The 72,089-nt window shown below is 37.0% G+C and overlaps 3 protein-coding genes and 1 pseudogene across 4 annotated transcripts; 2 read left to right on the top strand and 2 right to left on the bottom strand.

Moving 5' to 3' along the window:
• Positions 1-8,005: 8,005 nt before the first annotated feature.
• OR10A4 (olfactory receptor family 10 subfamily A member 4) lies at positions 8,006-8,980 on the top strand (the record flags this gene model as incomplete). Its single annotated transcript, XM_081272672.1, has 1 exon — positions 8,006-8,980. The coding sequence occupies one exon, from the start codon at positions 8,006-8,008 to the stop codon at positions 8,978-8,980; it is 975 nt and encodes a 324-aa protein (XP_081128798.1).
• Positions 8,981-12,587: 3,607 nt separating this feature from the next.
• OR2D2 (olfactory receptor family 2 subfamily D member 2) lies at positions 12,588-13,535 on the bottom strand (the record flags this gene model as incomplete). The annotated part of the gene is made up of 1 exon (XM_081272709.1): positions 12,588-13,535. One exon carries the CDS (start codon positions 13,533-13,535, stop codon positions 12,588-12,590), a length of 948 nt encoding a protein of 315 aa, XP_081128835.1.
• A 16,676-nt stretch (positions 13,536-30,211) lies between these two features.
• Positions 30,212-30,898, bottom strand: LOC308642334 (securin-like; annotated as a pseudogene). The gene has a single exon. The product of its transcript is annotated as a securin-like (transcript).
• Positions 30,899-33,688: 2,790 nt separating this feature from the next.
• Positions 33,689-50,720, top strand: ZNF215 (zinc finger protein 215). Its single transcript, XM_081272658.1, has 6 exons — positions 33,689-33,912; positions 41,467-42,027; positions 44,492-44,574; positions 46,219-46,351; positions 46,664-46,759; positions 49,394-50,720. Exons 2-6 carry the CDS (start codon positions 41,712-41,714, stop codon positions 50,272-50,274), a joined length of 1,509 nt encoding a protein of 502 aa, XP_081128784.1. The 5' UTR covers positions 33,689-33,912; positions 41,467-41,711; the 3' UTR covers positions 50,275-50,720.
• The last annotated feature ends 21,369 nt before the right edge of the window (positions 50,721-72,089 follow it).

Here is a 72,089-nt window from a genome sequence, read left to right on the forward strand (position 1 = left end):
CATAATAACATCATTATCTAAGTCCCTCATGTCCAGATATATGTCCTGGGTAAAGGAACATAGTGCTGATATTTTTGCAGCTATACGCTTTTCTTCAAGTTACATGTTCATTGCAGTTGTAATTTGAATATGATGTAATTTTAATATGATGCTTTGATGTTTGTTTTTTATTTTTAAACTTTATATTCATTAGGCAAGGGGCATTTACTACTAAATTCTTAGTGCCTGGTACATGTTAGACACCCAGTGAAATTTTTTTTTAATAAAGGAAAAACATTCAAAGTGGCTCTTTGCTTTTTTTTTTTTTTTTTTTTTTGCCATTGGAACCCATGTTAAAATTGCTTCTCTTGCAAATTCTAGAGTGAGACTGAGGGAGAAGAAAAGGATGTGAGGAAGAATGATAGGGAGAGATAAGGGAGCTGTATCTACTTGTTGTAGTTAGATGCAATCTCAACTAAGCATGGGATCTAACAAGGATTTGGAGTATATACTAGACAAAGAAAAAACTACCAGAGGAAACAATAAATAGCTATTCTTTTTCACCCATAGAGCCACCTCTCTATTATTGCTTGTGTTGAGAATGTGGAGTATCCTATAGAACAAGGCATAATTTGAAATTGCCATCTTAATCAAAACAAAATATCTCAAACTTTTTAGATGGGAGTGAGACAAAAATTATGTTGAATGTGACTTGTGGACATTTTAAAGCACATATATTTAGGCAACGTGCTCAATAACAATCAAGTAAAAATGAACAAGTCAAATGTTGGTTACTGCTTTCAGTAAGCAACATACAATCATACAACTACTTCAAAAGCATTGTGAGAAATGTTCAGATATCCACTTGAGGCTACGAATGAACCCCTTATCTTCTGGAGGAAATTGTGTCCTAAACACTGACCACATCTTACTCTCTTGGCTTCAATTCCTATTCCAGGAGGGTTGGGATTACAATAAGACTTTCTTCCCTCATCTTAACCTAGAGTTAATAACCTCCCCACCTGATTATTGTCTTTGTTAATATTTTCACTTGGTTTAAACAATGGTTAATTGTCTTTCTTATGCCTAAAAACATCTCCTCCAGCATTAAGGTCAGAAACATTCCTTAGAACCAGCCAATGAGGATCAAAAAGTAAGGGAGATATTTGGTATCAACATACCTTATATATAATAAGAGATGTGATAAATTATTATATAATGGTGTATTAAGAATTGTAATGCAAAATAAATAAATAAATAATTTTTTTAAAAAAAGTAAGGGAGATATATAAAAGAATACTGGCAGGCTCTTTTATTCTCTCTGGAGTCCACACCCTGGAGGGTAAAAAGACCACTGAGTTTTGTCCCTTTGTTTTCAGTAAGCAACATACAATCAAACAACTACTTCAAAAGCTTCACATCTACCGGGAAAGTTGGAGCTGAAATAAAGACCTCCTTCCAATTATAGGAATGCAGAATCTTCATGAATTTTGGCACTCCTGGGAATTCTCCAAAACTCACACTGTCAGAAATTAAATCTATGATTCCACCTGAGGAAGAAGAAATATTGGGGGAATCACTTCCCTATAGTAAACAGCAGGGAATGAAATAGTCCTGAGACCCAGGCTGGAATCCTCTAGAGTAGTTGACTCAGGCCTAACTCAGATCATCTCTGGAGTGATGAATGCTGCACAGCTCAGAGCTTCTTTATAGAGACTAGACCAGCAACAGCCCAGGATTTACTTGGGGTGACTGGCATAGCCTTGGGACAAAGCTTTTTGGAGAATGTGATAAAGGCACAACTCAGAATCCACCAGCAATGTGGACTGAGATGAGCAGAACCCAGAGGGTCTCTGGAATGACTGACAAACACAGAATCAAGGACTTCTCTGGAATGCCTTGCTTGTACAGAAAAGCCATAATTTAGGACTCCCCTGGAGTCACTCATTCAGAAATTTTCCAAGGCTGCTTTAGAGTGACTGACACAGACCAGGGCTTCTCTGGAATTTACATAGACGTCACTTGCAGGAGGTGAGTAAAGGGGTATAGACTTGAAATTTCTTGTAAAGAGAATGGCTCACCACCAAAAATATATTCTCTCTGACACATTTCTGAGAGACATGGAATGGCATTAGAGATTTCATGCAAAGGACATGGAGTTTTACAGGACTTAACAAATCAGGGAAGCTGGGGAAGGATAGAACCAATGATTATATATTTATGCTATGCTTTGGAAAGCTCAAAGTGTTTGCATATATTTTACCTCATTCACTCTCATAAATCACCCTGTCAGTTAGGGAGGGTATTTACAATTGAGGAAAACCATAACTCAGAAAAGTAAAGTGTCTCGCAGCTTAAAAAACTAACATCCAGAACTTGAGCTCTGAACTCATGATACCAGAGTCCTTGCCATTATAGCTATGTGGTCTCAAACGATTGTTTATGCAATAGTTTCAAAGAGTTCTCTTAAATAGATTATCTAGATCTTCTTTATTGGAACAAAACACAGAATCCCCAGATATTATGCCTAGAAGGGGACACTCTGGACAGAGATGCAGCTGACTGGACGACCTCAACTTTTTCCCAGTAATCTTCCCTTTCCCTAGCATTCCCTCTCCCTCTCTGATGGCTACAGTCACAATCACAATTATCAAAAGCTCTATGCTGCACCAGAACTAAGAACAGTACCTGAATTGTGCTGCACTGAGAACGTTCAATGGAAAGGAGACAAATGCAAAGCCTTGAATCAGGTTTCACATTATGTTTCTTACAGTTGATAGGCCTTCATAAGATACAGGAGGGGCTATTTCATGGCAAAGGAGAAAAGCAAAGGCCAGGCAAGTGGATTTCTGAGACCCTGCCTCTTCCTTAAGTTCAAATCCTCGCTGAATTTAAGAATTACCATTCCCTGTAAAATATCACACCCCTGCTTGGAAAATCAGAAAACTTTTATTAGTCATATGAAAGTTCCCTCAACTTTATTAGCTGATTGTACAATGACAGTGATACTCTGATACTTTCTGGATTTTCGATCTGCTTTTTGTCTTCCAAGCCTTTTGTAATATGTTGGCCAATGTCTAACTAGATTCATTTTGTTGCCTATCCTTAAAATATTCTTAAATTCTGTTGTGCTTGCAGTTTTTTTCACTTTCAACTGTCATAGGTCTATGCTATACTTTTATTACTTTGTTTTATATTTATCCAATACCACTTTATCAGAAGGTTTGATTTAGAATCTTTATGAAGTATAGAAACATCAAAATAATAATTATGACAATAATAATTTAAGTTCGAATAATGTACAATTCTACATTTATTTCCATCTTTCTTGTCAGACAATAATTTAAAACATTGTTTAAAGGGTTGTTTTTAATAAACATTTAAAAAATAGTGATCACTTTAGCCCATCATGAATTCACTAAGAAATTTCATGACAAAGAACCTTAACATTTTAAAACATTTTTATGTGGCAACAACAATCTCATGAAAAAAATTCACCAAATGCCTTAGTGAAATACAGATAAACCATATCAACACTGAGATCTAATGTCAGTTTCCTCCAAGGGTCTTTTTGGTCATCCCCATCCCTCACATGGGTATAATTAACTACTGTGTCCTATGTTCATCATACCATTTTAAAATACCTTTATAACAATATTTATATCATAATTATTTTTACAAATAGCAAAAATAGATAGACCAAGTAAATAATATCATTAAAATAAAAGTTAAGCTGGGTGTAGTGGCACAGGTTTATAATCCCAGCAATTTAGGAGGCTGAGATCAGAGGATAGCAAATCCCAGGCAGCTCCAACAACTTAGCAAGGCCCCAAGCAACTTAGTGAGACCCTATCTCAAACTGAAAAAAATAAAAAGAATTGGGATGTTGCTCAGTGGTTAAGCACACCTTGGTTCAATCCCCAGTACCAAAAAATTTAAAAAGTTAATTGTAATCCTACAAGAATTTGTTATTAGTTACCAGGTTCTAGGCAATGTAACATGGATACCATAATGATTTGTGTTTCCAAGGAGTAAGACACATTCGTAAATATAATTATGATGCTAAACCATTGTGATAAAGGTGTTTTAAAATGCTATGAACAACAGAGTACAGAGTGATTAATTATAGCCATGTGGGAGAAGGGGATGACCAAAAGGCCTCTGGAGGAACCTGATATTAGATCTCAGTGCTTATGGTTTATCTGCATTTCAGTCACTTGGTGAATTTTTTCATGAGATTGTCATTGTACATTATAGATGTTTCAGGTGTTAGAATATCTAATTGTATTTTTTATACCCAACCTGTGTCTAAAATGATTTAAGTTTGCTGGTATAAAAAGGTAGATGGGGGCTGGGGATGTGGCTCAAGCAGTAACACGCCCGCATAGCATGCGCGGGGCGCTGGGTTTGATCCTCAGCACCACAAACAAATAAAATAAAGATGTTATGTCCACTGAAAACTGAAAAAATATATTAAAAAATTCTCTCTCTCTCTCTTTCTCTCTCTCTCTCTCTCTCTCTCTCTCTCTCTCTCTCTCTCTCTCTCTCTCTCCTCTCTCTCTTAAAAAAAATAAAAAGGTAGATGGTTTTGCCCAAGAGGTAAAAATTGGTGTGAACCCATTTTGGAATATGACTTAGCTGATAGGTCTCAAGATCTTGACTCTGTCCTGTGAAATATTTTGATTCAATATTTGAGGGAAGTGGACATCCATGGCATGCTAAGTGATGCCAAGCTGTTATAATAAAGTTTTAAAAATATTTTTTCAGAACATAACAAAAATTTTAAACAAAATAAATTTACCTTGGAAGACAAAACCTAAAATAGCACCTATAAAAACAAACAACAAAAACACTGCAATCTGACCTGAGTGGCTCAACTAAAGAAACAACGGTGGCATCAAACTACTTTTAAAATAATTGAATCTTAGTCTATATTAAATATTGAGCAGTTGGAGTTAAGTCCTCTGCTAGATGCAAAAGATACCAGTGGATTCATTTGTCCTCATGGTGTTGACAATTAAGAAAACATAGATATACACATACATAATTATAAAAGTTCTCTAATTGAGATTTTCACAAAATATTGAGAAAGTAAAAGAAATAATTCCTTGATTCTTCCAGGAGTGGAGGTGGGGGGTGGGGTTGAGCAGGGAAACCTCACAGAGGAAGTGATGAGATTCATGAGGTGAGCAGAAAATTATGTGTACTTATGAAGAAGATTCTAAGACAGCAATGTGCACAAATGCAAAAATGGGGTAAAAATTTCTTTTTGTGTGTGTGCAGGAAACAAAAAGCATTCTGGTGTGACATCAGCTTTGTAGGTGACTGGAAGCTGGGAAAAGAGAATGAATAGGATTTGTCTCTCTTATCATTCTTTATATCTTTGCTAATTTTATGATACTATATAATATTCTTTTGTGTTTATGTCTAAATTTCTTAGAATGTATGTACTGTACTTACCTTATATCTACGTAGATGTTTCCCTGATTATTTTCCATATTTTCTTAATTTTCCATTAATTCATTCAGTAACAATACACTGAGCATCTGCCTTTCTGGGCACTGGGGTAAAAATGTGAATTACACAATTTCTATTCTCAAGAAACATACTATCTAGAGTATAAAATAGTCATAAAGTAATGATTATTCTAAAATAAGGGCAATGGAAATGGTATTCCACTTCTCCAGTGTCTCTTCTATATTGGAGTTCTCCCCCATCTTTCGAATTGGTCTTCCTTTGCTCTTATACTGCCACCCTATGCCAAATGCTCTAGTTTGACCTCGGAAATGGACTCAGACTTATTGCTATTCTGAAAAAATGAGTGAAAGTGTCAACTGATGATTAAATTCATGACATGGAGTCAGACCATCTGGGTCCTAATGCCCTCACTTCCTGGCTACTTACCCTTAGAAATTTATTACTCTATTTTTCTGTGCTTCAGATTGCTTTATTGTAAAGTTTGCCTAATAAATAGTATCAGCATTTTTAAGATGTCATGAAAATTAAATAATATCTTCAAAATGCTTAGAATAGAATGTGATATTTATTTTCATTGTCACAGATGTTCATTCTTACTATGAAAATAGATGAAGCATCAAAGAAGTTTTTATAAAAGAAGTGATAACATGGTTAAGCTTTTACAAGTAAAAAGGAATCAGCAAAATATTTTAAAAACAATTTTCTCTTTTTTTTCTCTTTCCCTCCCTCCTTTATGCTTTACCCATACTCCATTTCTTGCTTCTACTCAGGACTTTACACAATATTATTCACTCAGTGAAACCTTCCCTGACGCTTTCCACATCCCAAATGCCCATATTCTCTACTTTTTTCTTCTCTGCTGCTCTGAATACCATCTAACATACTTTATGTTCTCCTAAAATCATTTGTTTATAACCTATCTTTCCTATGAGAAAGTGAGTTCTATGGAGCAGAGATTTTTGTTTATTATCATCTTCAGTATCTAGAGCAGGACCTGGCTTACAGAAGATAATATTTATTATTATTATTATTATTATTAGTAGTAGTAGTAGTAGTAGTAGTAGTAGTAGTATTAAGGGTTGAACTCAGGGGTACTCAACCACTGAGCCACATCCCAAGCCCTATTTTGTATTTTATTTAGAAACAGGGTTTCACTGAGTTGCTAGGAGCCTTCCCATTGCTGAAGCTGGCTTTGAATTTGCAATCCTTCTGCCTTAGTCTCCTGAGCCTCTGGGATTACAGGCATGTGCCACCACACCAGGCTAATCAATATTTATTAAGTAATTAATATCTCATCTTAAGGATTGAATAGCAGGGCTTTCAGGCTGTTTGAGCTACTGTTTGGAAAAGAAGTAGGTTTTAGAAAGTAGATTCAGCTGGGCATGGAGGTGTATGCCTATGATCCCAGCAATTTAGCCAAGCCCTAAGCAAATTAGTGAGATACTGTCTTAAAAATAACAAAAGGCTAGGGACATATCTCAATGATAAAGTACTTCTGGTTCAATCCCCTAGTACCAAAAAAGAAGCAGAAAAAAAGAAAGGAGAGTCAGCCTTATCATCATCATGATAGTAACAATAATAATGGTTAGCATTTATTGAACATTTTGAATGCATCTTATAACATGCTAAATGCTTTTAGATTTATTCCCCCATTCAAGTTTTCAGGATCCCAATGTTGAAACTTAGTTATTAATACAATAACAAAATCTTCCATTTCTTTTTCATAGGATTTTATCTTATTAGCCACATTAGCATATTTGAGTTGGACTTTACTTACATATAAAATATGAACCTCAGATTTTCTTGAGAATCAAGACACAAATTAATCAAGAGTAGTAGATGAAAAGCTTCATACTCAACACATCTAGGTTTGGTCCATGGTTCTGGCACTGTCTCCTGTCTGTGTTCCCTTGGACCACATACAGCCACATGGAGAGCATTAAGCCCAGAGATAAATATAAACCCATTTCTATGTCTTTCTGTTTAGACTGAAATTTTCTGAGCTTAATAATGGAAGTTCCTACAACATAGTGAAGTATTCCCAAGTATGGGCCTCCTCAGTTGGACCTATTCAGCTCTCCTCTTTAGATATCATTTGATAATATCTGTTCATATTTATTGATTTTCTCCTTCCCACCCTTTTGCTTTGCAGAAAAGATGTCCTGACTGATCTCACCACCTTTCATTATGCATCAAGTCTCCTTTCTTCAGAAACACTTATCTGAGCTTTCTTAACACTGCTGTCAAATAGAGATAGAAATAGGAACATAGTGTGAAGCTGGGACTTTGGACATTCTCGATTTGAAAAAAAAAAAGTCATGTGTAGCTATGCATAGTGCATCTCATTAAGTCTGAAAAAAATTGAAATTCTACCAAAAATGTGTAATTCCAATGATCAAATTTTCTTTTTTACATATTGGAGAGAACAGATATTTGATCTCCAACAACTATAGCATGAAATGCAGAGAATGAGGACACAGGAGCTTCCCTTTTTTATAGTATACCAGGGTAAAAATAACATGGAAAATTCTTCCTCTCTAGAGTTTAAATGCCCAGTGAAATCTTGGGCAGGAGAATGATGTGGGGAAATTGGACAACGGTCAGTGAGTTTGTTCTTGTGAGCTTCTCAACCCTTTCCTCTGAGCTACAGGCTCTACTGTTTCTCCTGTTTTTGGCCATTTACTTGATTACTCTAATGGGCAATGTCCTCATAATCCTGGTCACTACAGCTGACTCTGCCCTGCAAAGTCCTATGTACTTCTTCCTCAGAAACTTATCCTTCCTGGAGATAGGTTTCAACTTGGTCATTGTGCCCAAGATGCTGGGAACCCTGATCATCCAAGACACAACCATCTCCTTCCTTGGCTGTGCTACTCAGATGTATTTCTTCTTCTTCTTTGGGGCTGCTGAGTGCTGTCTCCTGGCCACAATGGCATATGACCGTTATGTGGCCATCTGTGACCCCTTGCGCTACCCAGTCATCATGAGCCGTAGGTCCTGTGCCCAGTTGGCAGCTGCCTCTTGGTTCTCAGGGTTTCCAGTGGCCACTGTCCAAACCACATGGATTTTCAGTTTCCCCTTTTGTGGTCCCAACAGAGTCAACCACTTCTTCTGTGACAGCCCTCCTGTCATTGCCCTGGTCTGTGCTGATACCTCTCTGTTTGAACTGGAGGCCCTGACAGCCACTGTCCTGTTCATCCTCTTCCCTTTCTTGCTGATCCTGGGGTCCTATGTTCGCATCCTCTCCACCATCTTTAGGATGCCCTCAGCTGAGGGAAAACGCAAGGCCTTCTCCACCTGCTCCTCCCACCTGCTGGTTGTCTCCCTCTTCTACAGCACTGCAATCCTCACGTACTTCCGACCCCGATCTAACGCCTCTCCTGAGAACAAGAAGCTGCTGTCACTTTCCTACACAGTGGTGACTCCCATGCTGAACCCTATCATCTACAGCTTAAGGAATAACGAAGTGAAGTCTGCACTGAGGCGGGTTGTCCGCAGGACCCTGGGCCCTCAGAAACTGTGACTGACAGATGGAAACTGTGACTGACAGATGGAAACTGAAGGGGTAGCATGTAGAGACAAAGGAAAAAGAATTGAATTCCTCAAGTGGGAATTCCTCTTCCCAGGAGACACAGTGTGTGTGCCCACTGGGATTTGGGACTTTTGACCAGGATCCTCTTTTGAAAGGAAGGACGTGAGCAATGAAATCAGTACAGCAGGCTCAGTATGCTGTGAGACTCTTCATAAATGAGGATCCTCTGAAGGCTGAATTTCTATTACAATACACCATTTTTTTATATTTTATCCATTTCATTTTATGATCTTGTACTTGACTTTTCTTATATTTGCCCAAAAACCCTACCTGCATATTTCCAGGGAATTTTTATTTACAAAGTAATAAAAGTAGTTATACTAATGATAATAAATAACTGAATTTTTCATTCTTTCACTCATTTTTTTCCAACAGATTTTAAGTTTGCACCCCAAAATCCCCCCAAAAATGTTATTCAGCATTTTTCACATCAGGTCCTGTGTTGGCCCTGAAGACATGTTAGTGCGTAAAAGAGATAAATTTCTTGCCTCATGGGATTTATATTCTAGTGAGAATGAGAGACAATGAAAGGATGGTTAGAAGCCCCAGGGGTTTAGAATGTACACGTTTAGGTGGCTAGCACCTGAGGAGTTCTGCCTCTGCTACAGTGGCCTACGCTTAGATGGTAAAAGACTCCGCACTGACAACAGCCTAAATCTCACATTAGCCACATGGGATATGAAAGCTGCTTGACATAAAGGGTAAAGAACTCCCCAGTCAAAGATAAGTAGAGAGAGATTATGGGAACAGGCTGTAAGGAACTGAAATGATTCTTTGTGTACTCAACTTTTTTTCTGTAATCTTAATGCGATTGAATGAAATCAATTGTCCTTTTCAAGCTGGCTTCTTATTTGGTCCAAGTAGTTTTTCCTAGTGAAGTAATATGACTCTGGACTCTCAGCAAACAGCAGCCTTGGGGTCCAGGCAATCTATCTGCGTGCAAACATATTCCTAATATTTCATTGATAATCATAAGGCTAAATAGTATTTGCCACACAAGCCTATCCCCCCACCAACTCTATAAATAACCCTACCTTTGCGTGCCATAAAGGACAAGGTGTCCTTTAGCTTTCTTGCAGCAAGGGCTCCCAAATGACAAACTTAACAGCAGGATAATAAATCATTTATTATAGCATATAAGGTGTTATATTAAATTTATACAACAATACATATATAAACACATATACTATTTATGTTACATAGTAATTTAATGACAAGAATGTCAAAAAATATTACTGATAGGTTCAGTGGTCTGATTTGGACTGGACTGCACAAATGTTCAGGCCAATGTTTAGGGAGCAAGATTCTCAGTGAGCAACTCTTGACTTGGAGTCATGCCCAAAAGTTATTTTATTACATGTAAAATTCTCAGTACAAGAGGGTCAAAATTTTATCACAAAGGTAAATCTTCCAAAGGACAAATGGTTGGACTGATGACAAATTAGGGATCAAAGGCAATCAAAGTGCTTAATATATGGCTAAAGAAGGGGTTACTATAACCAGGGTCTAGGCACCAGGTATGGCAAATGTTTTTGTAAATCCCTTTAAGGTAATACCAGACTTCCTATCCAGGTTGCCTTCTCTGGATTTAGGGTCTGATTTACAAGTTCTCCCAGTCAAGTAAACAAAAGAATTCTGAGACGAAAATAAGGTGGGGAGACATCTGAAAAATATAGTCTATAATTTAAAAAATTATAGAGAACAATGATGACTGCCTCTCATATCTACTTCATACAACTGTATGTAATACTTCCCAATAGGAAAGTCCTTATAGAGACACTGCCCTGAAGACTTCAGGAGCAGATGTATGTCCTGACACTCCATCCACCTTATCTTGGAATCAAAGGGTCTCATCCCAGTAAAACTTGAACATCAAAACCTGTACCTTGCCAGATGCTCAAAATTTTTAAATGAAGATCAGTTTTTATCAAATAATCCTCACTCACTATTGCCACCACCAAAACCTACGTCTACTGTGTTCGTACACCTTGAGGCATAATTTACTGGGAGGCTGTTGTGAAGGCCTGGGGTGGTGACTCATTGAATTGAGAGACTCTAAACAACTTGAGACCAAATGAAGGCCCTGCTTTTGTTGGAGTCCTTCATGGTGGTGCTTTCACCCAAGGATTTGCCCCCACTCATACTGGACTCATACTGTTGCCGAAGCAGTTGATGGTGAAATTGTTCTGCTGCTTTTCACTGGCATCCACCACGGTCGATCCTGTGGAACAGGGACTCGCAAGGAGTCGCTGACTACTACTTAGGCCTGAGGGCTGGCATAGGACTGTGCTGGAATGGGGTATATGTCCATGTGTTTCAGATCATTTGCTATCTTTTATGGATTGTTCATTTGTTCTCTGGCTTCTAATTATAATACAATAGCAGAGGATCAAAAGGTAGATGGGGAATGCACTTAAAATGTTTCTCTCAGTGGCTTGCTCCCTCCATATCACATAGTTCCCAGCTCCTGCCTGGTCCACTCTTCATATAGCTTCCTTTCTGGGTCTTAATACCCTCCTCTTTGTCCTTTAGGCTTAGGGTTGATTATACCTCCTAGCACTTGCTAGCCCTAAAATATGTCATTATTGATTGTAAGATTCCAAAACTCTGAATTCACCAATGTGAAAGTGTATCCTTGTAGATCTGATCTTCATGTCTCTTCAAAAAAAAAAAGTGTAAGATGGACAGCAGAGTTCATATAGTCTGCTTCCTTGTACACGTGTTTTCCATTTCCTCAAGCACACATACAGATACAACATGTGCTAACACACAGCACCTAGCTCATGATAAGTGAAAAAGCAATGTTTGTTAAATGTTTATTATTTTATGATATAAAAAATTCAGAAATACTCAATGATAGATCTGGAATAGACATCATGTATTAAAAGATTTTACAAGGTCACAAGCAATTGTAGCACACACCTGTAATCCCAGCAGTTTGGGAGGTTGAGCCAGGAATATTGCAAATTCAAAGCCAGCCTCATCAATTTAGCAAGGCCCCCCAGCAATTCAGTGAGATCCTATCTCAAGATAAAAGATAAAAAGGCCTGGAGATGGGCTGGGATTGTAGCTCAGTTGGGAGAGCGTTTGCCCAACATGTGTGAGGCACTGTATTAGATCCTCAGCCACCACATAAAAATAAATAAATAAAATAAAGGTATTGTGTCTGTCTACAACTAAAATACATTTTTTAAAAAGGGATGGTGATGTGGCTCAGTGGTAAAGTACCCCTGAGTTCAATCCCCTGTATAACAAAAAAAAAAAAAAAAAAAAGAAAAGATTTTACAAGGTCTATGAAATATTACTTTTTCTTAGAGGAATTCCTGTTATGTGTCAAAGGATGAACCACAAGGAAGCAGATCCTGCATCCTATTGATCAAGAATTATTATTCTTCTCCTTCTACAAATGAACTGCTGCATAAATGATAGTGAATCCATGGTCAAGGCCCGAGAATGAGAATTTTGCCATATTTAGATTTACAAGGAAGAGGACTACCTAGTAAGTCTTACTATGTAAGAGGTCAAAAGTGTGTCTGAGTCAGTGAGTGATTTCAAGATGGCACCGGAAATTCCTTGTGGCTACTTTCCTCAGAGCTCCCTTCACATCCTTGTTTCTCAGGCTATAGATGAGGGGATTAAGCATGGGAGTCACCATGGCATAGAAAACAGACACTAGTTTCTCTTGCTCTTTGGAAGACTTTGGTGTCATGTAGGTGACAATTGCTGACCCATAAAAAAGGGTGACCACCATGAGGTGGGAGCCACAGGTAGAAAATGCCTTGAGCCTTCCTGCAGCTGACTTCATCTTGACCACAGTCACAATGATGCGGCCATAGGATACAAGAACTAGGGATACAGGTATGAGAAGAATCACAACCCCCATGAGGAAAATGGCCATTTGTGAAATGCGAGTGTCTGTAGATGCCAGGATCAACAGTGCAGGGGCTTCACAAAAGAAATGAGCAATACTGTTGCTACCTTGGTAAGGTAGTCTTAGTGTGAAAGTAGTGTCCACCACAGACACTAAAATGCCACTGGTCCATGATCCTGTGGCCAGTTGGAGACACACCCTCCAGGTCATGATGCTAGGGTAATGCAAAGGGTTGCAAATTGCTACATACCGATCATAAGACATCACCGCCAAAAGGGCACACTGTGTACACCCAAAAATGAGGAAGAGCAGAAGCTGAGCTGCACAACGTGTAAATGAAATGACCTTCTTTCTGGAAAGCAGGTGGACTAGGGCCTGAGGAACTATGTTGGTAGAGAAACAGAGGTCAGCCAGAGACAGGTTGCAGAGAAAAAAATACATGGGTGTGTGAAGCCGGGAGTCAACCTGAACAAGGGATATAAGAAGCAGATTTCCAAGCACAGTGACCAAATAAACACCCAGGAATAAGATGAAGAGCAGCTGCTGGGTAAGGGGGTCATCAGAGAGTCCCAGAAGGAAAAATTCTGTCACTTGTGTCTGATTTATCTGCCTCATAGTCTGTCTCCCCTTTCAATAAGAAGTCACTATCTTGTAAACACAGTTGTGCATATCCAGGAATGACTCCAATCACAATAAGCCTTTTCAAAAATCCCCTTTACAAGACCTTTTAGATGACGATCATGCTGCTTCAGTTTGAACACTTTCAGTGTTTCGGAATAATACTTCCTAAGATAGTGCTTTCATTTTTTGGTTTCAATTGGCAAGTGTAGAGTAGATCAAAAGAAACATCTTCCATGTTCCAAATATCACACTTTTAAGTTCAGCCATGTAATTTCCATGTCTATATCATTTTCATCTCTGGGTTCTTTAGAAGACATGACATAACATTTCATTCAGTAAGTGAATCCCATTTGTCTAATGCTTCTTGTCACATTTCCTCCATCACATGATTTTGTTTTGCTTTGTTTTAAATATTTTGGACGTGAAACTGATCTGGTTGTCTCTTTCCTGAAAGGACAGTTAAGAAGGTGTAAGAATTCAAAAACAGCCAAAATACCTTATAGAATTCATGTATATCGTAGGGAAAATAACCTGCCTTGAAGGATCTGGGGACAACTCTGAATATCCCTTGACAATTTTATCTCAACTTCCTCTGAGCTCTGCAATACAAATCTCAACTGTGAATGAGCTTCTAGAACAAGAGACACACTTGGCTGGTTTCCTACTTGACTCGAACAGGACTACTCCACCACCTCTGCCCAACACCTCTCACTGCCTTGCATTTTCGATTGTAAAACTCCTTGGAAAGCTGTCTATGCCATTTTTATGTCTGGGTCCTTTAGAAGACATGATATAGTACTTCATTCAGTAAATGACCATTAATTAAATTAAGTAAATAAAAATAATTTGATTGCATAATAAGCAGAATTGTTTAGAAGGCCAGCCAATTTCCCTGGAGAGACTTGAAAGATTTTGAGAGTAATTATAAAATTTCATGGAGCTGTTCTAAAAAGAAGGCAAATTTAAAGTGTAAAGTCTAGGGTATTATGCAAGGGTTGAGCTACTAATTCTCTACATGGTAAAAGTGCCTCAAAACGGGGCTGGGGTTGTAGCTCAGTGATAGCGTGCTTGCCTAGCATGTGTGAGGCACTGGGTTCAATCCTCAGCACCACATATAAATAAATAAAATAAAGGTATAAAAATAGAACATTATTTTAAAAGAAAGTACTTCAAAATAAGGCTTTAAAATGCATCAAAATAAATGTATAAATGATTGCCAAGGAAACCAGTAATATCAAAATACAGTTACCAAGATAAAAATGTGTATAGAGCCATACATGTGTTTTATTAACACACAATAATAGAGAAAATATGTGTCTTTAGTAACACATTAAATTTCTTAAATGTGGTGCTGGGTCTAATAATCACCTTCATTTCAAAATAATTATGATCTTAAATATTTGGAGATATCTTCAACAACTGCAATGTGATATGAAAATATTTCTGATTTCTGTTGCTGACAATGTCATAGCTATTTCTAAGACTAGGATGGCTTGGTTACCTGTATTTAAACCAGAAGAAAATACTAATTTTCAGTTAGAAGAAAGTAAAAATATAGAAATAGCATTTTACATCCAAATTGAAGGACACCTTGAATTCCATTTGAGAAACCACTGGAGTATAGGAATTGTCTTTAAGAAAATAAAAAGGCAAAATTACACCCAATGCAATCTAATAACAGAGTCTTAGCATCTGGATGGGTCTGTAAGTCAAAGGGATGAAAGACTTCAACTCATAATTGATCTTAAGATTGAAGTTGGCATGTATGACAGCAAATATACAGAGTAATTGAGTTAAACTTCTTGGAAGCAACATAGTTAGCAGTCTAAGGTATGCAAAATGATGGAAAATAGAGCAAGACTCAAATACATTCTTTTTTTGTCATTTCACTCAGATATCAAGTTAATATTAGAACAAAGCACAAAATGTCTGGTGCATAAACCAGTTTCTTTTAAGATTCAGTATTCTACTTCTTACTTTGGACCACTTTTTGTACTTAGTACTCTACCTACTATAGATGATTTAACTTACCCAACAAAATCAAAAGTAATTTATAACCAGATTTGTAAAGGAAATAAAGTTTTAAATGTCAAACTGTCTGCATAACCAAATGCAAATGTGGAAGAGAAGTTGTATCCATAGGTGATAGTGAATCTGCCCTCAGAATCAAGAAGCTTCTGTAAGAAAATCATTTTTACCATTGGCCTTTCTGTCATTTTACTTTTTTCTTTCACTAAATTTAACAGGAAATTGTGAGTTCATTTCTCTAAGGATAAAATGTGTCTCTGATATGAAACAGGATGAATGGGTGACAGAAACATGCATTTTTAAATCCAACGTGTATTTTAGGAAGAAACTAAGTAAACCCATAGGGAACCAGGAGAAAAATACCAAATTTCTCTTCAAATTCTCTTGATTCCAAGATCCTTTATGCTAAAATCACCTATCCTTTATCTACCACATCCACTTACTATCTTCCAAACCAAGTTCAACATAAGAATTAATCCCCTGCTCTACTAATCTTACCAAGATTGTTCTCATATTCAGGGGATAAAAGGATCATTAGCATGCCAAAGCCAATGAACACACTCAACTGTTGACGGAGAAAGTGCTGCAGGTACATTGGTTTCAGTGTGACCCAAGGAGCGACAGTGAGCATCTTGTCCTGAAGGCATAAAATTCAGTAAAAATCTCCAAAGTCAAAAGGAAGGGCAAGGCAGTAAGGGGAATCCCATATCTTCTGCATTCTTCTACTCCATTCAAAGGTTTTATCTTGCCTTCAGGATATACAGTACAACGTATATCCTGTTCCACTTAAATGAGGTGAAGTGGGGATGGGGGACACTAGAAGCAGTCTCTAGAGCAGTGGAAGTACTCAGGAGAATTCTGAATCATTAGTGTGCATCTTGAGCTGTTTCCTCTCAAAATGCTCCCAGATGTTTACAAGGAGAACAGACACTAACAAGTAGGTAGCACTCACATCTTGTTTATAGATCCTATCACCAGTTCTTCTTACAAGTCTTTGGGGAAAGGTCGCATTGTTGCAAAATATACTATATACTGTATACCTGATGCTCAGGTCTACCACATGTGCTTTGAATGATTTTGAGAAAGTTTGTTATTGGCAGAATGTGGAAATGATGTGCCCCAGATAACCATAATTAGATGAGTGTGATTAACATGAAGTTTGCACATAGAGCTCAACAAATATTACTTCTAATTATTATAACTAGGGGTAAGGGATTGAGATTATGGATAGTGTCTGAGTTTTAGCACATACCATATGTGACATTGTTCAAGAAATTTATTATACATTTGTAGAATCCTCAAATGTCTGGGTGAGAGGCTGAAAAAGCAAACACAACATAATTAAAAAAAAAAGCTAAGCAGAATACTACTTGCTGGATTGGATGTAGGTGAGGGAAGTAGAGATCAGAAGAGAACTTCTGGCAAAACCCTTCTTTCAGTCACAGCTCCTAAATGACCATAAAAGCAAACTGAACATCAATGAGCATTCGCAAAACCTGAAGGAATAGGATATTCTTTTAGGCCAAATTAGTTAATTATGAGGTTAAACTCTTTATATCTCTATAATTTTCTGTCCAATTATTTTAAAATTATTTTAAAATTACATATGTTCATCAAAATACATATGTAAATCATGCTTAGTAAACTTTAATTTTGCAATGTCATATTTTGAAATAATTTTGGATTTTTCAGAAAAGTTAAAAGAAGAACACAAAGAACTCTCGTGCCTCCCTTACTGGATTCTCCAATTATTATTATTTTACCACATTTTCTTTATCATTTGTCTCTATTTATATACATAGTATTTTAATATCTTGATAGTAAGCTATAGACATAATGCTCAGAATAGGTAAAGAGCTCCTACATGTTAATAAGAAAAGCCGGAAATTTCCAGTTTTTAACTGAGCCAAAAACTTGAATATCAGCTTTCAATATTTAGATAATAGGCATATGAAAAAGTATACAACATAATTAGCCACAGGGTATATAAATTAAAAACACAGTGAACTTCCATTTACCCTCATCAAAATGGATAAAATGAATGAGAATACAGAGCAATTTTTACTGCTTATGGGAGCATAAATTGGTACAATCAACTTGAAAACTCCATTTGGCAGTATCCTTAAACATGAAAGAGTAAGGAAGAAAGAAGGAGCAAGGGAAGGAAGGAGGAAAAAGGAAAGAAGGAAGGAGGAAACAAATGTGGTAAGGATGTGAAGAAACTGGAGCCCCTCCCCATATACATATATATTGCTGCTGTGAATGTAAAAGGGTGCAGATTCTGTGGAAAACAGTGTGATTCAATAAGTTAAGCATACAATTACCATATGTCTCAGCAATTCCACTCCTAGGTGTACACTAACGAAAACTGAAAATAAGTGTCCAAATAAATGCTAGCACACAGATGTTCATAGCAGCAACACTACTCAGAATAGGCTAAAAATGGAGACAACTCAAATATTTATCAACTATGAATGAACAAGAAAAATGAGGCTTATCCATACAAAAGAGTAATCCTCAGCCATAAAGGGAACAAAATGTCTATACATGCTATAACATAGAAGAACCCTGAAAACATTACACTGTTCAGAAGAAACAAGACACAAAGGTCACATATCACATGATTCCATTTATATGAAATACTTAGAACAGGCAAAGACACAGACACAGAAAGCAAATTAGTGTAGAGAGAGGGATGAATGGGGAGTGACTTCTTAGTGGTGGAAAATGCGTTCTTGAATTAGATAGTAGTGATGGTTGAACCACATCATGAATGCACTAAATGTCACTGAATTGTACACTTTAAAATGGTTAAAAAGCTATTTTTATATTTTTATCAAAATAAAAACAATGAATTAAAATTAAAAAGACACACAAAATGATACAAATGCCAGGGACCAAACTTATTTACTAAATTGCAGGACAAAGATATTCTGAAGAGTGTTTTTGTTCTTTAAATAATACCAATGAAACCCATTGCCTTTCTTGCAAATTATATGTAATAGTTTTTCTCTTCTGATGCATTATTTCAGGATAAAAATTAAAGCCACCAGTTTGGTTTTAAAATGATCTTTTTAAGGAGAGGAAATACAAATAAAATTTGGAGTATTACAGAAATAATTAGATAAAAAGATTTATTAAATGAAAGATTATCATAAACAACTAAGTTTGAATAAATTTTAAAACAAAGAAGGTAAGTAAATTTATAGAAAAACATAAAATGCAAAATCAGTGCAGAAAATAATTGATACAACTTCAGGAGAAGTTGAAATGATAGACATCACTGAAAATAAAGCTGTAAGACCTTCCTGCCACTTTACAGCATACTCCAGATCTAGGTAGCTTTATAATTGAGTTCCACCAGACTTTCATGAAATAGTACCTATTTTCTTTATACATTTTTTTTCTTAAAAAAGTTGGAAAGGGGCTGGGGATGTGGCTCAAGCGGTAGTGCGCTTGCCTGGCATGCGTGCGGCCCGGGTTCGATCCTCAGCACCACATACAAAGATGTTGTGTCCGCCAAATACTAAAAAATAAATATTAAAATTCTCTCTCTCTCTCACTCTTCCTCACTCTCTCTCACTCTTTAAAAAAAAAGTTGGAAAAATTAGGTTGTGCTTCCTGGCTTATTTTATGAGTCTTGTGAAAATGTGACAAATAAAAAACTACATAATTGTGTGTGAAAAAGGAAAATAAAGATTTATTTCACTGATGAAAATAAATGCAAAACTCCTAGCCAAAATTAAGCCTGACTGAATCTAAAAATATGCTTAAAATGATACAGCATAATTAAATATTGTTTGTCTCTGGGATGCAGAGACAAGCAATATTAGGAACCCCACAAAGAATCCACAAATTATACTTACAGATAAAAATCAAATTATATAGGGAGAGGGCACGGGGCAGGAAAAATGGTGGAATGAGATGGGCTTCATTCCCCTAGGTACAGGTATGACTTCACATATGGTGTGACACTATATTGTATCAACCAGAGAAATGAAAAGTTGTGCTGAGGGCTGGGAATGTGGCTCAGGCGGTAGCGCTCGTCTGGCATGCGTGCGGCCCGGGTTCGATCCTCAGCACCACATACCAACAAAGATGTTGTGTCCGCCGAGAACTAAAAAATAAATATTAAAAATTCTCTCTCTCTCTCTCTCTCTCTCTCTCCTCTCTCACTCTCTTAAAAAAAAAAAAGAAAACTTGTGCTGAAATTGTGTACAATGAATCAAATGCATTCAGCTGTCATATATATATATATATAATAAAAAATTAATAAAAATTTTAAAAATTATTTATTTATTTATTAATAAAAATTAATAAAAATTTTTAAAATGAAATTATCTCAGTGACATAGGAAAAAACTATTAAAGATACATATTTTTAAATGTTTTTAGACTATGGATAGAATAAAAATTAGTTATATACCAAACCCTGATCATAATATTTTATTTCATAAAGAAATTTTAGATGCATTCTCTAGTATCATGAATAAGACAAGTATGCAGCTATCACTATTACCATTTAGCATAGTACTGAGAATCATTTTTTTAAATCCTGGAAAAAAGAAAGATTAGAAGTGGAAGAATTGGAAGAGAATCAATAAAACTGTGTCATTTGCTGATTATATTTGCTGATTACTAAACTAGAAGGAAAAAAAAAAACCCTAGGAGGAAAAAAAAAACCTCACAATAAACAAACTGTAAGAAGTTGAAAGAAAGATTTTCAACTTTCCTAGAAAGGAGCTAAAAAAAATTGCTAATTCTTCCACCAATAATAATCAATTTTCCAGTTGGTTATTATTGGTGGAAGAATTAGCAATTAATAATAGCAAAATAATAACAAAAATTACAAAGTATATAGAAGCCATTCAAAGAAAGTACAAGACCACCATGGAGAGCCAAATGGTTCTGGCAAAAACATAGACAACAATCTGAATAAATGGGGAGATATATCGTACCTTCAATCAGATGACATAATATTGCAGATATATTATTTCTCCCCAAATTGCTATAAAAATTGAGTGCAATACAAATAACAATTCCAGGTGGATTTCTTAGGTAGCTCAATAGATTTACTCACAAATTTATGTGGAGAGCCCACAGTGGTTGTGCATGCCTGTAATCCTAGGGGCTGGGGAGCTAAGGAAGGAGGATGGTGAGTTCAAAGCAGCTTCATCAACTTAGCAAAGCCCTAGGCAACTCAGAGAGACCCTGTCTCTAAATAAAATATAAAAAAGGGCTGTGGATATGGCTCAGTGGTTAAGTGCCCCTGGGTTCAATCCTGGGTACCCCTACCCCAAATGTGGAAAAATAGTAATCCACAATTAGAATATTAAAAGGGTTTAGGAAGGAATTTTCTAATAGATATCAAGACATATTGCCTAGAAGCAAACATAAAAGCCAGATGGTAGTGGTATAAAAAAGATTACTGAACAAATAGAACAGAATCAAAAACTCATAGTTAGACCCATGTAAAATTTTAAAGTACAATAAAATTAATTTTAAAAATCTTTAGGGAATGGACAAATAGTTTAGTAAATAATGTCAGTAAAATGAGCTTTCTACATTATTTCTTAATATACATTAAGAAATGTACATTTCTACATTATTTCTTAATTTCTTAAAAAACTGGGTTCTATCTAAAATACCACATTAAAGTAAACACTAAATGGGCTAAATACCGAAAAGTCAAAGTAAAACAATGGTGTTTCAGGAGAAAATGCAGGAGAACATCATTCAGACCCACAGTGAGTAATTTCCAAAGCACAAGGAAAAATGTGATGATTTGATTTCATCAAAATGTGGTAACTGGGGCTGGAGCTGTAGTTCAGTGGCAGAGTGCTTGCTAGCATGTGTGAGGCACTGGGTTTAATCCTCAGCACCACATAAAAATAAACAAATAAAATAAAGGCATTCTGTCCATCTAAAACAACAGAAAAATTTTTTTAAATCTGGTAACTGTCTTCAATGAATGATATCAGAGTTAAAAGACAGATGAAAGAATAGATAAGATACTTGCACTACATAAAATCAATAAGAAAGAAGAACTTAACAAGGGGAAATCACAATAAATTTCTAAAAATCAACAACAAAAGAAACTCCAAAGAGGAAAAAGAAGAGATCATAAAAACTTAACAAATAGGTAACTTCAGAGGACTACGAGAATATAAAGCAATACTCAAAGCCATTAGTAATTAAATGCATGCAAATTAAAGCAACAAAACACACCTAGTTATCCCTATTAGACATGCAGAAATTTGGAAGTCATATATGTAAAGTATTCACCAAAAAGTAGAAGACAATACTCATTTAGAGTTGGAAAAAAGGTAGAGAGGTACAGCCATTTTAGGAAGGAATCTGTCATTGCTTAACACCTTATGCTTATGAATAATGATCTGATGTAGCCAATTACTATTAAATATAGAGCTCCAAAATTAACACACACACTGACACACACACACACAAACACACACACACACACACACACACACACAAGCTCACACATACACACACATCTATGTTATATTCCTGCAATGTTTACTTTTCTGTTCTTTGCTTTGGTGAGGTATTGTATAATTTGGATATCCCTCACAGGGAGAGAAGATAAATGAAATGTGACAAATATACAACAAGGAATATTTCACAACAGTTAGAAGAAAGAGATTAGATGCAGCACCTTGAGTGATCTTTTTATTTATTTATTTTTCTTAGTCATTATAATCATACATAATAGTGGGCTTCATTTTGACAATTTCATAAATGCATGTAACATAATTTGCTCCATTTTAATCCCTGGTGTTATATCCCCTCTCGCCCTGATCATCTCCCTCTATTGTATTGGTCTTCTGTGTATTAATTTTTTATTTGGTACATTATCATTATTCATAAAAGTGGAATTCACTGTAATATATTCATACTTCTACATAGTATAGGTTGGTCAACTTCATCCCACAGTTCCTTCCCTTTCCTCTCTCTCACCCTCAATCCCCTTCCTCTATAAAGTTGTCTTTTTTTTTTTTTTTGGTACTGGTAAGTGCTCTACCCAGCTCTGCAACTTGAATGATCTTAAACATCTAGAGTTGAGTGGAAAAGAAACAAAGAATTATATAACAAAAATTATATAAATTAAGAATACAACAACAAAACAAAAATTATTTTTTCAAGAACAAAATGTATGCATTAGACTACAGGTCAGTGGGAATGAGGTTTGGGTATAAATTAAGCAAGCAATAAATAAAAAAAAAGAATAAATTAAAAAAATAAATAGAGAAACTTTGAAATCACTATAGTCACATTCCATATACTAAGGACTATAATTAAATTCTCTGTACCTGAGAATCAAATAATAATTTTTAAAAGAAGAAATTAAGATTGCATGGCCCTTGTGCAGAAATATAAAGCCAGAAAAGGAAAAGACTCAATAATACAAAAATTGACCACATTCAGCAAAAATATAGTATTTTGTGAAAAAGACTTTTTAGATTGATGGTAAATTTTTCCCATAAATGATGCTAACTGACCACTTGAAAGAGGGGGAAAAAAAACTTAGGTGGATCCCTTCCTCCCTACTTCATTCCTTGTATCAAAATAAATTCTAAATGTATAAAGATGTAAATGAAGCCGTATATACAAGCAAATTACAAAAGTCTTAAAAGAAAAATTGGATGCCTTTTAAAAAGCATAACTTCAAACAATGAAGTGTTTTCAAAAATCAACATAAAAATCCAAAGTCATGAGAGAAAAGACTGATTTGCCTAGATTTAAGTATAAAACACACACATGATAGGAATATACATTTATTTAAAAAGTCAACTGGGAAGCAAAAAAGACTTATTCCCAAGGCAAAATCAAAGAGCCAATTTTTTATAATATTGAAGTTTTTCACAAACAGTAAAACAGGCCAATAAAAGAAACTTAGCAAAGGAAATAGTCACTTCATAGAAAAAAGAAATAAAAATTATCAATAAACAGATACAACCATACTCATCCTCAAGTATAATTGAAATGTTGCATAATAAAATAACAATGAAGGCTGGAAATATACATCAGTTAGTTGGTAGGACACTTCCCTACCAAGCATAAGGCCCTGGGTTTAATCCCCAGCACCACAAAAAAACTAAATAAATAAAATAATTTTTTTGTGATATAATTTTTTACCTAAGATATTAGAAAAGGTGAAAAAAAAGTTAAGAGTTTGAAATTAGCAAGTGTTAGTGAAGGTGTTACTAAATAGGAACTCTCATGCAATTTTGATGACAGTGTAAATTAATACAACTTTTTACATGGTAGTTGACTGTATCAATATTTAAAAATGAACATACCTTTAGACTTAATAATTAAGCCTCAGGAAACTTTTCCTTCAAATATACCCACCAAAGGAAAAAAGACATGTGTTCAAAAATGTTCACTGTGGCCGTTTTAGCACCTAAAGATTGGACATAATCTGTCCTTTAATCTGGGTATTGTTAAATAAATCACGCCATATTTATAGCATGGAACATGATTCATGTATTTTAATAAATTAGATTATTAAACCAAAATTAAACTACAAGTAATATATAAATCAAGGGCCAAAACAAAAATATTCAAATTAATAGCATTCACTAATGTGATGGATGTTTTGCTGAAGCTAAATTCCCACTAACAACTTCAGAGAATTTTTTTGAATCTCACAAATATTTTTTTGCTTTGTTTGTTTTTCTGTTATTTTGGTAGTAGGTATTGAATCCAGGAGCACTTAACTACTGAGCCACATCCCCAGCCCCCCCCCCTTTTTTTTTTTTGAGACAGGGTCTTCTAAGTTTCTGAGGCTAGCTTTGAACATGTGATCCTCCTATCTCAACAAGCCGCTGGGATTACAAGAGTGCCACTATGTCCAGATAAATCTCACAAGGTTTTACCACCATCTGATAACTCAATTCTTCCACCATTTTTCTCTTACATTTTTTTTTAACCTTCAGATGATAAGAATGAATTATTTAAATATAAAACTCACTTTTGATTTGAATTTTTTCATTAGTTTGTTAGAATAGGAATAGTTCCATTTTCATGAAACCAAACCAAGGTCTTAATTGAATGATTTAAGAAACAGTCTCATTCGGGGAAAAAATTGTACTTCCACTGTAAATTATTACCACAAAAGACTTTGACTTTATGTTCAATTGAAGTTGACAATTTTAATACATCAACACACTCAGAACTCCCATTCTCATGTGTAGCGGTTCTGTGTTTGGGATTGGGGTCTCTGATAACTTTGTGGTTGTGGCATGTTTGGAAGTTTTTGTGCAAAGGTACAGAATGCCTGGCTGCTGGGAAAGTTCCATGTAAAAGACACAGGATGCCTGGCCGCTGTAGCAATGTTCTTCACAAGGAAGCTCTGTGTGAAGAGTTTTATCAGTTTCGACCTTGATCTTAGGCACATAACTCCTGGGAATAAATGTACCTGCTTGCTAGTTAACTTCAATGTTTCACCAAGCTCCAATGCTCCTGGATCTGCCGGCTTAACAGTAACTTTAGACAATGGACTTTCTTGAGAGCTGCACAAAGCTCCTGCCATTGCATATTGTAACTGTGAAATATAACTGCAGAATAAGCAACCTTACAGATACTCAAAACAATAATGTAGTTATGGTACCTAATGTAACCCATTGGTATAAATAAACGTGGCCCCTTAGACAAGCAGCCACTTTCCTGCCTCTGCACCTTGTCTCTGTGTCTCTTCTGATTATTATTCCTTACACTCATGTTGATGTTGAGATGGAGTTAACCAAACTGAACCCTACTACTTCAGGAGACTACACAGCACCCCCCAAAAAATCATAAAATGAAAGCACAAATTCTGAAATTAAGTTGTGTTACTCATTGAGGAAAGTCAACACACAATTGATCCAATGTATGCTCATTTCATTTGAATTTAATTACCAAATGAACAAATAAGAAGTTGATGACTCGTGAGGCCCCGAGCATGTATCTGTTGATGCCATTTTGAACAACATTCGTATAAGATTTGAAAAAGGGGTGAGTATGATTTGGCAACTTTAATCTGTGCTTTCAAGTATAGTATATATTATCCCTGGGTGTCTCAGAGGATTGAAAGGTTAATAAAGTTGAGAGCTCCAGGGAATGCCCTGTTTACATAACTCCATGGACCTCACCTTTAGATATTTGCACAAATGAAAATATTCTGTCAGAAAGGGGACCTAGGAGACTTGAGTTTGTCCCTTGAGTCAAGCAAAGCAGTCTTTGATGGATGAAATTCTATTCCTTGTCTTGTTCTTGATTTTAGAGAAAGTGCTTTCAGTTTTTCTCCATTTAGAATAATGTTGGCCTTGGCAACCCCCAAAAATCAAAGGCCAGATGTTTTCTCTGATAAGCGGATGCTAATTCACAATGGGGGGCGGTAAGAATAGAGGTAATTTGGAGTAGACTGAGGGGAGTGAAGGAGGGGAGGGCGTGTGGGGGTAGGAATGATAGTAGAATGAACTGGACATTATTATACCCTATGTGTGTATGTGATTATATGACCTCTGTAACTCTACACCATGTACAACCAGACAAATGAAGTTATACTCCATTTATATATGATGTGTCAAAATGCATTCTACTGTCATTTATAACGAATTAAAACAAATTTATATATGTTATATATTATATATATATATAAAGAAATATATATGAAGAAAAAAAAGAATAATGTTGGCTTTGGGTTTGTCATATATAGCCTGTGTAATATTGAGGTAAGTTCCTTCTATCTCTAGTTTTTATAGTGTTTTAAACATGAATGGGTGCTATACTTTGTAAAAATGCTTTTGCTTTATCTATTGATATAATCATGTGATTCTTTAGTCTATTTATGTAGTGAATTACGTTTAGTGATTTCCAATCTTGCATCCCTGGGATGAAACCCACTTGAACATAGTGCACTGTCTTTTTAATGAGTTTTTGTATGCAGTTTGTCAATTCTTTCTTAAGAATTTTTGCATCTACGTGTATCAAGTATATTGGTCTGAAGTTTTCTTTCCTTGATATGCCTGTCTGGTTTTGGTATCAGATTGATACTGACCTTGTAGAATGAGTTTGACAGAGTTCCCTCATAATTTCACTTGATTTCATCTTCAACTTATGGATTAATTAGAGCTGTGTTAACTTCCAAATACTTGTAGATATTCCAGATTTTTGTTATTAACTTATAATTTAATTCTGCTGTGGTCAAGTGATATCTCCTACATGATTTCAACCCTGTGTTATTGGGACTAATTTATTACCTGACAGATATAGTCTACCAGGTGAATATTCATTTTGTATTTGAAAGAATGCATTCTTTGTACTTTTGGGGTAGAGTACTCTGTAAGCATTCATTAGGTCAAGTTGATCCCACGTTCTTTATATCCTCACTGATTCTCTATTTGTTCAACAGTAATATTGTTGCAATATTTATATCTGTGGATTTACTAATTATCCTTTTAATTTGATCAGTTTTTTTCTTTCTGTATTTTGAAGCAGCATACTAAGTGCCCTAATTTTAAGTATGTTTTTGTCTTTGTGATGAATTATATTTTTATTATACAGAACTATATGTCTTTATTTCTACAAATACTCCTTATATATAAAAGTTTACTTTGTCTCACATTACTACAGTCCTTCTAGTTTTCTTATGACTAGTGTTTGTCCAGTATACCATTTTTCATCTTTTTACTTGAACCCAACTGTGTTTTTATATTTAAAGTGTATCTCTTACAGATAAAATATTGTTAGAGCTTCCCTTTTTGTCCACTCTGACAATCTCTGCCTTTTCATTAGAATGCTTAGTCCATTTACTTTACTTGTCATTATGAGTAGAATAAGATTAAAGTCTACCTTTTCTTTACTTTCTGTTTTCTCCATACACTCTTCCTCTTTGTCCTCCTTTCATGCCCTCTTATTTTTATTTTTTATTTGATTAATTATAATTCATTTTTATATTTTTGTGATTTTTCTGGAAATCATAAAGTGCACCCTTAGCTCATCACAGTGTACTCTCTTTTTTTGTATTTTTATTTGTTCTTTTAGTTGTATATGACAGCAGAATATATTTTGACATATCATACATACATGGAGTATAATTTCCCATTTTGGGGGTTGTACATGATGTGGAGTTACACTGGTTGTGTATTCATATATGAACATAGGAAAGTTATGTCCAATTCATTCTATTGTCTTTCCCATTCTCATACCCACTCCGTTTCCCCTATTCCCCCCTGTTCACTCCGGTGAATCCACTCCTCCCCTCCCCAGCCCTGTCTCTTGTGAGTCATTATCCACATATCAGAGAGAACATTCATCCTTTGGTTTTGGAGGATTGGTTTTTTCACTTAGCATAATATTCTCCAGCTCCACCCATTTGTCTGCAAATGCCATAATTTCATTTTTCTTTATGGCTGAGTAATATTCCATTGTCTATATATACCATAGTTTCTTTGTGCACTCATCTATTGAAGGGCACTTAGTTTGGTTCCATAGTTTAGCCATTGTTAATTGTGCTGCTATAAATATTGATGTGGCCACATCACTATAGTATACTAATTTTAAGTCCTTTGGATATATGCAGAGGAGTGGGATAACTGGGTCAAAAGTGGTTACATTCCAAGTTTTCTGAGGAATCTCCATACTGCTTTCCAAAGTGGTTGCACCAATTTGTAGTCCCACCAGCAATATGTGAGTATACCTTGTTCCCCATATCCATGCAGACATTTCTTGTTACTTGTACTTTTGATAATAGCTATTCTGACTAGAGTGAGATAAAATCTTAAAGTAGTTTTAGTTTGCATTTCTCCAATTGCTAGTGATGTTGAACATATTTTCATATATTTATTGACCATTCTCATTTCTTCTGTGAAATGTCTGTTCAATTCTTTTGCCCATTTATCGATTGGATTATTTATTTATTTATTTTATTTGGTGATAAGTTTTTTGAGTTCCTTATATATCCTGGAGAATAATGCTCTATCAAAAGTGCAGGTGGCAAAGTTCTTCTCCCATTCTGTAGTATTTCTCTTCATGTTCTTGATAGTTTCCTTTGCTGTGAAGAAGATTTTGAGTTTGATAAATTCCCATTTATTAATTCTTGATTTTACTTCTTGTGCTTTAGGAGTCTTGTTGAGAGATTCCTAAGCTAACATGATTGAGATTTGGGCCTACTTTTCCTTCCAGCAGGCACATGATTGATGAACCCAGCCTAATTCCATCTTAAGATTGGGGGCCATCTCATCACAAAGTCATCAAAAGTTAATTTCTGTTTTACTATAATTTACTGAGATTTCTAAACTTATTTGGAATTCCTGCCTGTGCCTTGAACTCACCCATGCCTGGCTCTCTCTGACCAGATAACAATCTTCTCTGAAACCTCAGTGGTGCCTCATAAATTCTGATGTTGGGATCTAAATTTATTCCCTACCTTGAAATGTTAAGGCATTGTATGGAGTGAATATTAGTTAAATAAGCATTAGGTATTGTATGGAGTGAATATTAGTTAAATAAGTATTAGGAGTGAACATTAGTTAAACAAGTATTAGGTAGTGGATGGAATGAATATTAGGTAACAAGTATTAAGGTACTATAACAAATATACTTTAGGCAAATATATTTTTTGATGTTAGAACTTTAAGTGAACATGTTTGCTGCTGTAAACAGGCTGATGTGACAAGTGTGGTAGATATGGATAAGGTAGTGACAAGTGCGAAGTGTGGATAAGGATGATGTAAGGGGAACACCCCAGTGGGTGTAAACGAGTAAAAGAATGAGGTAATGCTGTAAATTGGATATAAATATTGGGCTCGGAGGACAGGCAGTACCATTCAGGCCATGCCCGCCTGGTGGTCCGTCCAGTCTCTGCTCCGCTGCCTGCTGTGTGAGGATCCTGAATAAACGAAGCATTGGAAAGACATCTCCGTGAGTCGGTGTGGTGTGTTCGCGTCGCCGGGGATTCTGGTCCGGGTAGGACACGGCCGGGGACCCGCCTGCGGTTGACCTCCGAGACCAAGGCCCGCTCCAGCTTCGGGAGCTGCTCGCGACAGGCATGTAGATCATTAACCTACTATCTGCCTTTGTATTATGCTTGTCAAAATCCTGTTGACTGTAAGTTCTCAAGACACCCCCCTTTGCAACTTTTTGTGTATAAAACCTTTTTCCTGGAGAGCTAGGGTGCTGATCTTTAGCCCAAGTTTGGGAGAGACAGTACTGGCCAGCTCTTGTGTACAAGCTTGCTTTAATTTTATTTAAAATTAGAGTCAGTGGTCTTTTCTTTGTGTAGTGGTTCAACAATAATCTCTGGTCTAATGACTAGCTGCCCGACATGCGTGAGGCCTTGGGTTCAATCCTCAGCACACCACATAAAACTAAATAAATAAAGGAAAAAAGAAAAAGGGCCATATCTAACTATTAAAAAAAGATGTCTTTATGTGTTTGATATACTAAGGATTTATTTTTAAACCAAAGAAAAATTTGTTGTATTTTTAAAGCTCAAATTAAGTTTAATACCTGCAAACTGTTTCATGTGTTTCAAGAATATGTTATAATTAAACATGTAGTATTTCAAACAGTTAATAGTGTGGTTTTCTGCTTGGAGATTTTTTTTAATTTTTTTTTTTTTTGCCTGTTAAACAAATGCTTTATTAACACAAACAAACTAGAAAGCACTAAGAAATTTAAATATCCATGTCATAACAAATGGGTGGCAAGACAACATCCAGGGCTGACAGAATGCTTGAAGGGGACCGCAGCGGATCAGATGCCCATGATGACGACAGCATCTTCACAGGCGAAGGGGGGCCCAGCTGCAACAGCTTTTCAAGTCCTCTCTCCTCATTAAGGATCATGAGAGGCACTCCACTCAAGGGGAGGTGAGCAATCTGATGCTCCTCAGGCAGGTCAAAACTCTCAAAATCTAAAGGATTGAAGGGAAAGAAGTTTTCTATTTCTGGATAGGTCTCATCGGAGGCAGGACCAGAGCTTTTTGCTTTAACAGTCTTCTCGGTCATCTTTTTGGCAGGGAAGGTTGGTTGTTTTTGTTTGAGGGGTGCATTGGTCTTTACTGTCTTTTCTGTAGCTCTGTTGACAGTTCCCAAAGCCTTTCTGACAGTTTTAGGTACGGCTGGTGGACCATCAAATGTTTTGCCAACAAGTGGTATTGAAACCTGAGACCTCCCATCTAAGGCTTTAACAGGCCCAGGCACTCCCACCCTCCCCCCCCACCCCCCCCACCCCCCCCACCCCCGCCTGCTTCAGCACCTCCTTAGGAGCCACACAAGTACAAGGTTCTCCATTTTCCTTATCAACAAAGATCAGAGTAGCCATTCCGGATTGCTCCAAAACCGCACCTTTTTAATTTTTTAATATTTATTTTTCAGTTATAGATGAACACAATATCTTTATTGTATTTTTATGTGGTGCTGAGGCTCGAACCCAGGGCCTCACATGTGCTAGCCGAGCGCTCCACTGCTGAGCCACAATGCCAACCCCTCTACTTGGAGATTTTTCTTCTTTTTTAAACATTTGTTCTCATTTGTTATATCTGACAGTAGAATGCATTTTGACACATCATATATAAATGGAGTATAACTTCTCTTTTTTCTGATTGTATATGATGTAGAAATTGTCATTCAGCACTAGATGGCACTATTTACACTGCCAATAGGAGACTGTTGCTAGAGCATCTGATTCTCCTAAGCCTGAAAACTGGATATTACTACATCCGCTACAACTTCAGGAAAGAAAGAAAAAGAATTGCTGCCAAATGCTACATTAGCCAGGTGATTAAGATCAAACCAACGACAATTAGTGATGTTGATAAAATGTACCTTTAATATGATGTGATGAAAATGACACTCTATCCCTATGATCTTCATCCCCCAAATTTATATAATCCATGAGTAAAATGTCAGGTAGATGTCAGCAAAATACCTGACCAGAGGCACTCAAAACTGTCAAGATTATTAAAAAAAAAGGAAAGTCTGAGAAATTATCACAACCCAGAGAAGCCGAAAAACACACAACAACTAAATGTAATGGCTATCCTAGGTGGAATCCTGTAGCAGAAGTACAAATGGTAAAAAAACAAACTAAGTATGAACGAAGTATGTTTGGACTTTGGGTAATAATAGGGTTATCAACGTTATTAATTGTAGCAAATGTAGCATCTTTCATAATAATGAAAGATAACAATAATAGGAAAAACTGGTTGCAGGTTATATGGAATTCTCTACCTTCTCAATTTTTTGATTCGGTAAGGCAGCCTTCTTCTGGTTGTGTTTACTAGTACATTCCAATGGCTAGTATAATATCTGCCACACTATAAGATTCTCAATAAAAACATGCTGAATGAATTAGTGATCTAAGAAAACCATTGGCTTGGGTCAGTTCAGGTTTTATCTATATTTTTTTATCTAAAATACAGTTTCTAATCTAGAAGTGATGAATTTCATGATGATAGAATGGAATAGTAAGTGTAGCAAACAATTCAACCCACCTTATAATTCCACATTTCTTCAGGGGTTTTCACCTTTGTAATTAATCATATATTAAGAGAAACCTTTTAAAATCGTGCCATTAAAAAAAAAAAATAACTGGGCTGTCACATGACTGCAACTTGAAAATAACCCTTGTTCAAATAGAGAGCAAGGTCAAAGCTTCAGTGGACTTTTAAGGATAATCTGGTCAGAAACACCACTCTTAGAGGAGATATTGGAAGAAAGCTGGTTATTCTCCCTCCTACTGTGTGCCTTTTCCTTCTCCCTGCCTTTTAATTGACTGTATCTGATGCTTTAGCTTGTTTACTGGCAACATTGGCAAGTCAAAAATTTTTTTTGTCTAGCTATGACTTTCATAGAGATCAACCCCTTCACAAACAATTCATGTCACACCACATACTCTAATTTTAGAAAATACTATTCCACAATTCTGTATATTTTATTAATAATGGCCATCTAAATCATGAAGTACAGAATGGTATCAGTAGGGAAAATATAAAATGATCTGAACTTGAACTCAAGCTTTACCATCTTTCAATTTCAGTAACTTTGGGAATATCTTCAATGTTATGATGATGCCATGATGACTAAATGAGTGACATCTGTGTTTACTTATGGTACTGAGAAGTCCAAAGTGGGTTGGCAAACAAATCCAAATTCCCATCTTGTTTTACCTTAGTCAATTCATTGTCTAGATTTAAAGCTAAGTGGGAAGTCTTCCCTGACTTTTGAGTTCTTTTTTTCTACTCTTACAACACCAGACACATGCATCTACTCAAGTATTAATCATATTATCATGTCATTGATACTGCTGAGCATTCCCTCCTTTATGACACACACTTTCCCTTTTTTTTGCATTTCTACATCTAGATTTCCTCCCACATCTGGGATTGATCCTCCTCTTCTTTTTGCAGGCACATCTTCCTGTTCCAACCAATGTTACTGATATTCCTAGAGGCCAATCTTTGCTCCTCTTCTACCTCCCCTTCTCTCTCCAATCTTATTCTCATTAATAGTGTTCATTTCTGCCAAACAAGAATTGACTCCGATTTTACAAGTCTTGCCCTTGACTTCTCTAACTCCAGACGAGTTTAAATCCAAATGCCTAACTGACTGCCCTTCTTGGATATCACAAAGAATCTCACACCCAACAAGCCAAAACTGAGCTCAGATCAACAAGAGCTTTTACCTGGATGAAAACCAAATGAGTGAATGAATGAGTGAATCGACAAATCAACGAAGACCATGCGAATATACAAGATATATCTCGTGGATATTATGTCACTGTTTTCTGGTTCCAGGTAAATGGAGCCTGGGTTGTGGGGCAGAAGGAAGGTTTTGGTCACTTTTCAGGGAAAGGTAGGGAGTCGCCAGAAGTTTCCACGCATTTCTCCCAGAGTAGCATAAATTGGTCGGCTGCTCTAAGGTCGAAAGTCTACGGAGTGGGCGGGGCCTGTGGAAGGGGCGGGGCCGGAAAGGTACCTTTCCACTTTCAGACCAGAGCCGCGGGGGCTTCTGGGCCTTGGTTCCACAGCCGGTGCGCGTGCGTGCCAGCACTTCAGAGGCGGTTGTGAGTTACAAGAAGGGAGGGAAGCTAGGGGTTCTTAATTCCCGCGTGATTACCACCGCCTGCGATACGCACGGGCAGGACGGCGACGTCTGCGAATCTACTAGGATCAGTACAAAGCCTGACTAAAGGGAGCCCTGGATAGATGCGGTGCTGGCAAGTATCTTCCGGAAATCCTGTTTGAGGAGGTCCTGGCGGAACACGCAGTTCTGAGCTCCTTGGCATTTGCCGGCTTCCCACCCCGCCCTCGACGGTCTCTGCCCCGGATCCTGGAGGTGCGCGCGGGCTAACAGGGAATGTAAGCGAAGGCTTCGGAAAGGCTTAAGACATGCGTTAGAGAGCGAGATAAAGGGGGTTCGCAGAGGGAAAAGATTGGCTGGGTTTTAGATCCAGTTCTGCTAAACCAGGGACTCAACTTCACTGCTGGCCCTTTTTCCGGGTCAGTCTTAAGAAACGTAACCTGATAAATAGTTCACCAGTCAGCCGGTTATGGAATAGCTGGTATAGATGCCTCGGGCAAATAGTAACGAGTTTTCTTTTGATTAATTTCATTTTATATTGCAATTCAATCAATCCTAACCACCCCCGATTTCTAAATCTTCCCGGTACCTTACGTATTTTAGACGTTCCGTTTTGGAACCGCCCTCTGTTCTTTACCTGAGCTAATCTCAAGGTTCTTCTTACCTTAAGCTGCCTGCCTTATGACTTGTTCGATTAAAAACGAGACAGACAGTACTGCCTCTTCACAGACAGGTACTACCGTTTCCCCATAATTAGTGGCTGCTCAAGATCCACGAAGCCATAAAATCCATCCAACTTGTTTCACCTGGTTATATAATCCAACCCTCCAGGTTCCTGTCTCCTGCGCGTCCTAGCCCCTCCGTTGCAGTGGTATTGGTTCATTGTCTTTATTGTGAGTTTCAAGGTTATCCTCAGAGTTCTTTGTTCAATAATTTAAGTTTAAACCTAACGGTCTTTGGTTTTGCTTATTCTAGTGTTTGTTGCTTACTGACGGTTTAAGCTGTTCTCAGAAATCGTAAATGCAAGCATATCATCCTCAACATCCTGTCTCTGTAATTTTTTACACTAATTCATTAATTTCTTTTTAACTGATAAATTCCCTTCAGTCCTTTTTGTTGCTTCTTTTCACTTTGCGAGTTGAATATTTAATTCATCTTATTCTTGCTTAATTAATTGTAAGGCTTTTTTTACCATTAGATTTTGATGTGCAAAAGCATTATCTTTAAATTTTATTTTTTTTTTACCATTGTACTTTTGATAGTTAGTTTTAGAAGCAAAACTTTAAATTTCAAAGTAATTTAATTTTTCCAGTTTTCCAATTAATAAGTTAATTCTAAGTTTGCATTAAATAAATGTCTCTACTATTGTCTACTTTTCTATTTATTGAAGATTTTCTTTTCGTAGCCCAGTAATAACTTTTGTAAATGTTCCCATAGGTGCTTCAATAGAAACTTCATTCTATCTGATTTTACATACTTATTAAACTAAGCATATTACTTAGATCTACTGTACTAGCAATTTATGTTATCTATTAGGGATTTAGAACATTGCCTAATCTGTTTCTATTCTATCATTGGTGATTTCATTTCTTGCTTTCTCAGGATTTTGCTATAAATATGCTTCAAGTATGTTGTTTGATACATTTTTCTTTTTGTCTAATGCATTTGTGCTATTCATTTGTGTGTGTGTGTGTGTGTGTGTGTGTGTGTGTTATTGCAGGTGGAACTCAGGACCTTACACATGCTAGGCAAGTGCTTTGTATCCCTAAGCTACATCCCAGCCCTCAATTCATTATATATTTTAATTCACTATATTGCTGCATAATTTTTATTATTATGTATTTGCCTGGTATTTTCTAGATCATTCCTTCCCCACCCTCAGTTTTAGAATTCACTTATTTTGGATATTTCAAGTTTTTATGTGGTTGAGTTTGAATTTTAACCCAGTACATTTATTGTTAGGAATGGGTATCCTTATTATTAGCACCTTGGTTTTTGTTTTCCTTTGTACATATGACATATAGAGTATGTGAGCTTTCTCGCTTCCTCTCTTCCTCTCTCCCTCTCTTTCTCTCTGTTAATTTAAAAAGTACCTAGACTCCTAGTTCATTTGTTTCCTGGTACTTAATTATACCTCTTCAGGACTTTTCTGCCAGCCATAAATTAAATGTGAGAGATCTTCTTTATTCTTTTTTCTCAAGCATTGTGGGGTTTTGTTGGTTGATTGGTTAGGTTGAGTTTTGTTTTTGTTTTTGTTTTTTGAGCTGGATTGTATTTCAAATTTATCTTCTCTATCAGGTGGGACCACAAGTCCTCTAAGCAGCTTTTCACCTACAGAGCACTTGGCTGAGTTAACTGCAACCTTTTTGTATCCTATGTCCTCATGAGGTGGTCGACTAAGTAATGTCATTTTAGAACAGGTAGACAACTTACCATCTAGAAGTTCTTGGTGGCCTGAGACAATATAATTGCACAAACTAAAATCAGTTTTAAGAAGGCCTGATCAGGAAGGTGATGGATGTCAACAAGTGTGGCAGATTTCAGTCTTTCTTAATTATTGGCTTCCGCAGGTGCAAGATGGATTTTTGTTAAAGATTGGAGGTGCTTGGGAATACTCTGGAGGGCTTCATTGCAGGAAGGACTTATTTGGGGGTGGCTGAAGTGATTGCCTGTTGGGTAAGACCAAAAAATGGCCCAGAAAGGACACGATTATCCTCTTCTTCTTAAGCCTTGGCCACCTGGATAGGCTCTTTCAAACCAGAAGACAGTTGCCTCCATCCATGGTTTTCTGCTTATTGTGGGGAATCCATTTGGGAACTTACATTCACAGAGGAGAGGAGGCAGGGGACATTTTATTCAGATTTTTTAAGTTTTTACTTAAGGTCTTTTAAAAAATTTTTTTATTGATCCAGGATACTACATTACTTTTGATTGTAATGTCTCCTCAGGCTCCTCTTGGCTATAACAGTTGTCCAGATCTTTTTTTTTTTTTTAATGACTTTGATAGTTTTGAGTACTGGTCAAATATTGTATAAGCTGCCCATTTGTTGGGATTTGTCTGACCTTTTTCTCATAAGTAGATGTGGTTATGGGTTTGGAGTAGGAAGATCACAGAGGCAAAATGTCGTTTTCATCACATTGTCACGAGTGCATGCTCTCAACATGATTTATTACTGTTGGTGTTAACCAACTGACTAAGGTATAGTATTTGTCAGATTTTTCTACTGTAAATATACTTTTCTCCTATTCCATACTATACTCTTAGGAAGGAAATCACTGTGTATAGCCCACACATAAGAGTTGGAAAAGTTACATTTTATCTCTTGGATGGCTATCTGCAAAAATTATTTGCAATTCTTCTACTTAGAAGATGTATCTTTTCTCCCTCAATTATTCATTCATTAAGTTTTTATTTATAGCATTATGGCTTATGGGTGTTTTTATAGTTTTGAGTTGTAATCCAGTTTTTAATTTCTTGCTCATATAATTCTACTTTGGCCTCTGGGAACTCTTTCATTTAACTGATTTATCTTTGACATACTCCAATAAATGTTTGTGGTTTGTTTTACTTTTGAGCTGCTCTTTATGGCACTTCGAGATGCTCCATTTGCATCTTATATATCCAGTCCGAAATCAGCCATTTCTCCAAGAAGCCCTGGTTCTTATTATCGGAGAACTGTATTAGAAATCAAGATCTGGGGGGCTGGGGATGTGGCTCAAGCCGTAGAGCGCTCACCTGGCATGCGTACAGCCTGGGTTCTATCCTCAGCCCCACATACAAATAAAGACGTTGTGTCCACCGAAAACTAAAAAAAAAAAAAAAATATTAAAAAATTCTCTCTCTCTCTCTCTCTCTCTCTCAAAAAAGAAAAGAAAAGAAAAGAAAGAAACCAAAATCTGGGAAGAGTATCCTTGTTTCTAGGCTTATTCAGCTCCAAGAGAAAGGACATGTGTGTGTTTATACTAGGCTGTATATATACATATATCTGTAAATATTTCTATATATGTAACCATCTTCATCTAAGTTATGCTAATCACAAATTCATAATTATGTCTCCAATTCTAATTAGTTACCTGATGAATCACCCTAGGCTCTATCCCTTGATTATTTGCAAATTCCTACTTAAACATGAAAATGGTCTTCTACCATCTCCTTCCTATTTATTTCCAATATACACATATACTACTATCAGAATTGTTAACCTCCACCCCCGTAGGAAATCTTTATATTAACTAGAATGGAACATTGTATGTTTTCTTTGTCTTTGACCTCATAGATTACACTCATTTCCAAACTTTTAACAGAAAGTCATATTCTCAAATGTGTTCTCACCCTTTTTTTAAGTATAGTGAGTCCTCTCACCCTTCTGGCTGTCTTTTGTAGTTCCCCTATTCTCTAATCTTTTATTTATGTTGAATAATGATCTGTTGAGGTGGGCATTGCCAGGGCAACACTTACATGTGCCAAGAAGAGAGATGAGAATTATTTTAATCCTTATAATTCAATCAGATAGATATTGTTATCCATTGTACAGGTGAGAAAAAAAACTTGAGTTCGAATAATTTGCTCAAGTTTGTACATGTCATAACTAGTACAGCTGGAATTTAAACTCATATTGATATGATTCCAAAGTATGTAGTCTAGTCCTATAGCAAAATTTCTTAATCTTAGAATTATGGTTATTTGGGGCTAGATAATTCTTTGCTATATGGAACTGTCTGATGCATTGGAGGATATTTAATAGAATTCCTGGCTTCGGCCCACTAGCTGACCTAGCTGACAGTAACAACCTACAACTGTGGCAATCAAAACTGTTTCTAGACATTGCCAAATATACCCTGGTGACAAAATCTCCTCTGGTTGAGAACCCCTGGCCTAAAAGATATAATAAAAATGACCCCTTGAATGATAGATTGCATCTGGATTAGGGGAACTATAAATCAAATAAAAAGCTGTATCTGGTCTTCCCTGAATGAAGTCACTCCTATTGTTTGGCAGGTTATTTGAGGCTCAGAGAGTTGTTATAGGAGATTTTGGCTCCTGTGAGTAAGGCTTTTTAGCCAAGGTGCTTCCTGTGTGACCTATGTGAGTCCTATCTCCTTTGTACTTGAGGTGTACTCTTGAGTACTGTCACTGGAAAAAAAAAATCTCTTTTACTCCTCTGCTACCAAGCTTTTACCTTTTGAGTAAATTGGAACTAAATGTGACCTGTGATAACGTTTGTGAGTCTAAATGTTTAGTTGAGCCTAAGACCCCTTGGTGGGCATTGCAGTCTGGCCCCTTGTTAAGTCTAAACAAATGTAAATTACAGTCTGGGAATTCACTTTTTAATTTATCCCTAATAATTAAATGGTTCATGGATTTTTTTCCTAGTATATTTTAATAATTGTGTCAGTGTCTTCATTTCTAGTGCTATTTTGCCAGTTTTTCACTCATATAACTTCATTGGTATTTTTTTAATATTTATTTTTTAGTTGTAGGCACAATAACTTTATTTTATTTATTTATTTTTATGTGGTGCTTAGGATTGAACCCAGGGCCTCCCTAGTGTGAGGTAAGCGCTCTACCTCTGAGCCACAACCCCAGTCCCTCATTGGTATTTTAATAAGAGATTAGGATGACATCTATCTATTCTGAAGCCTTAACCTTAATATCCTGCCTGAAAATTTGTTTTGCTCAGTTTTTTTAACGAATTGTTATCTTCTATAGAATCAATCTAATTTCAATCAAATTATGAGTTTTTTTTAAGATCAAGGTACCATTTCTTTTATCACTTGTTTTGAGATGTCATTTATCTATATTTGTTTCTCTGTCTTGTGGGGTTGTGTTTGAGGGGCAGAGAAAGTGTATTTGCCTTTTTTTTAACCTATATTTTTTCTACTGGTGCATTATAATTATTCTTAATAGTGGAATTTGTTGTTACATATTCACATGTACACACAATAGTTTCATTTCCTAGTATCTCCCTTTTCCTTTTCTACCCTCCTCTCCCTGGTCTGCTTAATTCTTTCTACTGGTCTGTCTTCTGTTTTCACGAAACACCCACTTACCCCCCTGGTTTTTTTTTTTTTTCCTTGTTCCTCTGTAGCTTCCACATAAAAGGTAAAGCATAGGACCCTTGCTTGATTTTCTGAGTTCTACTTATTTCACTTAATTTAATGCTTTAAAGTTTCACCCATTTTTCTAAAAATGATATAATTTCATTCTTTATGGCTGAATAAAACTTAACTATACATATGTACCACATTTTCTTTATCCATTTATTCATTGACAGACACCTAGACTGGTCCAATAATGTGGCTTGTGAAATGTGCTATTATAAACTTGGGTATGCATGTATCACTATAGTATAGCTGGGTTATGTGTGGTTCCATGCCTTTTAGGGAACTTCCGTGCTGATTTCCATAGTTGTTGTACTAATTTATCATCCCAGCAATAATGTGGAAGTATTTCTTTTTCCTCACATTCTCTCATATTTGTTATTTATATTCTTAAAGGCTGCCCTTATAACTGGAGGAAGATGAAATCATAATGTAGTTTTGATTTGCATTTCCCTGATTGTTAAAGATTTTGAACATGTTTATTTGTTGGCCATTTGTATTTCTTCTTTTGAGAAGTAGGTCTGTTTAGTCTGGGCATTTATTGGTTGAGTTATAGGGGGAGTTGCTGTTAAGTTTTTTGAGTTATTTATATATTATGGATGTTAAACCTCTGCTGGAAGAATAGCTTGCAAAGATTTTCTTCCATTCTCTTCATACTCTTGTTTCATTTGCTATACAGAAGCTTTTGGATTTGGTGCCATCCAATTTCCTAATTAAGCTTTAGCAGTCCTTTTGAGAAAATTGTTGCCTGGGCCAGTATATTGGAATGTTGACCCTACATTTTTTTTTCCAGCAGTTGTGAAGTTTCTGGTCTAATTCCTACGTCCTTATCCACTTCAAGTTGACTCTTGTGCAAGTGAGAGATATGGATATAGTTTCATTTTTCTACATATGGATAACCAGTTTTTCTAGCACCATTTGTTAAAAGGATTGTCTTTTCTCCAATGTATGTTTTTGGCACCTTTGTCAAGGATCGAATGAGTATGTCTGTTCCTGAGTCCCTTTTTTGTTCCATTGATACATGTGTCTGTTTTTATGCCAGTACTATGCAGTTTTATAAAGAATGCCATTGATATTTTGATGGAGGTTGTATTGAATCTGTAGATCACTTTTGGTGATATGGCGATTTTAACTATTAATTTTGCCTACCCATGAACGTGGGAGGTCTTTCAATTTCTTTGTTCAGTACTCTATAATTTTTATTGTCGAGGTCTTCCACCTCCTTTGTTAGATTTATTCTTAGGAATTGTATTTATTTTTTTTAGGTTACTGTGAATGAAATTGTTTTCCAGATTTCTTTTTCACTGAATTCATTATTAGTGTATTAATTAATTTTTTTGTATGTTGATTTTTATATATTGATACTTTACTAGCTCTAAAAGTCTTCTGGAGCTTTTATGCATCTTCTAAATATAGGACCATATCTTCTGCAGTGATAATTTGAGTTCTTCCTTTCCTGTTTGTATCCCTTTTATTTTCTTCCATTGATAAATTTCTCAGGCTAAGATTTCAAGTATTATATTAAATAGGAGTTGTGAGAGCAGACATACTCATATTTTCCTATTCTAAGAAAGGAAAACAAAAATGAAAGAGAATCCATAATTTTTTAAGGTAATTTTAAGAATAATTTTTACTTATGCTATTTTACCTTTCAACAACATGCTAATAAATGTTTACTATCTATGGGTCAAATTTCTCTTTTTTCAGTCTCTTGGGAAGCTGATTTCTACACTGAAGCTCCTGGAACTCTTCTTACTGTGATACAACCTGGTTCAAATCATACTGCCTATAGTAACAGGTGCTTAGCCAAACCTAAAAAGTACTGGAATCCTCAGATTTGAACTACAGCAGGCATTCTATTCAGGAAGATTCAGCCTCTTAACAAGTTGGTGGCTATCTTAAAACCCCAAAACTTGACTCTGCATGAAAAAAGTGAGGTCCTAAGAACAGATATGTCTTGGCATCAGGAAACCCTTACTGCTATGGAAACATATGACTCTGAGGAGTCTCGTCAAAAATTCAGACATTTCCAGTATTCAGAAGGGTCTGGACCCCATGAAGCCCTGAGCAAACTCTGGGACCTCTGTCGTCAGTGGCTGAGACCAGAGATTCATTCAAAGGAGCAAATCCTAGAACTTTTGGTGCTGGAACAATTCCGGACAATCCTCCCTGAAGAAGTCAGGGCTTGGATAAATTTACAGCATCCCAAGAACAGCAAAGATGTGGTGACTCTCATAGAAGATGTGATTGAAATACTCAAAGACAAAGGTGAGAATTTAGAAAATTTTAGGTTGAGTAATTGGCCTTCCTGTATTAAGAAAAACTATCTTTTCTGTATCACTCTATTAGGATTTTCTGTTACTCCACTAGCAAGCCTGAACTTTAATCTGTAAGCAATAGAAATAGAGCATTAGAACACAGATTGGGTAGGGGAGTAACACTGTTTTGTTTGCCTTTAAAAAATGTAGCCAGGTACAGTGGTACATACCTGTAATCCCAGTGGCTTGAGAGACTGAGGCAGGAGGATCACAAGTTCAAAGCTGGCCTTGAGCAACTTAGTAAGGCCCCCCTACACAATTTAGCAAGACCCTGTCTCAAAAAAAAGAGTGGGGCGCTGGGGATGAGGCTCAGTGGTTCAATTCTTGGTACCAAAATAAAAGAATGTGGAGCAGGGATTGGCAAAAATATGACCCACGAGCCAAATATTTTTAGAAATGAAATTTTATCGGAACATAACCATGTCCATTTTCCTACATTTTGTCTATGTTGCTTTCATGCTATGGCCTGAGTAATTATAGTAGAGAGTATTGCCTGCAAAACATAAAATATTTCTATCTATTCCTTTAGAATAGGAAATGTATACCAACTTCTCATGAAATGGATAGACCTATAGAACCTGAGTGTTCTGAAAAAAAGGAAAACAAATTGTTGTACTAGATTAGGTATTAGAGAATGCAGATACATTAGCAATACAGAAGAGTTTAAGCCTAAAGAATTACGTCTAGGTAAAATATAAGAGTAGGATAAGGTTTGATATATACTAATGTGCTCTGGCTAGTATGAATGAAATAATGAAATAGTGAATTTTTTTGTGTGTGGAGAAGTTAATGCATTAATGATATGGCGTGTTGAATTTTGTGTGTGGAGAGGATAATACATTTAATTATTGTGATGTGCTAAATTTGAGGTTTCTGTGGGCGATCCACAATTTAAAAGCAGTATGTAGTTAATGCTACAACAAAAAGTATTCAGAAAGATTTGGAAATAGAGCTAAGCTAGAAGTAGGAGAAATACAAATCCTCAGGAAGCATCAATATTTAAGAGCTAGTCCAGATGTAAGTACCAATTACAGTAAGTACAGAGGATAGAGGCCATGTTAAACCTACCATGTTAAGGTCATTAGTAAATTTCAAACTGTGAGAAACTATAAGACAATCCACTTTTCTAAGAGGGCAGAAGTATTTAGAAATTAAAAGAAACTTAAAAAGATGTGTGCCCAGTATTGTGAATATCTGGACCTTATAAGACATGAGCAACTGACTGGATATTTGAAAAGGAATTATTTCCAAGGTCATCGTGGTATTATGGTCCTATTCAGTCATTATCTAGAAAAAAAGATATAAATTAAACTGAGAAAAATAACACACACCAGGTAAACAGGCTAGAAAAGAATAATGAAACAAAGAACCAAGAAAGATTAGTTTTTTGAGCTAAAAAAAAAGTCTTCAAGAAAGAAATGTTCTTTCTGTTGAAATGTTCAACAGTGGTGCAACAAAAAATTCCTATTAAAATAAGTATTGAAGAAAATTTAGTGAAATCGTTAATTATGGAGGAATTTTAAGCTTTAGTTTGAACAGTTTCAGGGGAGTTGGGGTCATAATTTATAGTGGATTGTATTACATTATTATTGCTACTATTGCCAACTCTATTTTTTCAACAATATGTTAAAATAAAATCCATTATCATTACCTAAGACATTTTAACATCAAAATACAGCCCTTGAAATTGAATAAATTTAAAGTTATAACAAACTTACCACATTGTTTCTATTTTTTTCTCATTTCACCCTAAATCAATGAAAACTTCATCTCAGACCAGTAAAACTCTGTAGTCTGACAGTTGAGGATTGCCATATAACTCATGGATCCTGGAGAAACTTTAGTAACCCATGATTCTACTTCTTATCAAAGGGCTAGAGAAGAGAATTAGTTTCATTAAATTGTTTCCTTTAAAGAATCAGTATTTCAAAGTGACCAGACTGCCTCGTCTATGCAGCTTAATAGAAAACAACTCTTAAATAGAATTTTCCTCAGTATGGCGGAGGAGTGATTGATTAAATAAAATATTTTTAGCTCCAAGTGGAATTAGCAGCTTGTGGTAGCTAGGCCTTAGTTAAGTTTTAGTAATGATAGGATCAAAGCTATTTTTTTTTTAAATCTGGTATAAACAAATAAGGTCTGAAAATACTATCTTGGCCCTCTTTGCTCTGATCTAGTAGATCATAACCCTTGATGATATATCAGAATCACTTTTGGAATTTTTCAGAAGTTACAATCAATACTCTTATCCTCTACTCTTGGGGATTCTAATTGCTAGTAGGGCCCAATTATATTTGCAAAGATCTTCAGATGATTCCTATGATTAACATGTTAAAACTACTACTATAATCATTAAACATTACTCCCAGGCAAAACTTCTCTTCCTCCCTAATATTTTCCTTCATCTTCCTCAGATACACCCTTAGAGAACTGTGTCCTTCAAAATGGGAGCACAAGGGAGAACATGGAAGCTGACTCACTAACAGGGAAGCCTCAGGTGAAGTAGGGTTCTACTCTTTGCTAGAAATATATGCTCGGGCTGGGGATGTGGCTCAAGCAGTAGCGCGCTCGCCTGGCATGCATGCGGCCCGGGTTCGATCCTCAGCACCACATACAAACAAAGATGTTGTATCCGCCAAAAACTGAAAAATAAATATTAAAAAAAAAGAGAGACACAAATACCTTTAAAAAAAAAAAGAAATATATGCTCTTTTTAAATGTGACCTGCTTTTACTTTTTATCTTTAAACTTTTTTCAAACATGGTTCTATCCAAGGGCGTTAGTCTCTTATTCTTTCACAGGACATTGGACTGATTTTAGTTGGTGATACACTCTGGAAATATTTTCTTTAGCCTCATATTCTTTGTGCATCTGTTCCCTCAAGAAGATAGATGATAATTAAAGCAAAAGAGCCTAAAATAGAAAGTTTAGGATTAAAAATGAAGGGGGTCCAAGAGTAGAATCCTGAGCAATGTCATTTATTATACAGGAGTAAAAGAAACCTCAAAGGATACTGAAAGCAAAGATACAGAAGAAAATTAGGAAACTATGGAATCACTGAGGGTCAAAGTACTAGAATATTTAAAGGAAAAAATGCTTTTAAAAGTCAGAGTAATACAACCTAGGGGCTGGGATTGTGGTTCAGTGGTAAAGTGGTTGCCTAGCATGTGTAAGGCACTGGGTTTGATTCTCAGTGCCACATATAAATAAATAAATAAAAATTAAAAAAAATACAACCTAAGCAGTGTCTGTTTACTTATCATGGAGAGACTAATGTGCACAGGGACAGAAGCCAGGTTGTGTTGGGTTATGGAAAGAAGAGAAGGTGAAGAATTAGGCAGAATTAATGTAGACAGACTGACTCTGAAGGAGAAAGGAAGAGATTTATTCCATGTGACTAAAGTTGCCAATAATGACAAGGTTGAGGGTGCTAGAGAGACGAGAGTAAATTTATTCACTAACATATATTTGAGAATATGATTGGGAAATAAAACAAAATCTCTACTTTGTGGAGATTACATTCTAGTACAGGTAGCAGGTAAACACAAGCTAGTATAGTATTTCAAATAGTAATAATTTTTACGAAGAATAAAAACAGAATGGGGCCAGGGTTATGGCTCAGTGGTAGAGCACTTACCTAGCATGTGTGAGGCACTGGGTTCGATCCCCGGCACCACATAAAAATAAACAAATAAAATGGAGTGTTAAAAAAAAAAAAACAGGATGGAGTAGAGACAAATCCATTATCAGATAATCTTGTCAGGGTGACATTGAGCTGTGACACCTGAATGATAAGGAATTAGACTACATTTCTCAATTAGAGAAAACATCCCATCTCTTTCAGCAGAGCCTACATTTTTGTTACAAATTTCCCCTTGAATCTGCGTGAAACTCTTCCCATCCTAAACTTTTATATAAATTCTTGGTGCTCTGTAATGTTTTGTTCCATATATATATATATATATATATATATATATATTTTTGATGGATCCTTGCTACAACTTCATATTCATCACTTAGAACCCTAAACGTCCTATTTCTTATATAGTCTGACTTCTTCCCTGTTCTCTCCAAATTCATTCCTTTTGTGGTAATATTTTTTGGGGTAACCTTTGGTTAAAAAGGAACTTAAATGTTTTAGGAACCATTGACATTCAAAGATGTGGTTGTGGAATTCACCAAGGAAGAGTGGGGGCAACTGGACCCTGCTGTAAAGAACCTTTACAGGGATGTGATGCTGGAGAACTATAGGAACCTGCATTCATTGCATAAAGGTGGTTTCTATGTATTTATTTACTCTATTAGTAATCTCTTTTTCTACTGTGAAAAGCTATCGAACTGGTAGAGTCCTTATATTCCTTTGGGTCTGGGTTCAGGTTTCCTAATATCCTTTGGGCTCAGTAGCACATTTTCCTACTCTGTGTGGTTGAAAGTCCTCTTCTATGTACAGCCAGAAATATACAGACATGGTGCTCTTCTGGCCTTCTCCTTCAGCAGCTTAACCTACTGTCTTTTCTTCCCTATAAAAATGTGTTAAGTGTCTATATGTTTTTTGTTGTTGTCATTTTTATTTTTCCTATGCACAGCTCATCCACTTTCCAAACCAGTTGAGATCCCCAAATTGGAGAGTAAGAAAGAAAGATGGATAATGGAGGGAGAAGTCCCAAGAAGGACCATTTGGGGTAAGAACCAGGCAGATATGATATATTTGTAAGAAGCTAGGGTTTATTAAACCTAGAGATAGTGACCTGCCTTTGAATTATTAGCTGGGTGTAATCAAAATTTTTACCTAAAAAAGCATTGTTACCTTTTATTCACAGGTTCTCTTTCCTGTGTGGCAAAATATTGTCATGGGTAGGACCACAACTTCAAGCTGGGTGGCTTGGGACAACCTTTGTGCTGGTTTTCTCACCTATAACTTAAAGGTTAATAATAGTAGCTCCCTCCAGATTACTGTGAGGATTAAATGAGTTGATACTTAGAACATTGCCTGGTACATGGTAACTGCTAAATAAACAACCATTAGTCAACTAACATTGAATGTTATCCTTCCTTTTGAGGAAAATAAAACTTCACTTTATGCTAGAATGACTTTTAGTAATCATCCACTTTTCCTTCTTTGTAAAACTTCTTAATTTGTCCTTTAACTCCAACAACATCATAATCTTTTCTTATTAACACTTTGTAATAGTGTAAAACTATTGTAAGATTATATTAAAGAGGAATATAGTTCAGTCCCCAGAGTTACACAATATTAACATGTTGGTTTGAATTTTTTAAAGCCATTTCTTTGTGATGCAGATCTGTGGTTTCTGAAAATTTCTTTTATTCCTAAAATATGGAACAGTTTTCAAATTTTTTCCAAAATTCAGCAGGAATATATCATTTTATATCCTGTTCTTTTCACCTTTTGTATCATGACCAGTTACCTATTTTACCAAATAAACTATGAAAATGTGTTTTCTGATTAACACTTAACATTCCTTTACACGTTATAATATTTTTAATCATCCCCTACCACCACTATTGGATATTTAGGTTGTACCAGTTTCTCAAGCATTATCTGATGATTTCATAGGATAAAGTTATTACGTGAAACTAATTTTAAAAAATAGGATTGAAAGCAGCTGGGGTTGTGGCTCAGTGGTAGAGCGCTTGCCTAGCATATGTGAGGCCCTGGGTTTGATTCTAAGCACCACATATAAATAAAAATAATAAAAAATAAAAATCATTGGCAACTAATAAACATTAAAAAAAAGGAGTGAAAAAGTTACCTGAAAAATGAGTTGTACAAATATGAGAACAACAAAGATTTATTTAGGGAAATACAATTATGAATGATACTATTAAATACTGCTACAACAATTACTGTTTTAGTTATCTGTGGTTTCTAACAAATAATCCCAAAACAATCATTTTATTCCCATTTTTTTCTAAGTTGAGTTTTTATGTTCCATGTGATGTTGGCTGGGGATGCAATGTCTTGGGGTTCTAATGAGATAGAATGCCCAAAATAGCACATGACATGATTGGAAGTTGATACTGACTGTCCCTGGGAACATAGTTGGTCTGATGGACACAGTACCTATCATGGCTTCTCCTTGAGGTTTGGGCTTCTCTTTGCACAGTGGCCATATTCTCTCAGAGCAAATGTCCTGAGAGGAATCAGAAGCTATCAGTCTTTTAAAGATTAGGTCAACAGGTGGCATAATATCACTTCTACAATCTTCTGTTTGCTAAGCTGACACAGGATCAAGTCTCTACTTGTGTATGAGAAAAGTGGCAAAGAATGTGTAGCTATGTTGTTCTATCATAGTCTGTCCTGTCCACAAGTCATCCATACTCTTCCCCCTTGTAAAATATATGTACTCTTTTCCAAGACCCCAAGAACCTCTTCTTATTATCAGACTTAAAGTTCAGAATCTCATCATCTAAATTGGGTACAGGTTTGAAAGTGGTTCTTCTCTTTTCTCTGAAGATCTGTATATTAAAATGACATGTGGCCAGCCCCCACACACTCAGCATACATTGGTGAGGCAGAGACAGGAAAAATGGATTAAAATCCCATTGTATTCTTAGGCTCCATTCAATAGATTGATTTAATACTCTAGCATCTAGCTTGGCTGTGGTGCAAATGATAATTTCTGATATAAAATTAGATTAATTAGGCTGAGTTGATAAATATTTGTCAAATTTGGCAGTATCACTGGGGCTGATTTGGGATAAAAGTGGAATGTCTGTGGGGTCCCAGAGGGAACATGTAGGGGTTTCTGATCCCTAGAGCATTCCAAATTCAGACAGTAGCTCCTTTCTCAAGATGGCTCCTGGATACAGCAACCTAGGGTTTGGTGAGAGATTAGGTGATATTCAATCCAAAGTGAGGCTGCTATCGCAGCTGGAATTGCCAAGCATTTACACTGGTAAAAGTTTGCTGATACTCTTTCACCTTTACCCTGCAAAAGGGAGACTTTTTCCCCCAGCTATGGCATGTGACCAGGTATTTAATTTCTCTTATTATGTTCTTGACCTAGGTCTTTGAATCTTACAAGATCCCAGCTCTCTCTTGTTGATTTCCAGTGTTCTTCCATGGTCATTCACCTCAAAATACAAATACATGGTAACTTTGATTTTCTTTGTGGAAGAGGACATGAATACTGGGCTCCTCTATTCAATTACCTTCTATAAGTATCCTCACCTCTTATTTACATTCTGCATTTAAGACCAACAATACATACATATACCATTATGTGAATTAGCTTCTCTTTCCTCACTAAGCAGTTTTACTTCTTTTTATCTAATTTTGTATTTCTTTTTAGACATGGAAACTGTTTCAAAAGATCAAGATTCAGTTCCAAAGCAGAGGGCTTCTACAGAAGAATCATCCTATGGAGTAATTATGACAAGGTTTACCAAAAGTGAACATCCTTTCTTAGAAGACTGGAAAAGTGAGGATTGGTTACATGGAATCCAGAAAAATCGGAACATAAGTTTGCTGCAAGAGGCTTCTATTCATAAAACTCTCTGCACAGAGGAGGGAGACTCTGAATGTATTGAAAATAAGAAAAGCTTTAATTCAGTTAACTCTATATGGGATATACAACAGGGAATTCCTATGAGAAAGGGTCTCACAAAAGAACACAAGTTTAAAACTAATTTCAAATCCAATTCAGAATTAGTGGGTAAGAAACATTTAGAATATAATGAATGTGGAAATGCCTTGAATCTAAGTACACATATTATTCAGCCCCCCAAAAGTCACACAACAGTGAATTCCTATGAATGTTATCAATGTGGAAAAGCCTTCAGCCGGACTTCATCCCTCATTCGACATCAGATCATTCACACTGGAGAGAAACCCTATAAATGCAGTGAATGTGGGAGATTGTTCAACCGAAATACAAACCTTATAAAACATAAAAAAATTCATACTAAGGCTAAGATTTATGAAGACAACAAAAGTGGAAAAGCCTTGTGTAAGAGAGAAGACAATAATAAAAACCCAAGACTCCATTCTGGAGACAGTTCCTATGAATGTGTTGACTGTGGAAAATCCTTCAACCGCAGCTCTTCCCTTATTCGACATCAGATGATTCATACAGGAGAGAAACCATTCAAATGTAAGGACTGTAAGAAAACCTTCAACAGACATTCAAACCTTATTAAACACCAAAAACTTCATGCTAGAGATCAATTCTGAAAAGGAAGAAATACTAGAAAACCTTCAGTCAGAGTGTAGAACTCATTCAGCATCCATGAATTTTTGCTAGAGGGAATCCTATGCATATAAGAAAATATTTGTCACAGATTATTCTTTAAATGATGTAACAATATTAAAGAGAAATCTATTTGAGGGATCTTTTCCAGATTCCCAAAATGAAGCCATAAGGGTTCGAAGTTAATACAAAGACTAGTATAGTAATATGTTTTTGATTATTTTGATGTAACCTTCATCTTTCTCTAGTCCATAAGATGTTATCTGTAGCATACTTATGTTCGCCTGATTTATTAATGAAGTATCTATTAGGGAGAAGCCAAGCAATATTGTTGATGATATTCAACATTAAACTGTTGGTCCTTATAAGAAAGTCACACACACATAAAAAGGAGCTTTTGAGAATATATGAAGATAGTTCTAAGGATTAATGAGAACGAGTACAGTGAAAGATTGTTACTTCACCCTTGACAATATCCTTGGCAACTAGAATTTGGAGAAACTTATCAATTGCAATGAGATATGGGTGTAGTTTTGTTCATTTATATGTAGTCTTAATATTTCATTTTTTAAAAAAAGTACTGAGATCTAGCATTGTAGCCTTAGGTCTGTCATTAGTTCCAGACATTTTGAGGTCAATAAAATTGTCCTACTACTATGTGCGCTAGAAATGTATTTACTATAGGGTAGCTCAGGGTCCCAAATTGTTTTTTAAGCCAAGAAGCAGATCTTAATCTACCCAAATGATTACTACTGGAGACATTCCCAATAAATAATGATGCTGGCTTTTTGTCGAAAGTTCTAGACTAATACGAAAGTCAAATCTCCCTCTTATTACCCTCTTACAAGTATTCCCTTACAAAACTATTTGTAATTACATGCAGAGCCCACCCAGTTAATTCAGATAATTTCCTGATCTTAAAATCCTTAATCACATATGTACAAAGATTTTTTAATATATTTTTAAGTTTTTCCAGGATTTTTAAAAAATCCTTCACAGGGTCTAGGGATTAGGGGTCTGGGTATCTTTGGGGAAGAGGAACATTATTCAGCTCCCCACTGCTATGACAAATTACCACAAATTTAGCAACTTAACACAAATGTATCATAGATCTTCAGGATATAAGTCCAACATGGGTCTTAATTGGACTAAACTCAGATGTCAGTAGGCTGTGTTCTTTCTTGGAGATTCTAAAAGAGAATCTCTTTTGCCTGTCCCAAACTTCTAAAGGTACTCAGATTATTTGATCTGTGGCTCTTCCTCCATTTGCACAGCCAGTAGTGTTGCCTTCTTCTTCCATAGTAACATCTTTCCCTGACTAGCTTTCCTCTCCCACTTTTAAGGACCTTCTGAATAAACTAAGGCCCCCAGAAAATCCAAGACAATCTCTTTAAAATCCTCTAATAAATAACTGTAATATCATCTACAACTTTAATTTCCTTTTGCCATGGAATCTAACAGATTCTCAGGTTCTGGGATTAGGACATGGAAATCTCTAGTGTGCTATTATGCTCCTTACCAGAGTACACCTCTGTTATTTGTGCTGACAAACTATCCCAGAATTAAGCCTGAACCCGTGTTTTTCATATTGTTTAAGGGGTAGTAGAATCAAGCTTCAGCAACAGCACAATGCAATTGCTTATCTCCTCTATTATCTGGGTAGAAAAAAATTAGATCCTAAACTCAAAGACCAAAATCAGTGAAGTACTTTAAAACCTAATTATTGTTTTCCTTCTTAAAATTAATGTCTCAAATAGTCTAACTGAAAGATTATGAGCTATTAATAAAATTTACCCAGTAAGACCAGTCCCTGTATTTTTTCAGCATCACATCTATGAACAACATCATCTGAGCAGAGTCCACTGCCACATCCTTGAATGTCATTGTCCCCTAAAATATCAAACATATTTCTGCTAACTGTTAATTCCTCTAAAAATATCAGGAGTTTTGCAAACTGGAACAAGTTGAGAGGAGGAACGAGATGTTGCTCTGACTTTTGATGAGACATTATTTGGAAATCTAATTTTGTGTTATACCATGCAAGACAGACAAAAGCTGATGATAGAGTTAACCACTCTAAAAAATGAGGCTAGAGTAGAATGATTTATGACATAATTAGAAAAAAAATGTATAATATAGCAGAGGGTCAAAATGGTTTAAGGTCTTCAAACTACACATCTTCCCCAACCATAACAAGTATACAAGGATGTTTTGTATATTTCTTTTTTATTGGGTTATATGATAAAATATAATACTTGCATACAATAAAATAGGGAAAGTCATAATAAGTCCCTGAAAGATTTCACAAAGTACAGAATTACTATTGGAGGAGTAAGAAAGTTTCACAGTGATGGACCATAAAAGGTGGATATTGTTTATTTAGATGATAGGAATAGCTATACAAATAATGGGTAAAGAACAAAGTAGATAAATCTTTTAATTGTAAAGGCTATATATGTAGGCTACAGAAAAAAACTTTGAGGAGAAAAGCATTCATCCATCTCCCCACCAATTAGACTCCCTAAGTAAACATTGTTGTTGTTTCTTTCCAGGAAATCTCAACACATGTAAAATATATACGTAGAGAAAATAGAGCAGTGATTGTCTAGACATGAGGGGTGGAAGTGTAACTGTAAGTGGATACAAGGGAACTACTTGTAGTGACGGGTTATCTGAAAACTGGATTGGAACAGTGCACAACTCTATAAGCTTACTAAAATCAACTATATACTGATGATGAATGGACTATATATTCTACCATGCGGCCTGCGCAGTGGTTTCATTAATGAGGTTCTAGGCATAAAGTTAGAAGAGATCGAAATAAAACACACAGACCAGTTACCTTATTTATATTGCTAGGTCCGAGACGGCTCACCCCTCTGGTTCCCACCTCTAGCCGCCCAGCAGGGCAGCGAGGATTACTCAGGGCTAGCAGAGGAGAGAGAGAGCGCGAACACGCCTGGGAGTAGCCCTTTATTGGGGAACAAGAGATTCAGGGGAGAATTCCATCCAATGAAGGTTGAGGGGGGGGCTGCACTCCAAGGTCAGGGTGATTGGGTCCCCGGGGTCAGTGGTCAGGCACACCCCCACCCGGATGGGCTCTCTCATCAGGAAAGGGTCGGGAAAGCTTCGACAGAGCCAAAGCGCCTCAGGCCCTTAACGGGAGTCACCCAATCACGTGTCAAAATGGCTTCCCACAAAATATAAATTGTATGTCATTGAGGCTGTTAAGAAATAGACATTCATATATCTGTGTATTAAACTACATGAGATCATATGTTCATATCGTTGTACAATATTTAGAGCCGTATCATAACTTTTTGGTTATACAGAAGAACTATAATTTTAAGCCATTTCCTGTTGACATGTGCTTTTGTTTCCCAGTTTGGGTTCATACAAGCATGATGTGTGAATTGTCTCCATGTTTTGGTTCACTTTCAGGTTTCTATATTTTTTTGCATATTAAGAAAGTATAAATAGGAGTAACAGTTTATTTTTTATCTTCTGGCTGATGTATAATAAAATAGAATATTATCTTGGCACAGGGAGTAATAATATTAGAGTTGTTCATAGGATTGTAATAAAGTTTGCAGAAGCACACCTCAGAGATTCACACCAGAAACTTGAAAACACAATGTTGGGTGTGTGGGAGACTCTTCCCAATAAAAAAGTAGACATGAGTTCTGGAGCAAGAACATTCTTTTTGTAGAAGGTAATTGTTCACCCTTTGAAAAGCAGCTTCTCACATAATACTGGGTCCTAGTGGAGACTGAACTCCTGTCTGCAACTTCAAATTACTATGCAGTCACACCCACCTTTGAGCTTGGTAGTGTCAGATCCAGTGTCTCGGGGTTCTCCAGAGAAATGGAACAAATAGAATATATGTAATTATAATAGGGTTTTTCTTAAATTGACTTACAGAAACTGAATTGTCCCAGTGCCTGTCTGCAGGCTGGAGAATTAGGAAAAACAGTAACTGCTCAGTCCAAGAAGCAAGAAAGCCCCAGAACAAGAGGGAGCAATGATGCAGCCCCACTTTGGGGGTGAAGGCTTGGAAGTACCTCACTAGGGCAAGCCTGCATTCAAAAATTATAGAATCTTGAAGCTAGATTTACAGATAGGTGGTTAGTGTAATTAGGTAAATCGGGTCTAATATCAAGTAAGATAAAGAAAATGGAGACCATTATTGAGAATGGAGTCCAGGAAAGCAGAGCAGCACTTGGGGAAATTGAAATGTTAATGTCCCCAAGGCCCAGAACCCATCCTAAGGAACTGTTAATGAAACAGCTCCCAGCAAGCAGGGAGGTGCTAATCAAACCACCCCAGGCCCTTCCTGCCTAGATTACTCCTTCAGCCCACCTATCTCCCACCTTTTGGGCCTTCCCACCTGCATTCTATCACTGCAAGATAAAGGGAAACAAAGGACATGAATGTGGGAAAACTAAAAGACTTTAGCTATTAAAAAAGGGAAGACCTCCCCCTTCCACAGATTCCGTCTTTTGGGTCCCCTTCTTCCTCCAGGAAGAAGTCTTTTCTGCTGTCCTTTAATAAAGCTTCCACTTTCCACTCTACACTTGACTCCACTCGGTGTGCTTCTCTGGTGTTATACTTCAGCATTCGGGGAAGCAAGGTCTCGTCACCGGTAAATAGCGGTTAGAATCTGACATCCATAGGCAACAGCAGCAATCAAAATAAAGCACCTGCTCAAGAAGACTCAAGTGTTCATGTGAGCTTCTGCTTTTTGGTTCCATCTGGGCCCTTGGCCTATTGGACAATACTGTCTGCATTCAGGGATGACCAATCTTCTCTGGAAATACCTTCAGAGACACCCCCAAAAAGTGTGCTTTATCAATTTTCTAAGCACCCTTCAATCTAGACAAATTGGCAACAAAGTAACCACCATTTTCAAAGATATAAAATCGAATGGCTACAACAGCAATCCATCTTTGAGCAAAAATGGTTTATTTGAGATCTGAGGATTCAAATTTCATGAATAGGTGGCCCAGACTCGTCTTGGCTCTTCCTGAACCTTATGTATGACCCTAAAGGGTGTTTCCTGTGACCAAAGAGAGAAAATAAAAATACAGACCTGGTTCACCTAAGAGTTGGCTCAGTATGTTGCTATGAGCCAAAATCAGCCTGCTGCTGTACCTCAGCCTCACTCAGGGATGGCCCTAATAGACAAATGGTGAAGAGAGAGCTTTACTGTGTCAAAATCATAACAATGGAAAAAAAATAAAATCTGATCTGCCGCTGTCTGGCTGGGCACAATTCAGGAGCCACTTGTCAAAAGAAACTAACTTTATTTTTAGAACTACAAATGCCAAACAAAACAGCTCCTCAGGAAAAAACCCTCAGAGCCCAACTGCCACCACTGGCTTCCCACAAGCCTCTCACCCCCACACAAACCTCACCACCTCCCACAATCCTCCTGCTCTTGAGGCTGATTGGCTGGGTCGTGTGGGTGGAGCCAAAGAAGTCCCCCAATGAGCAGCTCCGTGGAGGAGCCAATCAGCTAGATGTTGCTGGGGCCGCTGTGAGCCAATCATCAGCTGGAAGTCTGAAGGGCAGGGAAACAGCCCAATGAACATCACCACAGAGGAGCCAATCAGCTAGATGTTGCTGGGGCCGCTGTGAGCCAATCATCAGCTGGCAGTCTGAAGGGCAGGGAAACAGCCCAATGAACATCACCGCAGAGGAGCCAATCAGCTAGATGTTGCTGGGGCTGCTGTGAGCCAATCATCAGCTGGCAGCTGGAAGTTTGCTGGCAGCTGGAAGTTTGCTGGGGCCCCTTTGGCTGTGGCTCTCAACATCTCCCCCTCTCTGTTTAAACAACAAGCATGTGGCTTGGGGACCGTGCCTGCCTTAGATTGTCCAATACTACATATGGTCCTTACCCGTCTTCGGATGAGCTGACCTCAGGGCGTCAGCCTCCTGTCTTAGGTTGGTACCATTGTAATTGGATCTTACCCGTCATTGACTACCGGTCCAGTATACAGCCACACCTGTGGAGAGGTCTTTGTCATGACAAGCAGAAGGGAGGAAGATACACCAAGCCAACTGATGGCTCTTGTTGGAAAAATTGTACCACCTATGACATCATCAGCAAAAATACCCCAACACTACCACAAGTCGCTGCACCAACAGATAGTTCACAATGCATAGTCTAGGCAAGTCTAGGCAAGTTCTGCAAGTTCTGCACATAGTCTAGGCAAGTTCTGCAAGCAGTTCAGTGATGGCTATTGCAGAAGCTGTAGATTAGTTTTATCTTTGTCTTCACCGGCACTGGGATGAAGATAGGAATTCTGGCAATAATGGCTAAAGAAAAAATTGTGTAACATTCCAGAAGACACTAAAAGAAAACAATTTTCTTAACAATTTACATTATTTTGAAGAGAATTATTAAATATAATGAAAAGGTAAGGTGAGAATTATTAAATATAATGAAAAGGAAAGGTGAAAGTAAACAAACAGATCTGTTAACCTCCTTTTTTGTTTACATATTAAAACAATTCTTAATAGTTATTTACCCAATTTAAATTAAACCATTTAAATCACGTGAATAAAAAAATATTTGGATCCATTTTTTCATGAGCGCTCATCATATATGATATATGGACATACGTACATTCAAACATAACACAAAACACACAAGTGTGCACACATAATATAATACATATAACACATAACATAATAGTAAAGGCCTTATAACTTTTTATAGGTGAAATCTCCATTGCAATGTTTAAAAACTCTATAGTCAAAAAAAAAAAATAGAACTGATCAGCAAAACATTAACCTAGGTCTGTATGAGCTCAAAAAACAAAATAGAACTTCATGATATGGGAAAGGGCAATAATAAAATAGATATTGAAAAAAGCATCCTGGTTCTGTCGCAGATGTAAGGATAGCCAAATTGGAGTTTTGGATATCAGCTGTTATGGATTTGAGCCAAATCATCTTCTTTTTGGTCTGTAGAAATCGCTTTAGTTAATCTCTCTGGAATCCAAATCGGCTGCTGTTCTCCCTGTGGAAATACACAAACAGGCCCCGACTCCAGACAATCACTGGGTCAGGACTTTAGTTAATCTCTCCGGAATCCAAATCAGCTGCTGTTCTTCCTGTGGAAACACACAAACAGACCCCCGACTCCAGACAATTACTGGGTCAGGACCTTTCCATTGTCCTGTTAGAATATCTTTCCAAAGTACCTTGGGCTTATGTACATTTTTTGGACACATATGCCTTTCTGCAGCACTAAGTCCTGATGAATCCAAATTTAAAAAGTTTAGAGTAAAAAGGGTTATTTTAAGTTTATCTTTGGGGAATATATACCCCTTCCCAATTCCGTCTTTTTGCTTTAATAAGTACATTTTAATAGTTTGATGAGCTCTTTCAACTATGCCTTGTCCCTGTGGATTGTATGGGATTCCTGTTATATGAGTAATGCCAAATGATGAGCAAAATTGTTTAAAAGAGCTAGAAGTATAACCAGGGGCATTATCTGTTTTTAACTGTTTTGGAATGCCCACAGTGGCAAAATTTTGTAAGCAATGAGCTATAACATCTTTAGTTTTTTTCTCCGGCATGAAGGGAGCCCATCAAAAATCCAGAAGAAGTATCAACTGTAACATGCAAATATTTTAATTTTCCAAATTCTGGCAAGTGTGTGACGTCCATTTGCCAAATATGGTTAGGTATCAATCCTCTAGGATTGACTCCAAGATTAACTTGTGGTAAAAAGGTCACACAATTTTGACATTGTTTTATTAGTTGTCTAGCTTGTTCCTTAGTCATTTTAAAACGCTTTTGTAAAGTATTAGCATTGACATGGAACCTTTTATGAAAATTTATACCTACTTCTAGTGTAGAGAAAATATGTATGTCATGTGTAGTTTTATCTGCTAAATCATTGCCCAAACTAAGGGCTCCAGGCAATCCTGTATGTTCCCTGATATGTCCTATAAAGAATGGATCTTTTCTGTCCCAGATTAAACTTTGTATAGTGGAAAACAAAGAGAAAACAGTAGAAGAAGGGGAAATCCTACCAGCATCTTCAAGGGATACTATAGCATTAACTATATACTGACTATCAGAAAATAAATTAAATACAGAATCTTTAAACATCACAAAAACTTGTAATACTGCATTAAGCTCTACCTTTTGAGCTGATTGTTTGGGTACTAAAAATGTAAAAGTTTGATCATGTGTAACTATTGCTGCTGTACCATTATTTGACCCATCAGTGAATATATTTGGAGCATTCATGATAGGTGTTTTTCTTGTCATTTTTGGAAAAATTACAGGATGCAATGACCAAAAAGACAATAAAGGATTAGATGGTAAGTGGTTATCAAATGAAACATTAGATTTGCACATGATTATTGCCCAAGTATTTAACTCATTAGCTAATTCATCAATTTGATTCATAGTATATGGAGTAATAATTTTATTGGGAGAAATTCCAAATACTCCCTTTGCTGTTTTTATTCCTTTGAGTATTAATTGTCCTACAGCCTCAGGATACCTAGTAAGAATAGTGTTAGGAGAATAAGATAAATGTATCCATAATAATGGACCTTCTTGCCAAAATACTCCTGTAGGAATATTTTTTGTTGGTAGTACAATAAATAATAAAGGCAAACTTATATCAGTTCTATCCAAATGCATATTTTCCATATATGTTTCAATGATTTTTAATGCCTTTCTTGCTTCAGGCGTTAACATTCGGGGTGAATTTGGATCTGATGGACCTTTTAAGATATCAAATAAAGGTCCTAATTCTCCTGTTGGAATAACTAGATAAGGCCTTATCCAATTTATGTCTCCTAATAACTTTTGAAAGTCATTAAGTGATTTGAGTTGATCTACTCGTATTTGAATTTTTGGTGGACGGACCATGGTTGAGGATAATAGAACTCCTAAATAATTAATTGGAAAATTTAATTGTACTTTATCTATTGCTATCTCTAGATTATAATTTTTAAATAAATTTGTAAGTGTGGCATAACATTCTAACAATGTGTTTTTAGCTTTGTGTGCTAATAATACATCATCCATATAGTGAAATGTCTGTAGTTCAGGATTTTGATTTCTAAGTGGCTGGATTACTTTGTTAACATAAATTTGACACATAGTTGGGCTGTTAGCCATCCCTTGAGGGAGTACTTTCCATTCATATCTCTGATCAGGACCTTCATGATTTAGTGCAGGGATAGTAAATGCAAAACGTGGACTATCCTCAGGATGAATTGGAATTGAAAAAAAAACAATCTTTAATATCTATAACTAAAACATACCAAGTTTTTGGCAAAGCAGACAATTGAGGAATCCCCGATTGAACAGGTCCCATAATGACCATTTCATTATTAATGGCTCTTAAATCTTGCAATAATCTCCATTTACCAGATTTCTTTTTGATGACAAAAATGGGAGTACTATGGGGAGATACAGAAGGTTGTATATGTCCTTCCGCTAACTGTTGTTTGACCAGATCATGGGCTACTTGTATCTTTTCTTTAGTCAAGGGCCACTGAGGAACCCATACTGGTCTTTCTGATTTCCATGTAATTTTTATTGTCTCAGTGGCTCATTGTGAAAATCCAACCCATGTCTGTCTGTTCCTTGATCTATTTGTATTGGTGCTGCTATACCTTGTTCTTGTTTTTCTAATCTTTTTCCTTTCCTAAAACCTTGTCTAGCCATAATAGTGGGTGCATTTTGATTGGTGTTATTTGTTAATGTCAAACCTAATTGATCTAAGACATCTCGTCCCCGTAAATTTACGGGAAGATGATCCAATACATATGGCTGTATAGTTCCTTCACATCCTTTAGGATCCTTCCAATCTAATACCATTGCGCTTCTATCGGGATTAGTCGCCACTCCTAGGCCTCGAAGCGTTTGAGTGGCTTGTTGTAATAGCCAATGTTTTGGCCATTCTTGACGAGAGATGATGCTAAGGTCTGCACCTGTATCCAGTAGCCCATTAAATTCATCTCCTTGAATATTTAGTTTTAGCATGGGGCGAGAATCTAAATTTAAAGAAAGCATAGCCCAATCTACACCTGTGGAGCCTAATCCCTTGGAATTTCTTTCTACAGCATGACTGGAAAATTTATCATGTAGGCTTGGTATTATTAGTAACTGTGCTATTCTATCTCCTGGTGAAATTACTGATATACCCTTTGGAGAACTGGCTATAATTTTTATTTCACCTTCATAATCGGGATCAATTACCCCAGGACTTATCAAAAGTCCTTTTAGAGTAGAAGAGCTGCGTCCCAATAATAAGCCTACTGTTCCTTTGGGAAGAGGTCCTTTTACCCCTGTGGGAATGATTTGAACTCCCATCTCTGGAGTTAGTACTGCTCTGGCGGAGGCGCAGATGTCCAACCCTGCGCTCCCTCTGGTTTGTCTGATGAGGGATCTGATGGACAATGTGTCCTGGTCACTACCCTGATGGGGTTGCTGGGTTCCTCCAGTGCTCCGTATATTTGTGGTTTGGGGCCCCGGAGCATTGGGGCCCCCTGTCCATTTTTTGGCAATGGAACCCGATGCCTTTGTCCACGATATTGTGGACAAACACCTTGTCCTTGTTCGTTTTTTGATAATGGAGTACCCTCTATGGTGGTTTGAGAATGGCATTCATTAGCCCAATGTAATGGAGTACCCTCTATGGTGGTTTGAGAACGGCATTCATTAGCCCAATGTCTCCCTCTATGGCATCGTGGGCAAATACCCGGTATTCTACTCCTTTGATACCTAGTTTTGTTAAACCCTCCTCCTATGGGGCAATTCCTTTTAAAATGTCCTGTTTGTTGACAATTGTACCATGTTCTTGGCCTGGTATATAAAGCCTGTTTTACTGCAGCTGCCACAATTTGCCCTTGTTCATTAATGTCTCTGGCATCTAAAGCCTGTTTTACTGCAGCTGCCATGACTTGCTCTTGTTCATTAATGTCTCTACATAATTTAATATATGTGTTTAAATCTTCCTGTTTCCATGGTCTAATGATATCTCTGCACCAACGATTCGCTTGGTCATAAGCCAGTTGTTTTATTAATGGCATTGCTTGTTCTGTATTCCCAAAAACTCTGGTAGCTGTTTGAATAAGCCTATCTACAAATTCAGCGTAAGGTTCATTAGCTCCTTGTATTATCTTAGATAATTGACCTTGTAAACCTCCATGTCCTTGTAAAGTCTTCCATGCCTTAACTGCATCTACAGCAATTTGTAAATATACACCAGGATCATATGCAATTTGTTGCTGCTGATCCTCATAAGGTCCCTTTCCTAACAACATATCTAGATTTCTCTGAGAATAACCAGCTGCTGCATTTCGCCTAGCCGTCTCCTTGCAAAATTCCTCATTGGCAACCTTCCATAACAGGTATTGTCCTCCATTTAGCACAGCTTTACAAATATTAGCCCAATCTGCTGGCGTCATGTTTAAGTTGGTAATGGATTCGACCAAGCTTACAGTGAAGGGTGCTTGAGGACCATAGGTTGTTACAGCCTCTTTTAGCTCCTTCACTGTTTTGAAATTTAAACCCTGGTAAATTCGCTGCCCTCCTACCTCAAATACAGGGCATACTTGAGATCCTGTCTCAGGATCCCAACTATCAACTGTGGGGGTTGGGAGCCTCCTAGCATATGGAGGTGGTGCTGTTGATTGGACACTTATGCCCTCTGGTGATAGAATGCTGTTAGTAGCAGTCTCCTGTAGAGGTGGTGCTGTTGGTTGGACACTTACGCTCTCTGATAGAAAGGTGTTATTAGCAGTCTCCTGTTGTAACTTTTCCCCTGATGGCTTTTTCTGCTCTAAACTTCCTTCCTCTGTCTCACTAGCTTGAAAGACCTTCTCTTTTACTTGAATCTTTTCCTCTTTCTGACTAACTTGAGAGATCTTCTCTTTTACTTGAATCAATATGTCTTCTCCTTCCTCTACCTTTGTCTGAACTGAAGGCTTTGGACTAAGCAAACCAGATACGAATGTCCACAATGGCAATGTGCCAACTGGCAGAGTCCCTGGGTTGTTCTTTTCTATTCTTTTTAAATCTTCACCATGATGGTTCCATTGTGATATATCTAACAACTCCTCCTTAAAAAGCCATGGGCTACATTTTTGTATTGTATCAACGTATGCCCTGACTGCTCTTGATTTTACTGAGATGCCTCCTTCCTCTAACAATTTACTTAACAGTCTTTCGGTTTGTTTTTTACTAATTTCTGTTCCCGTATTTCTACTATAATACAATCCAACAAGATAACACCAAACAAAACCGAGACAGAATGAAATAAAAATGGAACCACACAAAATCATTATATCAGCCTTTCTATCCTCCTGACATGTGCATCCGTCCTTTCTCCCTATCTGTTCCTCAGACGCAAATAGTTTTTCCTCAGATGTGAGCGGTTTTTCTTCTGTCTCACTCATCTCCAGGGACAGGCAAGTTAAAACAAAAATGAAGCAAAACAAAAGAGGAAACTTAGAATGGCTACCCATCCTCTCGCCCTGCCCTCAGGGGCGAGCAGTTTACTTACCCTCAGTTGCTCCCCGTGCGAGCCACCAAATGCTGCAGTCTGGCTGGGCACAATTCAGGAGCCACTTGTCAAAAGAAACTAACTTTATTTTTAGAACTACAAATGCCAAACAAAACAGCTCCTCAGGAAAAAAAACCCTCAGAGCCCAACTGCCACCACTGGCTTCCCACAAGCCTCTCACCCCCACACAAACCTCACCACCTCCCACAATCCTCCTGCTCTTGAGGCTGATTGGCTGGGTCGTGTGGGCGGAGCCAAAGAAGTCCCCCAATGAGCAGCTCCGTAGAGGAGCCAATCAGCTAGATGTTGCTGGGGCCGCTGTGAGCCAATCATCAGCTGGCAGTCTGAAGGGCAGGGAAACAGCCCAATGAACATCACCACAGAGGAGCCAATCAGCTAGATGTTGCTGGGGCTGCTGTGAGCCAATCATCAGCCGGCAGCTGGAAGTTTGCTGGCAGCTGGAAGTTTGCTGGGGCCCCTTTGGCTGTGGCTCTCAAAACTGATCAAATTATGAGACACAGAACTGTGTATAAAATACTACCACTTTTATTTTTAAAACTGAAAATAATATGCATCTCTTTGCTTGTGTATGTATGATTATTTTTGTTTTTGTTTTTTTTTTTTAAAGAATCTTTATACACTAGGAAATAATGGGTACTGGTTAGGTGAGAATTAGGAGTGAAAGGGAAACTGTTCACTTTATACCCACTTGTATCTTTTGTATTTACAGCCACATTAATGTGGCTATTTTTGAAAAGGTAATGTTTAATGTAAAACAATACACTTTCAAAGAATGTCTGTGTTGTCTTTATATATGAACAGCTATTTGCATAGGTATTATCTCCATTAAAAGGAAAAATCCAGGGGCTGGGATTGTAGTTCAGCAGTAGAGTGCTCGCCTAGCAGAAGCAAGCTGCTGGGTTCAATCCTCTGCACTACATAAAAATAAATAAATAAATAAATAAAGTTTAACAAAAGGAAAAATCCAGACTAAGTTATTTAAGCAATTCAAAACAAAACCAAAAGAGAATTTCGGAATCAAGAAGCAGGCAGTCTTCAGAACCAAGAACTGGCAGTCAATGTTTGTAGTACAATGTAGAATGTTTACAACTTTTGTAGAAAAATATAAGCGAATATACAGACAACTGGTTACAGATAAACTGGTTAATTGGTTATAGTGCCGCCTACAAATTACCTGGATTGGTTTAGTCTTTCCATGCTTGATTCTGGAAACTAGTCCAAGTCAATGGCCACCCACAAATTTTATCCAACACCTAATTCACCAATTCCAGATCCCCAAAATATACACACACGATTTTGAAAAAGAAGAATAAGGGTATATTTACCCTACCAGGTATACATTTCCAACATAAAGCCTCAATTATGATATACCTGCAAAAATTAAAAATACTAGGAAAACTGTGAATCAAGCAACAATGATAAGAACTTATTAACTAGCCACCTAGTTAATTGACCTCTTTTTGCACCTGCAGCAGTTTTCAGTACTGACAGAACACCTTACAGCTCCATGCACCCATGGATGCTGGGATTCTGTGCCTAGAGGCCTTGGGAACCTTTACATTTGTTACCATTCGTAGTATTAATGACAACTTCCCCTGCAACCACAATTCTATCCACTTATGGTTTTATCTGTCTTTAAACTTTTCGAAGGCTTCCCTGCCTCTCACCCTGTGAGGAAAGTGGCTTCAAAAACAGTGCCCTAATTTTAATCCGGGACAAGCAGCCTGGACAAACATTAATACTGGGAGAATTTTGGACACCCCTTTGCCATAGTTTCTTCCTGGTTTGAAGTGTGTGTGTGTGTGTGTGTGTGTGTGTGTGTGTGTGTGTGTGTGTTTGGCATTTGCTTGTGGCTTTTCTCCAGTATGAGTGACACCTGCCAATGTTCCCACGCCCTCCCTTCCCTGGGGTTTCTCAGCGTGGAGTCTGCCTCACTGCGCAGCTCAGGCAGCTACACCCTTGGGCTGGCGCCTAGTACTGGCCCCGGCAGTGAACTGGCTCACCACCCGCCCTCTACCCCACAGGCTCACAACTGCATGCTTCCCCACTTCTCCTCACAACACACACAGCCCAGCACGTCAGACCCTTCTGACTGGACTCCACCCCAGAAGCCCTGGCAGGAGCCACTCCTTTCTAAGGGTCAAACGCTGTCCTGGATGTCTGCTTGGCACAACCGTTCCCTGCCAGTTTATTCCATCTCCCTGTCTGGTGTCCTTCTAGGTCCCCTCCTGGACGGATCCCCCCGCCACACACACACACACCCAGGCAGCAGCAAGAAGCTCACCGATTCTCTGCCACCCAGTTGTGAGCCCACTTTCCACAAAGAGGTCCAAGCATGATTCTAGAGCTGCTGGTCTCGTCATCTACCACATTCCCCCAGCCCTTGGCAGTCTTTTTTGCTTAAAACACTCTGCATGAAATTAATAAAACCATCTTCAGTAGGAAGGCAACACAATGACCTGTGTTTGCTGGAGTCTGCTTGGTATTCAGTGTCACCCAAGCAACATATCTTCCTGCATGAAGAACGGAATTCAGAACAGTTCAAGGGTCTCAGCCGCTCCTATGTGTTAACCAGGAAAAATCTATATACACCCTCTAGCTTCACTGCTCTTAATTTAAAAAAATAACAAAACAAACTAAATTTTGGAGATCACACAGCTGAGCAATACATTAAGAGTCTCCCACAAGCTTCGCTCTAGGTAACACACCCCTGAGGTGTGGGTTATGATAACCATTGACTATGTTTCTCTTCAGGGACTTGAAGGCCACTTTTGCTGAAAACACTGACTCTTTAATTCAGCTTGCAGTCACTTGGGTGACTGGAATAGGGTGAAAAGGCTTGGTATCTTTGTGTTCATGTGGTGTCTGTCTCCATTGCTGCCTTAACTTTTGAATCAGATTCCACTCAGCACTTGTATGTAGATGTGTGAGAAATGTTTTGCCCCAAACTATAATATAGGGTTAACTTGGCCTAGACATGCCTACTCTCTCCACCCACTTCAAGGCAATGACCAGTCACTAAGATTACACCAGAACATGAAATGAGTGAAAAGAAGAGGTACCCAAATTCCTCGAAGATCTCTATTCCCAGAAAGACATGAATACTTCTCCCCTTTAGTGTCCCCCAATAAATCAAACCATTTCTGGGCTATGATTTTGCTACAAAGTACGCTCCATGAGACTTTTCTCAAAGAAACTGTGAAATGAAAATGACATAAATTTTTGAAAAGACTAAACAGAATCCATGAATCCATGTGCTGTGAAAATTAATACAGTACTTTATAATGTGGCAGATATTATTCTAGAGAGAAAAGACCTGTTCAGATTGTCTCAAGACTCATCTTATTTCAACCTCTTTATTTTATAGTCAAATGCTACTTGAGCTCAGAAAGGTCAAATGATTATTCTAACTGCATACCCTCACTAAGAGACATCCTGAATGAGACCCTGAGAGTTTTTCAGATCTTTCAGCTGATATGCTATCAGCAGGAAAACTATTCCAGAAGGTGTTAAAGTTGTAATTCAAGTGACAATTCTCATGTTCAGTGAGAGGCACCTGTACACATGTAGTCATTGTGGTCTGTGTTCTAAGTTCTAGGACCTGATAAAATGAACAGAAATACACCATAGTTATTTATCACCTTTTGGGCGGGATCACATGGTTTTTCAGCCTCTGCATTGCCTCGTACAATACTCTGTAGGTATTAGGATTTGATCAGTCTACTTGATAGGCATTTCTGGCAGAATCTGCCTGACTCATTCTTTTCCTTCCAGAATTGCTGATGACAGTGTGCATTATTCCCAATTCACACTAACCTAAAGATTGTAAGTTTGTAGCTATTGTATAAAAATATACTATTTCTTCTTAAAAATGGACCTAAACTCAGGAAGTCTAGCTCTTAATCATTAGGCTACATTTATTCCTAAAACTTTTCATATTTTGTTCAGTTTTTTAAAATATTTCTACTTCCTCTCACCCCTCAGATTATTGCAATTTACTGAGACTAAGATAAGAAGCACTCTCTGGAAAACCTACCCTGACTCATCAAGGCATAATTATTCCCCTGGTTCAATTAGAGGTTTATTTATAATATCCAGATTAAAAAAAAAAGCCCTAGTCCTTTAAGAGTAGTTCAAACCCCAACATAAAAACATTAACTGATTTCACTATCCTTAAAATACTATAGGCTCGACTACAAGGTTACACAAGCAATTTTTTTTCATTTCTGGAAAATATGTTGGCCTTCTTTCCATTAAAATAATATCTAGAGTCCAGTTTTAAAAATACCTTCTGACATATTCATCAAAATGAAAATTATTCAAAATTTTATTATTTCTCACTTCCACTGTTGACACTGTTAAACCTTATTTGTTGGGGATTACTGCAATACTTCCTAATTGGAATCCCTGCTTCATCCCTAACCCCTATCTTTAGTCAATTCTTTTTTTTAATGGGGGGGGTGGAGAGAGAGAGAGAGAGAGAGTTTTTTTAATATTTATTTTTTAGTTTTCGGCGGACACAAAATCTTTGTTTGTAATGTGGTGCTGAGGATCGAACCCGGGCCGCATGCATGCCAGGCGAGCGTGCTACCGCTTGAGCCACATCCCCAGCCCTCAATTCTTAACATAGCATTCAGAATGAACCTATAAAATTTAAGTCAGATCATGTCACTAAAAATCCTCCAATGACTTCTCATGTCACTTAAAGTAAAGAGAGTCCTTGCAGTGATTTATAAGGCATATATAACCTTTAGTCTCATTCCCTATTTTCTTCCTTCCTTACTGTGTGCCTTGGTACATTCTAGATAAACTCTTAGCTAACCTCAGAACCTTTGCACTTGCTAAAGCTTCTCTATGGAATTCTTCTCCCTGGATATCTATGAGGCTCACTTGCTCTCTCAAGTATTTTAATCTTTCTTGAAATATTATCTCAGTGAGACCATCCTTGATTAACCTATCTAAAACTACAGACTTTTTCACTACCTACCTGAAGTTTTCAATTATTTTTTCCTTGGCATTTATTATCAATATACATATAAAATTTTTTGAGATGTGGTTTCACTATATTGTTCAGATTGTCCTCAAACACGATCTCCCTGCCTCTGCCTCCCAAGTAGCTGGGATTACAGACACATGCCACTATACCCAGTTGCATGTATAATTTTTAAAATAATTATTTTATTTTAAATTTTATCTTGCTTATGGTCTGCATCAACTTTAGGAAGCAATTTTGACAAAGGTAAGGATTTTCATCTATTTTGTTTACTATTATGCCCCCCACATTCTGAAACAAGATCACATAGTAGTTGATCAATTCATATCTATTAAATGAATTGTTGGAGATTCAGTCCCCAGTTCTTGTGGGAGGCAGAGACTTGATGGAACCCAGGACCTCGAACATGCTAGGCAAGCGCTCTACTGCTGAGCCACAATCCCGGCCTGCATTTTGTCATTGACTTGTGCTTCATATCCTTGCAAGAGGCAAGAATCACCAAATCAGATGTTGACCCTCTGACAAAGGTGCCAGGGATCACTAGGCAATGCTGAGCTGACGTGGATCTGGGGCGAACAGTCTGGGCCTCTCAGAACACACACTGAGCCCAGATCGGCTGAATTCAAGCTCCCGTTCCCCTGCTTCCCACAGACAAACAGCTGTGACTCAGCACTAATCCATCCGGCTGAAACAACTGGTCAGCCCTTCTGATTCTACGGAGGTAAATGCCAACCGAGCCTTCATAGGTAGTGGCCACAGGTTTGAAACGGGGCTTGGGAGAAACAGTAAGGACCCACCCGTTGCATTGGTCACCTGGCAAAGGGAATTGAACTGTCGCCATTTGCAAGAGATAGCACCATGGCAGAGAACTGACGTCATCAGAATGCGGCGGAGGAGATAAATTCATTGAAACCTGCGGCTACAGCATCAAATAAATTTGTAGGAGTAAACAGTAACTCAGCAGTCAAACAGAACAAGAAGTAACATGAGCAGCTTCAAAAAGCAAGGAAGAAAAGGAGTACAAACAATGCAGGACAGCCTAAATATTCAGGAGGACCTAGAGTCATCAGAAAAATGGTCATATAAAGAACTCAAGGAACACCTTAGACAGATGGAATGGAACCTTAAAGAGGACACAAGACAGCAAATTCAAGCAGTGAAAGAACACATTGAGAATGAATTACATAAACAGATAAAAGAAGAAGTTAAGCATCTTTATCAGGAGATAGAGATTATAAAAAATAATCAAACAATAATTCTAGAAATGAAGGAAACGATAAACCAAATTAAAAACTCAATTGAGAGTATCACTAACAGAGTGGAGCAAGTAGAAGCCAGAACGTCAGATAATGAAGACAAAATATATCATCTTGAAAAGAGTCTAGCCAATTCAGAAAGGCTGGTAAAAAATCACGAGAAAAACATCCAAGAGTTATGGGATAACATAAAAAAACCAAACTTACGAGTCATCAGGATAGAAGAAGGTACAGAGATTCAAACCAAGGGAATGAGTAACCTGCTGAATGAAATAATTATAGAAAACGTTCCAGGAATAAAAAAGGAAACAGATATACAAATTGAAGATGCATACAGGACACCGAGCACACAAAATCACAGTAGACCAACGCCAAGACACATTGTTATGAAGATATCCAATATACAGAACAAAGAGAAAATATTAAAAGCTACAAGAGAAAGGAGACAGATTACATTCAGGGGTAAACCAATAAGGTTAACAACGGATTTTTCATCACAGACACTGAAAGCAAGAAGGTCATGGAACAATGTATTTCAAACACTGAAAGACAATGGATGCCAACCAAGAATTCTGTAACCAGCAAAATTAAGCTTCAGGTATGACAACGAAATAAAAATCTTTCATGATAAACAAAAGTTAAAAGAATTTGCAGCCAGAAAACCAGCATTGCAAAGCATTTTGAGCAAAACACTACACGAGGAAGAAATGAAAAACAATAACCAAAACCATCAGTGGGAAGTGCCTCGGTAAAGACAGAGGGCGAGGGGAAAGATAATCACGGAGAAACAAACTAAATATTTTTTAAAAAAGGATAAATAATCAAACATGGATGGAAGTACAAACCATATATCAATAGTAACTCTGAATGTTAATGGCTTAAACTCTCCAATAAAGCGACATAGGCTGGTATCATGGATTAAAAAAACAAATCCAACAATATGCTGCCTCCAGGAGACACATCTGATTGGAAAAGACATACACAGGCTGAAGGTGAAAGGATGGGAAAAAATATACCACGCACACGGTCCTCGTAAGCAAGCAGTGTGGCCATCCTCATATCGAATAAAATCGACTTCAAGACTAAGTTAATCAAAAGGGATAAGGAAGGACATTATATACTGTTAAAAGGAACCATTCACCAACAAGACATAACAATTATCAATATTTATGCACCAAATAATGGTGCTGCAACATTCATAAAACAAATTCTCCTCAAGTTCAAGAATCAAATAGACCACAACACAATAATTATGGGTGACTTCAACACACCTCTCTCACCAATGGACAGATCCTCCAAACAAAAGTTGAATAAAGAAACTATAGAACTCAATACCACAATCAATAACCTAGACTTAACTGACATATATAGAATATATCAACCATCATCAAATGGATATACTTTTTTCTCAGCAGCACATGGATCCTTCTCAAAAATAGACCATATATTATGCCATAGGGCAACCCTCAGTAAATATAAAGGGGTAGAGATAATACCATGCATTTTATCTGATCATAATGGAATGAAACTGGAAATCAATGATAAAAGAAGGAAGGAAAAATCCTACATCACATGGAAAATGGACAATATGTTACTGAATGATCAATGGGTTACAGAAGACATAAAGGAGGAAATCAAAAAATTCTTAGAGATAAATGAAAATACAGACACAACATATCGGAATCTATGGGACACAATGAAAGCAGTTTTAAGAGGGAAATTCATCGCCTAGAGGTCATTCCTCAAAAAAAGAAAAAACCAACAAATAAATGAGCTCACACTTCATCTCAAAGCCCTAGAAAAGGAAGAGCAAAACAACAGAAAATGTAGCAGAAGGCAAGAAATAATTAAAATCAGAGCGGAAATCAATGAAATTGAAACAAAAGAAACTATTGAAAAAATTAACAAAACTAAAAGTTGGTTCTTCGAAAAAATAAATAAGATCGACAGACCTTTAGCCATGCTAACGAAGAGAAGAAGAGAGAGAACTCAAATTACTAACATACAGGATGAAAAAGGCAATATCACAACAGATGCTACAGAAATACAGAAGACAATTAGAAATTATTTTGAAAACCTATATTCCAACAAAATAGAAGATAGTGAAGACATCGATAAATTTCTTAAGTCATATGATTTGCCCAGACTGAGTCAGGAGGATACACAGAATTTGAACAGACCAATATCAATGGATGAAATTGAAGAAGCAATCAAAAGACTACCAACCAAGAAAAGCCCAGGACCGGATGGGTATACAGCGGAGCTTTACAGAACCTTTAAAGACCAATTAATACCAATACTTTTCAAGTTATTTCAGGAAATAGAAAAAGAGGGAGCTCTTCCAAATTCATTCTATGAGGCCAAGATCACCCTGATTCCGAAACCAGACAAAGACACCTCAAAGAAAGAAAACTACCGACCAATATCTCTAATGAACCTAGATGCAAAAATCCTCAATAAAATTCTGGCGAATTGAATACAAAAACACATCAAAAAAATTGTGCACCATGATCAAGTAGGATTCATCCCTGGGATGCAAGGATGGTTTAATACATGGAAATCAATAAATGTTATTCACCACATCAATAGACTTAAAGATAAGAACCATATGATCATCTTGATAGACGTAGAGAAAGCATTCGACAAAGTATAGCATCCCTTTATGTTCAAAATATTAGAAAAACTAGGGATAACAGGAACTTACCTTGACATTGTAAAAGCTATCTATGCTAAGCCTCAGGCTAGCATCATTCTGAATGGACAAAAGTTAAAGGCATTCCCTCTAAAATCTAGAACAAGACAGGGATGCCCTCTATCACCACTTCTATTCAATATAGTTCTCGAAACACTGGCCAGAGCAATTAGACAGACGAAAGAAATTAAAGGCATAAAAATAGGAAAAGAAGAACTTAAATTATCACTGTTTGCAGACGACATGATTCTGAAGCCAGATTTAAAGTTAGGTAGTCAGTGTAGTTAGGTAAA

This window comes from Spermophilus citellus, assembly GCF_964194105.1.
Source record: "Spermophilus citellus genome assembly, chromosome: 2".
NCBI lineage: Eukaryota > Metazoa > Chordata > Mammalia > Rodentia > Sciuridae > Spermophilus > Spermophilus citellus.

Excerpts from the sequence above, each read along its gene's own strand:
- ZNF215 (XM_081272658.1), top strand. The coding sequence starts at position 41,712 with ATGTCTTGGCATCAGGAAACCCTTACTGCTATGGAAACATATGACTCT. Across the intron at positions 46,352-46,663 it reads CCTGCATTCATTGCATAAAG|CTCATCCACTTTCCAAACCA; the intron begins GTGGTTTCTATG and ends TCCTATGCACAG. Across the intron at positions 46,760-49,393 it reads CCCAAGAAGGACCATTTGGG|ACATGGAAACTGTTTCAAAA; the intron begins GTAAGAACCAGG and ends ATTTCTTTTTAG.